General features: G+C 33.5%; 1 protein-coding gene across 5 annotated transcripts; it reads left to right on the forward strand.

The window, feature by feature from the left end:
- Positions 1-13602: 13602 nt before the first annotated feature.
- On the forward strand, positions 13603-26834 carry LOC107899520 (probable 3-deoxy-D-manno-octulosonic acid transferase, mitochondrial). 5 transcript variants are annotated; one of them, XR_001684708.2, is made up of 14 exons: positions 13642-14013; positions 14232-14274; positions 14427-14549; positions 14846-14965; positions 15072-15150; positions 15458-15568; positions 16108-16205; positions 16735-16825; positions 23850-23969; positions 24050-24120; positions 24783-24940; positions 25278-25522; positions 25637-25798; positions 26462-26834. XR_001684708.2 is itself a non-coding variant. In XM_016825258.2 (12 exons), the coding sequence occupies exons 1-12, from the start codon at positions 13712-13714 to the stop codon at positions 25288-25290; spliced, it is 1329 nt and encodes a 442-aa protein (XP_016680747.1). In that variant the 5' UTR covers positions 13642-13711; the 3' UTR covers positions 25291-26834. The 5 variants fall into 5 exon arrangements, 1 of the variants encoding a protein (XP_016680747.1); XR_001684707.2 differs by having other exon boundaries at positions 13603-14013; positions 25278-25798; XR_005912184.1 differs by having other exon boundaries at positions 25278-25798; positions 26459-26834.
- Positions 26835-72089: the final 45255 nt, after the last annotated feature.

Genomic DNA, 72089 nt, shown 5'->3' on the forward strand with positions numbered 1-72089 from the left:
ACTATAATGATAATTAATTAAATACTTTAAAATTGATACTATCTTATCTTTTTCAATTATATATGAAATTATTTAATATATAAATTAAAAAACATATTTAAAATGTAAATTAAAAAATAATTAATCTAAACCCAAAACCCTAACTCGACCCATGAATCCCTAAACTCTAAATCTCTAACTCTTAATCCCTAAACCCCTAACCCCTAACCCCTAACCCTTAAACCTTAAATCCCAATCCTTAAACCATAATCCCTAATCCATAATCCCTAAATTCATACTCCATAAACCTTAAAATAGTAACTCTTAAATCGGCCTTAAATCTTAAATAAATCATATACCTTAAACCAAAGATCCTAAACTATAGTGATAATTAATTCAATATTTTAAAATTAATACTATCTCTTTTACGATTATATAAGAAATTTTTTAATATATAAATTAAAAAATAATTAGTAATCATGTACCCAAAAAACTTTAAAATTATTTTAAATAATAGTATTTTAATTTTTCCATGTGTTTTATTTCAAATTATTTCTACGTGTTATTATTCTTTTCTGAAGATTTTAAATATTCAATTAGAAATAAATTGAATTTTATTTAATTAATATAAATAAACCAATTAAGATAAAGTGTTTTTAGCGGCGCTTTTTGAAAAATGCCGCTAAAACCCCGAGCGTTAGTGACGCTTTTTGAAAAACGCTGCTAAAACCCCGAGCATTAGTGTCGCTTTTTGAAAAACGCCGCTAAAGCCCCCAGCATTAGCGGCGCTTTTTGAAAAATGCCGTTAAAGCCCCCAGCATTAGCGGCGCTTTTTCAAAAATGCCGCTAAAGCCCCCAGCGTTAGCGGCGCTTTTTCAAAAACGCCGCTAAAACCTCAAGCATTAGCGGCGCTTTCTCAAAAACACCGCTAAATCCCTGAACATTAGTGGCGCTTTTTTGAAAACGCCACGAAAGCCTCGAAAGGTAAGAAAACGGCGGTTTTGGTTTTTTGCAACGCCGCTAATGCTCGATCTTTTGTGGCGGTTTCCATAAAGCGCCGCTAATGCTCGATTTTTACCAGCATTTTTTGTTCAAACGCCGCTAAAAGTGCCGCTAAAAGCCTGTTTTGGTGTAGTGTATTGTTAGACATTATAAATGAAGAAGAAAGAATTTTTTTTAAAAAAAATAGAGAAATAATGTAAATGGAAAAAAATGAAAGAATTTATTTTTTTAAAGTTTTTATGATGTTGCAATCTATTATTAGCTGAAACTTTTTTTAACCGATATAAAATTTTGGGGTAAATTGATAATAAAATATTAGTTTAAATATTACTTGTGACAAAAAAGTTCAAATACCGAAAAATGTATAATTTAGATAATAACTCATGGGTTAATACTTTTTTTTTAAATAGACTTAACAGTTTTACTAACCATTGAACTAACGAATATACCAACTTAAGAAAAAATAGTTTTGGTATCACTTGTGATAAAAAAAAATTGTTCAACCAAAAAGTTTAGGTACTTATATGAGAAAAAAAAATGTATAATTTAAGTAGAAATTTGCGGGTTAATTTTCTAATAAAATGACAATGTGAATTGCGGTTACAATATCAATAGAAGGGCAAGGTATTATTTAGGGATAAGTAAGGAAAACCGAAAAATTGAAAATCGACTCGAATCAAGGTGCTCGGACGGTTTATGGAACACAAGTTAAAAAATCGAGATTACCTAAAACTGAACCAATTTTTATTTTTTATTTAATATATAATTAATTTTAACTTTTTATGATACAAAAACAAATAATTTATATTTAGAATGGTTCAAAAATTCTTGAAAATTATTTTTTTTAGAAATATTTATGAAAAAGATTTTAAATTTTGTCAAATAATATTCAAAAGTAGCTCATTTTGTCAAAATAAGTCTAAAAATCTAAAATCGAAAATTAATCTATCTATAATCTATAATATATATAAAAGTGCGAGCTTTAAAAAACTTTTGAATCAATTAAAATACCCTTTCTCTTCTACCATATTACTAATTTAGAATTTATAATTTTTAGTTGTTATTTAAATATTGTGATAATTACAAATAGTATTGAAATCTAAATATTAGTGTAATGTTAACAAATAGTAATATGCATGAAAAGTAGATGTATAATTACAATTTTTTATATCTAAATATAATTACAATTTAATTTAAATTTATTAATTGACATTAAAATGTAAAGTAGTATGTGTAGCACCCTATACCTGACCCAATTGCTGGGTCCGAGCTACAAGGTGTCGCATTTGTCGCCAAAGTAACTATAATCATTCAGTTAACAAACAAGCAATCATACATGTAATCCAATGTTAAAAAAACTTAAAATATAATAAACAATTAATTTACAGGTATTATACAAGTTTACGAAAACTCAATTATATTTTGGGGTCGAACTAGGACTAAATTGCAAAATTTTCAAAATGTAACAACTGGTTATCATGATATCCTAGGTTGGGTATAGCGATACCAAAGAAGTAGCCCAACTTCAAATTACATTAAGTGGATATCGCGATATCCAGGGTTCGTTATCGTGATTTCAAAGACAATAGCCAAGTTTTCCAACCTGGGGACCAAACTGTAAGGTTTCAAAAATATATCTAGGCTGATATCGTGTTATCGAGGGTACGTATCACGATACCAAAGATAGACCACTAGGTCCCTAATTTTGACAAAAATGTACGCTTTTAAAACCTGCAAATCTTCCAAGTACAATCATATACACTCTCATATAAATGTTCAGCTATTACAAACAACAAATCAACATCAATTTAGATGCCTCCAAAACTTAAAACACACTAGGTTAATGTCCTATTCTTTCCTAAACCAATAACCAAAGCAATACATTCAAAACCTATACATCCATGCCTACAAACAACTAAAATAATTAAACTTTACCTAATGCATTTCATCTAACTCATTCATACCATTACCTAATTTACAAGTTACATATATAATTGCATCATCCATATCATTAACCTACTATTAGTTCCATTGCAATATATATACATAACCAAAATTAATACATTAACCATTAGACACCAAGTGCATTTACACATAGGTTTTTATACCAATTGGACTCCATTTAGGTACATGTTTTATAACCAACAAAAGAGGTTTATACAAATTTTATCGAGTTCGGGATCTTGCCTGAATACTAAAGTTGATGCTCGTGATCTTGTTTTAAATCTAACCTACACACAGAAAAACAAAATCGTACGCTGAAGCTTACTGGTATTTCTAAAATTCAATCGATAAAAGGCAAGTTAAGTAAATTATACATGGAATCTATATGTTATTCAAAACAAGTACTAAATATCATGTTATAATGTACCATCATATTATACGACTCATTTTTATACATATTCAATTGACTATTAAATGAACACATCATATTAACATATCATTTCCTGAGTCGAATCGATTGATTTGTCCTGTTTTTATAACAATTCTCGGGACTTATAATCCAGTTCATATACTCTTTCACAATAACAATTCAATTCATATACCATTATCAACTTTGCATTTTAATTCCCTATTAACCTGACTCAGATTCAAACGGATACACGGATTCAACCAACACAACAAATTTAGCACCCATTGCTTGAAAACACGAAAATATACACTTTTTTATGCCATTTTTAACGCAAATTCATGCAGTTTCGGTAAAAATCTTGTAAAAAATTATATAATTATTATAAAATAATTAAATTGTACTTAAATTATTAACATGTTGAGTTTTATTTAATTTTATAATAAATTTTGATTAATTTTTATCATTTTCGACAGATTCGCACAAAGGGCGAAAAACGGCTCGGCAGACACTACTAAAAGCACAAAACCGAGAAGCAATTTTGAAGCATCAAGGTGAATTATATTTTCAGCCGAAGACAGTCCAAATTATGAATATTAATTCATAATATAATCAATTTTAATTTTAATCCAATTTAATTGGGTTAAATAAATTATTGTTAATTAATTATGAAAAGGGGCCTAGTTGAGCTAAACCGAGAAAATCGATCCAACCGAACACTGGGCAGCCCAAAACCGTCCTACATGCTGACCCAATCAGCTTGTTGGCTGATTACTTGGCTTGCAAAATGGCCCTTGAAGACTCCTTCAATTTGCATTCAAACCCCACCACTATTCATGCCTTTCAAGATTTGCCCCTACCTAAAAATAGCATGTTTGAAATTTTCAAACATGCCACATGTGTGGCCGACCATGGAGGAGTCTTTGACTGCTGATTTTGGCTATTTTTAGCAGCCTTCTCAACCTATAAATACCCCCATTGGCTACTCACTTCGAACACATCTCAAACCCATTCATTTCTTCACTTCTTTCTCACTTTTCTCTCTTCATTGTTCTTCATTTCCTTCCCCATTCCCTTGCCGATTTCACCTCTTGAAAAAGAGTCATTCAACCACCATTTGGATCAGCGTTCAAGTGTTCGTGGAAGCCTCGGTTCAACAAGAACAAACGGAGAAGGAGGAGCAGAGCAAACTAGTCAAGCCTTAGAGAAACACCAGATTTGATTCTTGTTCCTTATCTTTTTAATTTTGTTGTTGTTATGATGAACATGTTTATGAATATTTGTGATGTTGATATGTTTAATTTAATTAATATGGCTTAAATTTAATTCGTGTTAGGTTGATTGCATTTCGTCTACTTGAGTTATTAAAATTGTGTTTGTGTTGTTATAGGCCTCGGTAAGATGTTTGATTAAGTAAAACCATGACTAAGTTATTCTTACATTACAATTGTAAGGTAACTAATGAATTAATTATTTAAACGGATTGAAATTGTAATTGATTCACATGATATTTAATTAGTGCATGTTTAATCATCTAAGGTAGTTGAGGGTTAAATTAGCAACGGTATCTAATGATACATTAGCCTTGCATAACTTGCAAGATTATTGTGATTAAACTATTTCAAGGTAGAAATACATTGTTACCTCATGTAATCGTTTATGTACTTATGAGATTGAATTAATTATTTGAATTGGCATAGAGATATGTACAAAAGATTATTTTAATTTCATAAGTATGTATGTGCATTAGCACATTTGCTTATTAAATTTTTTTTAATTGGTTGAATTGACATAGAGATATAGTCAAGAGATAAATGGATTTTGGTAGGTAAGTATGTTCATAAGAAATGTAATTAATCTAGCACAATTATGTCATCTTGATTAAAATCATCTTTTGAAATCGTGCATTGGAATTTTTATTTATTTTACTTAGTTAAAATCCTAGTTTTTAATCACCTCCTCTCCTCAAATCAAAATATCTTCACCAAAGAGTTTTTAAAATTGCATTCATAAATAATTCTTTTCATAGTCCCTATGGGTACAATAACTCAACATTTACTTGTCACTTTATTACTTATTGCGATTGTGTATACTTGCATATTTTCGTCGTTCTAGTGCCTCATCGGAAAATTCAAAGTAAATAAATTGCATGCAATGCTCATCAGTATAACTGAAATATTATTTGTGCCCAACATTCATCGACACGTAGTTGAAGTAACTCGTACACAATCTATCTTATGGCATGCCAATTATATCCAACTCTACCCGAATAGTTAATAAGGTAATCAATAATTCAATTCATAATATAACTCAATTTTCATTTCATCATTCTCAGTTCATCAACCAATCCATCAATATATATATGTAACATAGCATGAGTCAACTCAATTCAAAGACAATTTCACAATTTCATCAAGTTTAACTATTTTCAATTTTATTCAATTTAATCATCTATCTCAAAAAATTAATTCAAATGACTCATTTAGCTCGGTGGGGTTTAAATAAGAAAAAGGAAATATTGATTCAAAAAATTCAAGAGAAATTGAGGGTTAAAATTTGTTGAATCTCTAGAAATTTTTGTTAAAATTCAAGAAATATTAATTTGACTCCCTCAACCAAATTCATATTTAAACCTTTATGTAAATTTATTATGTTTTTAATATTGTATATTTTTATGTCAGTTTTATAATAAATTTATATATTCTCAAGTTTTTAAAATTATATTTTTTTGAATTTGAACTAAATTGACAATGTCGAAACTATTTTTTTGTAAAAGGGTCGACTTTTATTTTTGAAAAAGAAAATGAAAATGAGAGTCGCCACCAATATTTTTTATTGAGGTGTGATCGAATCACCTCGTAATTGATCGTTTTAATAAAATGTTTTGATTTACTAAAACAACGATTTGGTCTACGAAATTTAAGAAAACAGGCTCGGGAGTCGGTTAGTACGAGGAAGGATTAGCACCCTCGTTACTCCCAAAATTGGTACCTAGTTGATTAATTAGTGTCTTAGTGTCGAGAATTGAAAACTTTGAAGAGATTTAAAATACGATCCTTTGTTAAAATATCGCTTAATTGAAAATTTTTCAGAAAATGGCATATTTCACGTCAATTGAGAAAAAGAATTATATCCCGTGAGTTAGGACACAATGTCTTAAATCTCTGAAACGAGAATAAACACCAAAACTTATGTTTATTTTGAAAGATATTCGATTATCTCGGTTTTAGAAAAGAAATCACATTTCGTAAGTTAGAACACGATCTTTTTAATTACCGAGATTATTTAAAAAAACTTATGTTTAAAAAGGTTTGTGTATTCAGATTTGTCGAGAAAACCGAAACCCCGTAAGTTAGGGAATGACTTTTCGAATCTCAAAATACGACATCGCTTATTTAAAAAAATGTATTGAGTAATGATTAATATAACACAAATTGGTATAAGAAGTACGATGTTAATATGCATAACAGAATAATAGATGCATTAATACGGATGACAATAGGAAAGACGAAAATTTAATAAAATAAATAGAACAAACACGCTAATAAAAAGTAAAATTAATAAGTAAAAGAAACTAAAATATAAAAAAACTAATGGAACGAATGAATAAATAAATATTATGAAAACTAAAAGATAATAGTGATAATGATAATATTAATAATAATACGAATTCTAAATAATATAGAGTTCGAAAATATATAAAAAGATATAAATAAATAAAATGAAATAAATGTATTTAAAATATTTAGGTAAATAACTATAAAAAAGAAATATAATAGAAATAATAATGCAAAACTAATTAATTTAATGATATAATAATAAGTAAAAAAGGGAAAATAATAATAGTAATAATAATATTTAAATTAATTAATTTTAATAATAAAATAGAAAAATAACAAAAAAAGGGCCAAATCGAACTTAAAACATAAATTTGGGGCAAATCAAAAATAAATAAATAAAGAAAAGAACCAAATTGAATGCGCGAATAATAAGGAGGGACCAAATGGGAAATAATCCCCACCCCCCAAAACGCACAGCTTCAAAGTGGACCGAATTGAAAGCCGAAATAAATTATAGGGCAAAATTAAAAAATTGAGAGAAACTTGATTATAAATAATAAAAAAGCGGAAGGGCTAAAATCGCAAATAGCCCATTAATAAAAAATACACAGATCCTCCCAGGCGGGTCAGGTCAATGCGCGGGTCTGGCCTCAAAACAATGTCATTTTGCTGCCTGAGAGGCCTGCCCAAAACGGCGTCGTTTTGGAGGCCTATTTAAATCAGTTTTTTGGAAAAAAATCATTTAAACCCCTTGTTTCAAAAAAAAACTTAAAACTCTCTCAACTCTCTCTCAGCCCTCCCTCTTCGGCCTAGCTCCGGTTGCCGGACCACCGTTACGGTCGCCGGTCGGCAGCAACGGCGTCGCCGTCCGCGGTGGCCGAAAAACACCAAAAACCCCTTTTTTGCTCTTTTTTCGAGTGGAACCTCGATTTGGGGTTGAAATGCCCAGAAAAGCCTTAAAAATCCAAAAGAAATGAAAGAACCTTTTGGTTCTGCCCTCCTCCGTCGCGAACCTTCGGCGAACCCCCGAGGGTCCGTCAATCTTCCAAAACGGAGGGAGAGGCAACGGCGATAAAGGTAAGGTTTTTTTGTTTTCTTTTTATGTATATGTTTTCAAAAATGAAATATAAAAAAAAATCACCTTTTGAATTCTGTTTTTGATTGATATTTGTGTTTTTTTGTATTCGATTGTCTGTAAAAAACAATTACATTGATATGTTTGGTTTTTATAGCCATTTACAACACTATATATTATTTCTATTGTTCTTCTTTAGTTTCTGCCTACTCTGTCTTCTCTTTTAAATTTGTTTTACAGGGCTTGGCGAGGTCAATGGAGGTGGAGGCTCCGGCTTTTTGCTGTTTTGGTGCAAGGTAGTAGAGGGGTTTAGGCAGGCCTCGGGACGAGGCGCGGGCGGTGCGCCCGAGGGAGGGGTGCGGCGCACATGGGGCATTAGGGTTTCTATTAGGTGTTTAGATTTTGGGCCATTAGGGTTTGTGTTATTTGGGTCTGCTGGATTTAATGTATTTTGACTTTTATTGTAAATAGACTCTTTATATTTTGGACTCAATTTTTATTTTTGGTTTTGTTTTGGTTTTGGCACTGGGCCTGGGTAAAATTGGGCTATTACAGACAAAATATGCAAATATTGAAGGTTAAATTTGTTGAATTTTTTAGAATTAGTACCAATTTGACAAAATATGTAAAGTGTTAAGGGCTAAATTTATTATTACACCAACCAAAAGACTGCGATGTCAACATTTCCTTTGGTGACCAAGACATTTTAATGGTAGAGTGACTAAAAATGACAATTAATCTAACAAGGTGACTAACTTAACAAAAAAAAATCGGTGACTAAAATAAGAATGCGTTAAAATTTAGGTTACCATTTGAGTAGTTTACCGTTAAAATTTTTTAGAATTATTATTAAGAAAGTTTTAAAAGTATCAAATTGATATTTTAGCTATAATTCAGGGGCTAAATTGATTCTTAACCCTTTAAATTAATGTGCTAGGTCATCCACCTAATGGAAGTTAACGAATGAGTGATCAAAATATAACAATTTGATAATTTTAGTGACAATTATGTAACTTTAAAAACTTAAATGACTGAAATATAATTTTAATACAATTGGTATAGTTTACACTAGGGGTGAACATTTAATCAAATCTAATCGAAGGAAAAATTTTCGAGTTAATCGAGTTGACGAATCTTATTTTATCATCCTAACTCGATTTGAAATTTTCTCAAATCGAATATATTTGTTCAAGTTAAATTAAAAAAAATGACTTTGGGTCGTTGTAACTACTGTCACCCACCGTAATCAAAATTGTTATTAACTTTCATGTCATCATAATTTATTTATTAATATTTTATATATGGATTAGCTTCTTTGCTTGCTTAGTTGTTTCAATTATCTTCTGATTTTTCTCACTATGTATTTTGAAATTAAAAATATATAATTTTTTAATAAAAGTTATCTTAAAGATAAAATGTGAAATTGATACCAACATAAAATTTTAAGACAAATATTTTATGGCATTATTAATAATTCAATTTTAACAGAAATTTATAAAAAATTAATATGATTAAATAATTCAATAATATAAATAATACAAAATGTTAAATTTAATTTAATAATATAAATAGTAAATATAAATAAAATTATTACTATTTAGGTTTACAAATTTTTTAATTTTTTGGATAATTTTTTATTTAAGGGTGAAAGGTGTAAAATAAAGGGTAATTTACCATTAAAAGCCTAATTTTTTTTAAATTTACCAAAATGGGCCCGGTATTTTATTATTTACGAGAATGGGCCCTTTTCCCCTAAATCACGTCCACGTCAGCGCGATGTCAGGGGACGTGCTAGGAAATCGCGGTCACGTAAGCGCGCTTTACTGGCATGGCAACAAATCGCGTCCTCTGAAGCGCGATTTGTGTCCATGTCAGCAAAGCGCTCTGACGTGGACGCAATTTGCCCTGCGCGTGAACAGTGCAACGGTAAAAAAAAACTATAAATACCCCCACCTCTTTTTTTTTCACAAACTAATCCTCTCTCAAATTTCCTCTCAGTTTCTTCTAAAGTTCCTCTCAATTTACTCTCAAATTCCTTCAAAATTTCTCTCAAATCCATATTTATTTTCAATTTGCTCTCAAGTTCCTCTTAAATTTATCTTAAATCCCTATTTTTAAATAATTTAAAAAAAATTATTTTTTTAAAATTTTTTTAAACCGTAAAAATTTGTACGATTTCAGTAATGGCCAGAGAATTGACTCGTCTTGATAAGTATCACATATCAGTGGAACAAATAAAAATGGTAAGCGTTAAATTTAATTTTTAAATATTATTTAAGAATTTTTTATTTATGTATTTTTAGATAATTATTAATTTATTATTTGTTATAAAAGTCTGTAGATAGGATATTGGAATGCAATATCTGGAATATGCATGGTCCTCCATCACCGTTGGTAGAGAACTACCTGCGGGAAGCGGGTTTTTGGCACGTGGCGACGGTAGGCCGGGGATGCAAGGTGGACCCGAAATTAATCAGTGCGTTGATCGAGAGGTGGAGACCCGAGATGCACACATTCCATCTTCCATGTGGAGAGTACACTATCACTTTGGAAGATGTCAGTCTGCAATTGGGATTAACGATGGACGGGTACCCAGTCACCGGGTTTGCCCAATCTAGCGATTGGCTTGCGGTGTGCTACGAGCTTTTGGGCGCTATTCCGGAGAAAATAGACGGAGGTAAGATCGAGATGGGCTGGTTACGAGACACATTCCTGGATCTAGATGAAGATTCAACCGAAATAGAAAGAATCTGATATGCTCAGGCATACATTCTTCAGTTAATTGGAGGTTATCTGATGCCCGACTTGCCACGGAGCCGCGTACATCTAAGATGGCTGCTGAAACTCGTTGATTTTAGAGCAGCTGGTGAATTGAGTTGGGGGTCTGCCGTCTTGGCAATGTTATATCGGGAGATGTGCAGGGCGACGCGACCGAGGAAAGCAAAAATCAGAGGTTGCCTGTCACTACTGCAGTCATGGGCACGGTTTCGCTTTCCATTTCTACGTTCTCGAGTGGACCACCCATATACATTCCCACTCATAACGAGGTAAATTTTATATTAGATTTTACAATTATTATGTAGATTTTTAAAAATAAAAGTATGCTAAAAATTTATTTAATTAGGTGGAACCATCAGGCAAGTCATTCTCGATTACCTACCTCTCTTGAAGATATACGACTTCTATTAGACCAACAGTCGAAAGCACATGTAAGTATTAAATAAAATTGATATTTCCATCATTCGCTAGTCGATTGGTATTTAGTATTTAGTATTATGTATATAAATAATATTTCTATCATGTTCATATAGTTTTAATGGACACCATACGAGGATCTGGCAATTCGGGCAGTAATTCTGGATGAGTTCTTACAAAATCCAAACGCTTGGCAAGCGAAAGTCGCGTTGATCAACTACGCGACCATGGAGATGCACCAGTCAGACAGGGTGTTACGGCAATTTGGATTTGGACAACCGATTCCCGTGGAACCTGATGTGTTTGATGATCACCATAAAATCGACCTTCGACAATTGAATACGGATTGGCCGAGATTCTGGTCCGAGTACATCCAAATGTGGGAAGATCGGTATGACTATATACCTAGTATGGAACCAATCATCGTTCCGGAGTTAGCGTGCTTGCCGGAATAAATATCATGGTTTATGATCCATGGCAAGCCGTATTTACTATTGCCAGAGGAGAGGCAGCGGCAATTACGTGTCCAAAGGGAAAGACGTGGGCCTTTAAATCCAAGACGACAGGACGACGACGCTGGCCCCTCAACGACGCCCAAACATTCACCCGGCCCAACGAGAGCACCGACACAGTCACCCGACCCAGCAGTTCAACCGATGATACCCACGCAATCGCCTTTTCAGATGATGCGAGGTGCGTTTCCTAGCCCTTTTATGTATCCTAACCCTTATATGTTTCCTTTTTCGAGTCCTATGGCAGGTTGGAGCCAATGACCCGGTTCAACTCCATTTCCTGTTACGCCGAGTGGACCGCCGATGTATAGGCCAGCGACGCACGAGGGATTGCAAGAGCGGCCGTCGGGGAGCTCTTCTTTTTACCAATCCCCACCACCGTATGAGTTTCAAACACCGTCGCTGTTGGTGATGCAAACACCTCCACATTCACAATTCTATCAAGATGGCTCATCGTCCCAACTTCGACAACTAGATGCCCTACTGGAAGAATCAGAATCCTCGCCAGAAGAACCACAACCGCCGCCAGAAGCTGGACAAAGGAGGAATCCAGCGCGTAACCGTCGACGGCCGCCATGTGGCACTGAATCCCACGGGTACAGACATTGATTTTTGTATTTAAATTTATTTGTACAAATATTTTGAATATTTTGATATTTTTTGATGTAATAAAATAGAAATTTTTTTGAGTTATTACTTAAAAACCCTAAACCCTTAACTTATTAAAAATTTATAAATTTATAAATTATAATTAAATACATAATTTAATTTACAAAACCTTAAACCCTTAACCTAAAAACCCTAAACCCTTAATTTAAAAACCCTAACCCCTAAACCTAAAAACCATAGCCATTAACTTTAAAACCCTAAACCCTTAACTTAAAAACCCTAACTTTTAACTTTTAAACCCTAAACCCTTAAATTGAAAACCCTAAACCCTTAACTTACTATTTGCCCAGAAACGTTAACTCAAAATTATTTTTCAGGACATACTGTAGCAAAAGTGCGTCCACGTGGGCGCGACTTCACAAATTATTCTTATAAAGCATCCTGCTTGAAGCGTTTTTTAAACTATTTGCTCAAAAACGTCAACTCGAAATTATTTCTTCCAAGACCAACTGTAGCAAAAGTGCGTCCACGAGAGCGCGATTTCACAAAGTCTTCTCATAAAGGATCCTGCTTGAAGCGTTTTTTAAACTATTTGCTCAGAAACGTCAAGTTGAAATTATTTTTCCAGGACCTACTGTAGCAAAAGCGCGTACACGTGGGTGCGACTTCAAAAATCCTTCTGATAAATCATCCTGCTTTGATTTATCTTAAAAACCCATAAACACGAAACGTAATCCAATTTTGAATAAATTTTAATTAATTTAATTACGAAACCCTAAACCCTAATCCCTTATTTATTTACTTTTTTCTCTAAAAATCCTAAAAACCCTAGGGTGGAAAACACGGCGAAATCGCGTCCCTAGGGGCGCTACGTGCCAGGAAATCGCGTCCATGTCAGCGCGCTTTGCTGACGTGGACACAAATCGCGCTTCAGAGGATGCGATTTGTTGCCATGTCAGCAAAGTGCGCTGATGTGGACGCGATTTCCTAGCACGTCCCCTGACATCGCGCTAACGTGGATGCGATTTAGAGGAAAAGGGCCCATTCCGGTAAATAATAAAATACTAGGCTCATTTCGATAAATTAAAAAAATGGCTTTTTTTGATATTTTGTCCTAAAATAAAAGTAGGGGAAGAGTAAAATTTAAATTTGGGGGATGGAATGAGAGGGAATAAATGATTGAGAAAAAATAAAAAGATTTGGAGATTTAGAATAAACATATAAAATATTACAATTTAATATTCCAATTATTTGAATTTAAAAATTAAATTAAATTAAAACTCAATTCATAAAATTTAAAATTTCTCTTATTTTTGGAGTGAATCGAATTTTGCTCCCATAATAACCCGACTAAACAAACTAACCTTTTAAAAACAAAATGGAGATAGAGCGGTCCCAAAACAAAGCATAATCCAAAATTAAAACGGCGATGACGGGACCAATGGCAAAGGGAGAGATAGTTTACAAAATCTACAGAGCTTTAACCTACGGTCTATCACCCTTGCTGCACCTTCACTTACACTGGCGCAAGCTCCGAGGCCTGGAGCACCCTATCAGGTGGCGCGAACGCTTAGGTCGGCCTTCCCTCCGCCGTCCCTCCTCCGGCCCACTTCTGTGGTTCCACGCCGTCTCTTTAGGAGAAGGAATGGCCGCCATTCCTGTCATTAAATTTTGTAGTCAACGGAGACCTGATGTCCACATTTTGATGACAACGACGACACTTTCCGCATTGTAAGACGTCGCCTTAAATTTCATTTCTGTTTTTTTTTTCTTTTTTTTAATTAATCTTGTTACGAGCGCTTAAAGTTATCTAGTTAAATGTGTTAAGATCGTCGGAAAATCTTCAATTCGTTTTTAAATTATAAATAGTAATAGCTGTAATTTGATCCTTTAGTTAATTTACAGATAAAAACTGTGTATGCCATTTCAGTTTATCTTTCTTTTTGCAGTGAAGTGCTGAAAGATAGACTTCCAGATAATGTTATATATCAGGTTAGTTACCTAACATACAACTAATGTTTGATTTACTTGGAATTTGAAACTTGGAAGATTGGTCCTGATGCATTCAACTCACTTAAGTTATGAATTATGTTTTCATTTTTTCTTATATACATATGTAGTGAAACTTTAGAACTTTGTAACAGTTTGCTCCAATTGATACACCTGCTGCCATGGATGCTTTCCTTGGGTATTGGAAGCCAAATTGGATTGTAATAATGGAGAGTGAACTATGGCCGAACCTTATTATTGGTGCTTCCAAATGTGGAGTAAGTTGTTTCCTACTTTGCGATGCATGTATGTATATCACTTCATTTTGGACCCTTTGAGGGAACAGAAAGTACGCCATTGGTTTGTTCAGCTACGTGTCTGATTTTTTTCTTTTAATTCCTATACATTTGCTGAATGATCTTGAGAAAAAAGGATGAATTTTCGGCACACGTTATGAAGTCTACACCGTTTGTCTACTCTATTATATGATATTCAGTTTTACATTTAGGGTGTTTTATTATGTTTCAGGTCTTTTAATCTTTTATAACGTATGAATTTTATTTTTTTATTTCAGATTGGTCTGGCATTATTAAATGCTCGATTGTCTGCAAAGTCCTTTAGACATTGGTCAAGACCCGTGCTGTTTCCATTAATATCTCTTTTATTGTCCAAATTTTCTTTGATTGCCCCATTGGTATGTAATTCATTATCTTTAGATGCTTCATTCTGTCTTTCTTTGTCATGTCATTGCTCAAATTGGTACCTTTTTTACTTCAGAAATTCTTTGTTGCTTGCCACAGAGCTCTGTCCAGGCAATTCATTTTCAGCTTCTGCAAGCTCCACCTTTTAGCATAAAATTTTCTGGTGATCTAAAATACGGTATGCTGATAATATGTTCTCTTCAAATATAATTTTTTATTCATATGCAGTTCTGCTCTTATACTGAACACAAAGTGGTACGATTTGTTTTGCATTGTTAAATTGTCAATCGTTTGTGCTGTTCTTTATTTATAATTAGAACATGAAAAGAATAATTTAATGATCACTGCAATGCCTCCTTCCACTCAGTTATTACTTTCTAGTTTCCTTGTATAAATATCCCCCATTTTTTGTCAGATAATATATTGGTAAGTTCTTAAGAAATCATTATGATCTGTCCTGATATGCTACCATTCCTTCTATTCAGCGGTGGATGAGTATGAACAAAAAGATACCAGACATATAGAATATCTGCAAAAACAGCTTTCCCACAAACAGGTTTGGATGGCTGCTTCAATTCACCGTGGTGAAGAAGAAAGTTAGTTCTTGCTACTCTTGTAACTCTACCATGATTGCCTTGTTCTAGGTTGTCATTTGCATTATAATTTTACGCAAGACCTTAACCATTTGTATGTTACCATATTAATTGAGTTGTTTTGCAAGATTAGCATGCCATATCAATTTTTGGATGATTAGTTCTGAAGCTGCTATGGAACTGCCACCAAGATAACAATGGTTTACTTTATGTCTGATCAGTCTGTGGCTACCCTCATTTTTCATTGGCCATTGGCTTTCATTAAAATCACATAATTCCTCCATGTAACATGTTATTTTCATGTTTACTTTGGTCACTTGTTGGATGACCATGGCTTCTGTGGTTAATTTAGTGCATTCACTTGGATAGTTTAATGAAGCATGGTCATTTTGCATTTGGTTAATTTTTCTTCTGGTGATTATGGGTTCATTTTATAGCTTAAACTCCCAGGATCATTGCAATTCTTTATCAGTTGGAGTGAAAATCCACATGCTGTGAGTTATGCTTTTCTTGGACAAAGCACTAACAGACATTTTCTGCAGTAATTATGGGAGTTCACAACGTTCTTGTGCAAACTCACCCAGACATTGTCACGATTATTGTTCCTCGGCATCCACAACATGGACAAGAGATTGCTGAAGTATGATTCTGCTGCACACCAGTTTTATTTTTCCATTCAATAAAACTAGTCGATCTACTATGTGCTTGAATTTTGATCTCTTTCCTTTTACACTCCTTACTCCCTCTCATTTTACTAACTAATGTTACATACTTTATATCAGATGATAACTGCTATTTACAAGTTATTAGGGGAATTATTATCCTTCGAATACTATACTGTGAAGTTTATGACCCTTGATTTTAATTTATGGGCAATACAACTTGATTCCTCTTCATCAAAGTCATCCTCTTATGATAATGTACTTTATTTATCATCTTCAACATGCTTCTACCTCTATATCATTCATTTTCATTAGGTGTTACTGAAATTGAATTCCTTTTACCATTAAAATGTCCATGTTCTTCATAATCATGAAGTCATTATTTAATAAGATAGGAATTAGCTTCCCTTTGATTCAGAAAAAATGTTTTTGTTGCATGGTATCTTTAATTTATATTGGCTTTACATTTTCTTAGAATTATTTCAAAACCTTACTTTTATAATGCAGGAATTGCAGAAAGGAGGGCAAAATGTAGCTTTGAGGTCTCAACATAAAGAACTTATTCCAGGAATAAGCATATATTTGGTGGATACACTTGGTATTGAGCATCTTGTTCCTTTTCATTTTTCCTTGACTTTTCTCTAGTTAATCTTTAGTCAAAATTCTTATTAGATTTTTAATATGAGCTTTTGTAGGTATTTAGTTAATGTTATTAAATATCAGACCTGTTGGATATTTGATGAAGAAATGATTGAAACAGAAGCAAAAAATGGAGAAAATCAACTTGTGATAAACTATTTCATTACTTGAAAATACATATTCAAAGTTTACAAGAACAATTGTGCTTAAATAAGGTGATAACAATAAAATAATTACAACTTGACTAATCTTGGAACTTGATTAATTCAACTTGCTTCTTCATTGGCTGATTTCAGTCTAATCAGCAACCAACACATCTCATAAAAAATCATTACTGTTTTAGTGCAAGTTGGCAACTTGCAGAGTAACGAGCTCGCAGGTATGGGTTCGCTTGACAGAGCTCATACCTTTAGCGACCTCGTAGTTTTGGTGAGCTCGCAGTCTTGGTGAGCTCGCACATTTGGAGAGTTTGCAGGTTTGTGATTAGGGTTCGCCAATGCATGGATGGTCACTTGGCAACACTCCTCCTTGGTCTCCATGTTGCGAACCCCAATATCATAATGTAAATTTTCAAACTTCATCTTCCCAAGGTGTTTTGTTAGAATGTTAGACAACTGATATTGTGAACTGCAATGAACCAATGTTACTTCATTGGCTTGTTCCACTTCTCTCACAAAGTAATACTAGATTTTGAAGTGTTTTGTTCTTTCATGGAACATTGGTTTTTTTGCAATTGCAACAACAAATTATCACACTTAATCTCTGTTGCTTCTTGTTTTAAATTCAAATCATTTAGCAGTTTTTTTAACCAAATAGCTTGATTCACAGTTGCTGTAGTTGCAACATATTCAACTTCAGCAGTTGATTGCGCCACTATTTCTTGCTTCTTCAAGTTCCAACAGAACACGCTCGGTCCTAGAGTAAAGAAATAACCTGAGGTGGTCTCCATGTCTTTAATAGACCCAACCCAATCACTGTCTGAATACCCAAGTAGTTTGACCTTTTCAGTCTTTACAAACTTCACTCCATGGCTAAGAGTTCCTTTTATGTATCGTAGAACCCTTTTTGCTGCTCTGTAGTGGTTCATATTGCAACAATGCATGCATTTTGACAATAGACTTACAATAAATATTATGTCAGGTTTGGATGCTGTCAAGTAAAACAGACATCCCACCAAGCTTCTATAGCTTGTTTCGTCAACCTTTTCATCATATTCATTACTGGCAAGCTTCTCACCTTGAGCGATAGGGATGCTTGCAAGTTTACAATTCTCCATGCTATATCTTCGCAGGGTTTTCATCTTGAACCCCTTTTGGTTTATAAAAATTGTATTGTGAGCTTGATTTACCTATCGAGAAAGTATGGCATTTCACCTAAGTTTGACATTTCAAACTTCTCTTGCATCTGGTCCTTGAATATAATCACCAGTTCACTGTTGCTGCCAATCACAAGTAAATCATCAACATATAATGTGGGTTTGCTGATGCTTCTTTCAAAACCCATCTCTACTAGATGATTATCAATTCTTTCATACCACGCCCTTGGTGCTTGCTTCAAGTCATACAGTGCTTTGTTCAATTTGTTCATCCTTGAGGGTGCTCGACATAAATTTCTTCCTTCAAAAACTTATTTAGGAAGGTTGACTTTACATCCATTTGATGTATCCTCCAACCTTTTTGAGTTGCAAGAGTTATTAGCAGCCTTATAGTTTCTAACCTCGTAACAGGGGCAAAAGTTTCAATAAAGTCCTCTCCATATTGCTGGCTAAATTCTTTCGCAGCCAACCTCGTTTTATATCTGTTGTTTGATCCATCAAAATTCATCTTGGTTCTAAACACCAATTTAATTCCAATCACTTTTTTGTGAACCGGTCTATCCACAAGCTCCCATGTTTTATTTTTGTTGATCATGGTGATTTCATCTTTCATAGCTGTTCACCATTCAACTTCTTGAGCAGCTTCTTCAAAAGTGACTGGTTTTAGCTTCGCCAGAGTACATCATTGATAGATTTTAGTGATGGACTTGGATCATCGCACTGGTTTTTCATCGATTGCATCATTTTTAGTTTGGTCTCTAGTGGCTCGCTGATTAAGTTTTGGACTCCCCTGTTTGCACATCTCTTCCTTTGTTACAGTCCAATTTCATATTTTTCTTTCATCAAACTTCACATCTCTGCTTATGATCACTTTCTTGGTGAAAGGATTATAGATTCTATATCATTTTTTAACACTGGAATATCCAACAAATATCCTTGACTACGATTTACTGTCCAGCTTGTTTCTTTTCTCTCCTCGAACATGAACAAAACATGTACAACCATATAATCTTGAGTGTGAAATTGTTGAAAATTGACCAACCATATTGCTCTGATATTTTTGGTTGAAGTGCATGCAGCTTGTAAACATGCTTTAACACGTATGCTTGTTGTAACAACAAGGTTGTTGTTTAGTTACTTTGTTGAAAATGAAATAAGTTGGTATTGTTTTAATGTTTTTAGGTGCTGATTGATATAATCAGTTTGTGTGCAAGTTAAGTTTTACTTGTTTCAAAATATGATTAGTGGTAGTTGGTAGTATTCGGCAATAAATGTATTGTTCTAATTGAAAAAATGAGAAAAATGAGCTAAAAGTCATAAACTCCCTTGCTACACATCTGTGAGCAAGTAAAAATATTTCTTTCATCTTGCTTCATTGTTCTATGTTCTCTATTTTCTTTCTCTGCTCCTCCAAAATGCCAACAATTGGTATCGGAGTTTTTATGATCTTTGAAAGGCTGCTCAACAAATGGTATGTTTTTGTATTAATTTTTGCTTTCGTTGCTTATTAAAAAGAAAGAAGCTGCCAGAGCATGTCATTTAAGATTGCTTGTAGAGAAGACAACAACAACTCAACCTTGTGAGACTCCTAAACAAGCTTGGATAAGCTGAAGGAGGAGTCAAGGGAAGTATGCGAGCTGTCGAAAGTGCAAGTGGCATGCTTGAAAGCAAAAAGTGCGAGCTTTGCAAAATGTGCGTGCCCTGTAAAGTTGCGAGCCTGTTGAAGATAGTAAGTCAAAGTGCGAGTCTATCAAAAGTGCAAACCTGCCAAAGTGTGAGTCTGTCGAATTGCAAGCCGAAGTGGCAAACAGTCTAAATGCAAACCCGAGTGGGTGCAAGCCAAAATGGCAGACTGAAGGCAAGCAAACTATACTCGCGAACTGTATGTGCAAGAAGAAATAGGATTGTAATGAACAACGGAACAAGACAAGATGTTTTGTCAACCAAGGCTGTAAAGGAGGATAACACTCCATTTGAAGAACAAATCTTTGGCACAAAAGGCTGGTATGGTCAAGTGTGTGAGTCAGGTTTGGTTGAGTATGAGGCCAATGTTGAAAATGAAGTGCTTGAGCAGGGCCAGCTTGAAACAAAGCATCTTGTTGCTGCTAAGCTTAAAAATTGTTGAATGATTTGTATTCGCAACATGGAGTCCAAGGAGGAGTGTTGAAAATTGGCCAACCATGTTGCTATGATATTTTTGGTTGAAGTGCATGCAGCTTATAAACATGCTGTAGCACGTATGTTTGCTGTAACAGCAAGGTTGTTTAGTTACTTTGTTAAGTTACTTAGTTGAAAATGAACTAAGTATTGTTTTGATGTTTTTAGGTGTTGATTGACATAATCAGTTTGTGTGCAAGTTAAGTTTTATTTATTTCAAAGTATGATTAGTGGTAGTAGGTAGTATTTGGTGATATATTTGGCTATAAATGTATTGTTTTTTTTAAAAAAAATGAGAAAAATGAGCTAAAAGCCATAAGTTCCCTTGCATCTTGCTTTATTGTTCTGTGTTCTCTGTTTTCTTCCTCTGCTCCAAAACGCTAACAAAAATAGAAGGTTTAAAACAATGTTAGACCTCGAATGGTGTCTTCCCTTTGACAACTTTAGTAGGTAGTCTATTTAGCAAGTAAATAGTAGTGTTTAATGCCTCTGCCCAAAAATAGTTTGGTAGTTTACTTTCAAACAGTAAAAAGCAAGCCGTGTTCATTATAGTTTTATTTTTTCTTTCACTTACTCCATTCTGTTATGGAGTATACACATCATTTTGAGTTTGCAGTCACTTTGGTTCTCAACTATGGCTTTAAATTTGAAGAACATTTCAGCCACCTCAGACTTGTTCTTCATGAAGTACACCTAACAGAACTTTGTATTGTCATCAATAAACAACACAAAGTACCTATTTTCATTTGGCGAACTTGTTTTCATGGGTTCGCAACTGTTAGTATGTACTAAGTGCAATTTTTTAGTGGCTCGCCATGTTGTGTTCGCATGAAATGGAGACCTCACCTATTTACCAAGCTAGCACACATTGCATACATGTTCATGATCAACCATATTTGATAAATTTTCAACTAGGTTATTCTTGAACATTTGACTTAAGAATTTGTAGTCAACATGTCCCATTCTTCTATACCATAACTTGGTTTCATCCAACGAGTTGGTATATGCTACTGAAGTTACTGAGTTCTTTTGTTGCCTTTGAATACCACTGAATATTTTTTCTCAAGCAATTGACCTACACTCAGCAGATTTTGATATATTTCAAGAACTAAAAGAACATCTATGACAAGTTTAGTACCTGATGGAGTTTTAATCAAAACATCTCATTTTCTTACTGCTTCAATGTATTGGCCATTTCCAACTTTCACCTTGGAGTTGAACCTTTTGTCAATGCTTTTGAAGATTATCGTATCTGCATTCATATGACTTGTACAACCACTGTCAACCAACCAGTTTTTTCTTTCTTTGTTGGAGGGTTCGCATGATGCCACGAATTGGACTTCGCACGGGGGTTCGCAGAATTTCGAAAGCTGTGCTTCACATGAGGCTGCAAACATCAGTTCTCTTTTACTTATTTCTGCAGTTTGTGCTTGAGTGTTTTGTTGTTGTGCGTGCCCCTTATTCTTGCACACCCTTTTTTCATGGCCAAATTGTTTGTAGTTTTTCCATTGGTCATTAGGCCTGAACTAACAGAATTTTTCAGGATAACCCAACTTCTTGCAGTGTGAACACGGTGGATAATGTTTCTTTTCACTATCTTTCTTTGACTTCTCCTTATCCGACCAACTCTTTTTTCCTTTCTGACTTGAGGAGCTTGTAGCTTCTCTGTTTTTGGCTTGAAAAGTTCTTTCAACGTGCCCTTCCTCTCTGCTTGTCGTTATTTGTTCTACAGCATACAGAGTATTGATTAGTTTTGAGAGTGAGATGGTTGATAGATCCTTTGAATCTTCTAGTGAGGATATCTTTGATTCGTATCTCTTAGGAAGTGTGGTAATCACCTTCTCAACTAGGCGACTATCCGCAAACTGGTCCTTTAACAGTCTTATCTATTTCACAACTACCATGATTCGATCTGAATATTGCTTCACAGTCTCAGCTTCTTTCATCTTGAGGTTTTCAAAATATCGTCTGAGATTTATCATCTATTGTTGCCTTGTCTTCTGCGGATCTTGGAACTCCTCATTGAGCTTATCCCAAGCATGTTTAGGAGAATCATAGACCACGATTCTTGTAAAGATCATGTCTTAAACACCGTTTTGTAGGCAAGACATCGCCTTGTGTTTTTTGGCACATTCTTTACTGTGTTGTTTCATTTGAGCTAGTGTAGGATATGATCTCAACACTAGTGGTTCTATTTCAGCATTCACGACCTCCCAAAGATCAAAGGCTTGAAGATAGATTTTCATTTTACTACCCAAATATGGTAGTTTTATTCTGTGAAAATAGGGGTGGTGGTGGTGTAAAGCTTACTAAAGATATTTTTATGAAAATAGGACTTTAAAGATAAGTGGCTCTAAATACTAATTGTTGGATATTTGATGAAGAAAGGACTGAAACAGAAGCAAAAAATGGAGAAAACCAACTTGTGGTAAACTATTTCATTACTTGAAAAATACAGATTCAAAGTTTACAAGAACAATTGTGCTTAAATAAGCTGATAATAATAAAATAATTACAAGTTGACTAATCTTGGAACTTGATTAATTCAACTTGCTTCTTCATTGGCTGATTTCAGTCTAATCAGCAATTAAAACATCTCATAAAAAATCATTACTGTTTCAGTGCAAGTTGGTAAGTTGGCAACTTGCAGAGTAAGGAGCTCGCAGGTATGGGTTCGCCTGACAGAGCTCATACCTTTAGCGACCTTGTAGTTTTGTAGAGCTCGCAGATTTGGAGAGTTCGCAAGTTTGTGATTAGGGTTCGTCAATGCATGGATGGTCTCTTCGCAACAAGACCAACTTCCCTGCCTTTGATTTGTGTTGTTTATTGTTTCCTTTTAGTGAGATGCTATTTGGTAAACAATGAACCATATATGCAATCTGGTTTAAGTGTAAGAAGATAGAAAGAACATAGTAGAAATGAGAACAACTATAGGCTGCGGTATAGAGTTAACTGAACTTAAATAGAAGAAAGTTGTTAAGCATACAAGATCAAATTGGGGAATATACTGATACGTCTGCTTGAAATAGTTTGATAAACTTCAGCCCTTTCTTTGGAGGTAGTTGTAAATTAAATTTGCTCGTCACTTGACTGGTGTTGGAATCCTTGGGACTTGTGGAAACCTTCAGAAATAGTTTAGGAAAGAAACAAAAAAGCACAACTGGGCTTGACAGATAAGGTCTATCATGAAATATCTATATTGGATAGGATTCTATCTATATGATATCAAGCCCATTGCATGCACTTTTGCCTGAGGCAGATACAAGCCTCTTTTGCTTCACCAGCGTATCTTTTTCACTTTCCAGTTTAAAGAGGGTGACTTGCATTACAAGGAATAAAAAAGGAAAGTTTCTTGAACCCATTGATATTCTTGGACTTAGAAGCTTAACTTCCATTTCACTTCCTATGCAAGTAAAATAACTTTGAATAGATTTCCATCAAGCAATGCTGTTCTTAAACTATTTGAATTTCCTTGGCAAAATCTGTTTCATAATGTTATTCTGTATTGCAGGTGAATTGAGGCAGTTGTATAAGTTGACCCCAATAGCTGTAATTGGAGGTTCTTTCTTCCCTGGGTTAGCTGGCCATAACATATCAGAAGCAGCAGCAGCTGGCTGTGCTGTTTTGACTGGTAAAATTTGTATCATGCTCCAAAATTTTTCATTGGCCTTGTGCACCCTTCTCAAGGGTTTTATTTTGTGATAATTTCAGGTCACCATGTTGGGCATTTCTCACATATGGTCAGAGAAATGCAGCAATTAAATCCTTTGTCAGTAATGCAGGTATCTTTTCAACTTAAATGTTCCTTTTTTCTCCCAGAGTGATCTCTTATTAAGACTCTTTCTGTATTGATTTTGTGGAGATGATAACCTCTGTTGGCCACAATATGGTATATGATTATTGTACTTCAGCATTTAGTATGTATTAAAGAAAAATATGTTTATTTGATTAATCCTTTTTGTAATGTTGTATTGGTAGAAAGGGACATTCAAATTCTGGACCTCCTTTTAGGTGGTGGAATGGTGTGGTTATCACCAAGCTATTATGTAGCACCTTTTGGATTCATCTTTGTTTCAGTCCATCTAGTCCTAAATCTCATTGGTTTAGTAAGCTGATTTCTCTGTATCTTCTAGGGTTGTAAGTACTTATTTGGAGGTTATTTCTCCCAGATGTTTATGAGTAAATCAGTGTGTCAGTCTTGATTGGCAGATGATACTCTTGGAATTTGCTTTTGTCTTAAATCAGCTTAATTTGAACTGAGATGTTTTAGGGAAGATACCGTGTTAAATTTTTTTTATTTTGTTTGAAATTTCATTCAATTACTGCCGCCTTTTTTGGCAACATGTTCTTGTTAGGCCTTTAGGTAAATTATCTAAGATATTGACATTAACAATGCATATTTTCTGTGTCAAATGCTAAAGATTTTATTTTAATTGGTCTGCAGGTGTCAGGTAAGCTAGAGCTGGAAAAGGTTCTAATGGAGCTCTTTGCCGATGCAAAGATTCTAGAATCACGACAGAAGGCTGCAAAAGAAGCCTTCCATGCTTTATCAAGTGCTGTTGTTTCCAGTGCTTGGGATGTACTGAATTTCCATTTGTTGAGGCAAGTAATCTTTTAGAAAATAATTCAAGACTGATGCAACAGTTATAAGTTTGAAGCATTCACCAACTCCGACACCGCAGCACATCAAGGCATTGAATCTCATTTTGTTATTATCATTTGCTTTCTCATGCTAAATTAATCTGGAAATTAACTTTTTTTCCCCTAGATAACATTGAATTGATCCTAAATACCTCTAAAAGACCTGTGTGTTATGAATAAAACATATGTGCATACGGTTTGAATAGCAGCTACTTGTTTTGTCATAAATAGCTCATTAACCAATAAGTTATCATTCTGTGGTAAGAATATAATTCTATTTGCATCATTAATTTAACAGGAATAAATGTTGATGACATTTCATAGAGATTTGGCATCTGCTTCAACTGTTGCACCCAGTCTTTGCAGCTGTTTGCACCAGTCTAGCACACTTTTGTTACGTGGAACCATGAAAATATGAACTCATGTCTTCCATGAGCTTATACTGAGGTCTTTGTTGTTAACGTGCTTAGCTAATAGACAGACATCCAAACCACCCACCATCCAACGAATGAATAATATCTCTGAACAGACACTCATCACAAGGTATAGCCAGGGGGCCATCTTTATTTGGACTATGTTCTTCATATACTTTATCTAGCAGGTGACGAAAAACTGGTTGATTCAAGTAATCTGCCTTTATGACAAACCTCCTACCAGCTTCCCCAACGGTAACAGCTAAGTGACCAGGGGGGACATACCTGGGTAGTTTCTTCTCACTGGATCTAACAAGTTTTCGCCACATGAAGGATAGCCATTTGAGTCTCATAATGTTACAGACATCAGTTTCAGAATAATCTGTTGAAGGAGCCATGATATGAGGTTGAGTTTTCTTTTTCCTTGAAAATTGGTTCTCTGTATATACGTCTAACCCAGATTCTTGGTAGCATATACTTACATATAACAACCTGCAAAACAAAAGGAACCTTCAATTCTGTTAGTAATTAGCTAAAGGTATGGCTTGGTGTTTCAACAAGTTGAACTGTGATTTGATTTATACAGTATCAAGATTGTCTTGATTTGGTAGTAAATGCTAGGTCTTGAGGCTCTTCTGTCATGCTTGGCCTTCCTTTAAAACTTTAGAATGATGTAATCAGTACCTTGCTACGTACTGTTTATGTCCCAATGTTAGTTTCATATATTTATCACAAAGCAAGTGTTGTGTATATTGCTGCCAAATTTTGGCCAAATTCCATTTTACTACCATCTAGGTAAAAAAATGTTGGGTCTACAACTCCAAGTAATATTCTGTTTGGTAACATTAGCAGTTAGTGATTGTGGAAAAATTAATCTGGTTAGCATGTGATTTATACAAGGCTTTAGTGTCATGTCTATATTTGTTGTTTGAATTATTGAAAAATAACCAAAAAAAAAAGAGTACCTTTCTCCCTGTAGCTAGGATATAATCTAGATCATACCACCAGATATGATCCTTTTTTAATTGAAACAGTAATCTATTGTTCGATCTTGCATTGTTCTTAGTAGGTATCAGTAGCTCTTGGTGATGAAGATGAGCAGAGCTGTGACAAGGTGCATTGTCATGTTGAATTGAAGATAGTAAGAAATTATGCAGGAGATGATCCTTTAGATCATTTACTCATGAAAGGGTTTCCAGGTGCTATGTTCGGAAGTTGTTATATTGTGAGCATGGAGTGGGCTTCTTGAGATTCATTAGCTAGCATGTAAGGTTCCTGTCTTTACTATGTATGTCTACAGGGAGATCACCAACATGTGAGTATACGGTGCTTTATTCCTTTGTTCTTTTCCTTTTTATTCCTATGGCTATCTGTTGAGGATTAAGACAACTAACAGGCAACAGAAAACACTTGAATTATAGACTCTTCAATTTGTTTTTAAAGCACCCATGTCCCCCATCTATATCTAGATTCTAGACATGTTCATACATGGTAATGAGAATATAACCCTTTTAGAGTCCTCCAAATACATAGGAATACTTTTTAAAAACCCATATCCAAACTCACACCCGAGTTCGAGTAACGTAGCTTGAAAAACTGCATGAACATATTTACTTGCAATAAGATACAAAGGTATAAATGAATGGAGTTTTCTTTATACAGGATGTAGACATGTAGTTATGTTTTTAGTTGCATACACCAAAGATAAAGTGTTGGTCACATGTTTACTATGAAACAGTAAGTTAGGGGAAACATATACCAGCATTGCTTGTAAACTGTTTTCTCTGCTCTCTTATCCTATATGTTAGAACGTGGAAGTGTAGTTTGTTTGAATGGGAAGTGTTTCTCCTTATCGACATGTCTTATATCTGTCTCTACGTTTGGTTGCCTGTCATAAATAATGCAAATGATTACACCCTTGTTTGGAGAATGTAATTGCAACCATTTCTTTTAATTACATCGGCCTTCACAACAAATCTTTGAGTATTTTGTATGTACAAACATATGAGCCTGAGATGTTAAAAGAGTCTGAAGTTTTTTGGATACAATACAAGAAAATAATCAAATGTATTTTGCTCTTAAACTGTACTTATTTTCTCAGTTTGGTATTTAAATTTTCTTCTCCCATTTTTGTATATCATTTTTTATGCAAAAAGTTGGTGTTAAAAAAAATAGGTGGCATATGCAACCAATGTGGATATGTCATGTGTTAACAATTGATGATGTAGCATTCATAAAAAAATACTTATGATATTTTGGATTTTTTTCGAAACTAATCCAAACAAGTTAAATAACTACGAAAATTATCCAGGACTAGAATCACGGTGGCATTGTCCCTTCATTAGTTAATCATCGACTTTTTAAAAAATAATTTTTTTGGGTGTCGTTGTGTTCAGCGATACATGTTTTCTAAAATACCCATATTTTCCCGGGCATTCACGGTGGAAATTTTTTTAATTTTTTTTATTTTGGTGCTGCTGCCATGTTAGGCAGCCTCGGTTTTTTTTTTAATTTGGCCCTGCCACTGCACCGTTGTTAGGTTTTAAAAAAATAATTTTTTTTGCTGTTAGTGTGTCAGGCGATATGATGACTGTGTTAAAAAAAAAATATTTTTTACAGTTAAAGAAAGCAAGCAAATCTTAAATCTTAAATATAGTGAAAGAGAAGAAAAAAAAACACTATTAGAATCAAAACACAAGTAAAAAAATCCAGCTTAAAAACAAAAGCTCTAATGGCAGGATGCAGTAAAAAGTAGCAGAAGAAAACAAAATGGAAAAAATATATATATGTAAAAAAGTTATTTACAAGAGTATTGAAAGAAATTAATGCTTTTTCGTTTCAAATTTTCTAGGCAAGAGAGTAAACGAATGACATGAATTAATGGTAAAGAGAGAAAGGAAAGCCAAGAGGAAAAGGAGGTCTTCCATTGAAGATGAAGGGGTTAGATTTGGTTTCTTTGGTTACTTTTGGGTTTGATTGAAGTAATTTTGTTGAGTTATGAAGATCGAAGACATAGCTTGAGGAAGTTACAAAAAAAAAAAAACTTAGCTTGAAAGAGAGAAGAAGAAGATAGGGAAAAAAGGACCCGTTTTTTATCTTTAAAAGTTTTGTGAAAAGAAGTTGGAATGGTAAGTCCTTTTCTGAAACGAAAATGAAAAATGAAAGAAATTTCCAAAAAAGTTGTAGGGAGAGTAATAATTGAAATTGCATTAATTATGTTTTTTTATATTAAACACTTTATCAATTTTGTCAGCACTTATGAGTTTTCTAATTTTCTTTTTCAATGAATATTCCAAAGTTTTCACTTCATTGCAAATAGTTATATCTCTCTTTTCCATTTTGTTTTCTTATCGTTGGAGTTTTTGTTCCTAAATCTTTTTTACTTGTTTTTTAGTTTTTATCGCGTTGGCCGTTACATTCACTTCCTATAAATTTACTTTTTTTTATTTACAATGCTTTTTATCTTCTTACTCAATATATTTAAGATTTGTTTTTTTTTTAACTATAAAAAATATATATTTTTAAAATGATCATTGGTGCTGCTTGGCACATTGACGGTTAAAAAAATCATTTTTCTAAAACCTAACAACTGTGTCACCTGGTACGATTGTGAGACCAATTTTTTTTAAAAAAAAAACCTTGTGTCGCCTAATGTGGTGACGGCACCAAAATAAAAATTTTTTCCACCGTGAATGCCCGTAAAAAATATAGGTATTTTAAAAAATACATACGAGTGTCGCCAGATATAGTGGTGGTACCCAAAGAAACTAGTAGCTTTAAAAAGCCGAAGATTGGCTAATGATGAGTGGTGGTGCCATTGGTGTGTTTGGCGACATCGACAGACACTGTAGATTTCAAATCATTCTCGTACATGATATGGCTCTTGGATTATTTTTACAATTATTTAATTCGTTTGAGTCAATTTTATAAAAATAATTATTTAATTTGTAAAATATATAAATTCAAAAAGAATACAAATTTAAAATATATATAAATTATAAAATTTATCAAATTAAAACTTAAATTTTTTATATAAAATAAAAATAATTTAAAGAAAAGGAAAGTACTATATATATACTAAGGGCTAGTTTGACAATGCTTTTGAAAAGTGACGTAGAAAAGTGCTTTTGAGAAGTGCTTTTGAAAAGTGTGGTTTAAATTTGAGTGTTTAGCATTACTCTCAAAAAGTGCTTTTGAGAAATAAAATGTCCATTTTAGACATGTTATTATCAAGTAACAAATATACATTTAAATAATATTTAATTTAGTTAATATTATTATATTTTATTAAAAATATAAAAAAATATTATAACTTGTTATTAATATTTTAATATATGAAATATAAATTTTAAATATTTTTAAGCAATAAATATTAATTATTTATAAAATTCAATTAGAATATATAAACTATATTTTAAATATTTAAATATAACCATAAAATATTTGTAATTAGTATTTTAAAAAATATTTTTTTAATTTTTAATTAATAATTTTAACACATTTGTAATTAAGCACCAAAAAAATAAAGGGAAAGCACTATGTTATTGGAGGGGTGAAAAAGTAATTAAGCACTAAAAGTGCTTTTGGGAGAGGAAAAACTAAAAATTTTAGCTTCTACTTTTCAGAAGGACTTTTGAAAAGCACTTCTACAAAGCTAAAAATTTTAGCCAAAAGCAGCTTGTTTAGCACAACTTTTCTTTCAAAAGTGTTTTTGGAGTCATAAGTGTTTTTTTTAAACACTACAGAATAGGCCCTAACGATAGAGGGTTGTGCGCAGACCAAGATCGAGTTGCCAAGTCATGAGAAAAGTCCTAAGAAAGCTTTAGACAATCAGATCTGAAATGAAACAGAAAATTAACTTAGAATCAATTAGATCTGAAACAAAAATACCCAAAACACTAAAAGATCAGCCAAGAATTAAAAACACTTATGAATAGCTAATCTTGGAAGCCAAGAACACGGAATTGAATTCAAGAGAGACTCCAAACAGCCGAATCTGAAAAAAAGAACCCAAAAACAACAAATTAAATTCAAACTCAGCAGATCACAAAATCAATTTGAATTAGATCTAGGGTTTAGGCGGCAAGAAAGAGGGGATTTGTGAATCAAAAACATTTCTTGTTGTCCAAGGATGGTGCCGAACAGCTACTTGAAGGTTGAAAGGGGCTGGAAACGCAACAAGAGAGTTTAAACAAGTTAGTCAATGAAATCGACACAAGTAGAAAAATTAAGAAGATTGAACAGCAAGAAAAATAAAGAAAAAGTCCTAAGAAGCCTTGAAATCGAAAAAAGATTTCACAACTCCCTTCAAACGGCTCTATTCTCCCTTCCAATGTAGAACAATGGCAAGAAGAAGGCTGAAGATGACTCCCACAATCAAAAAGATTGTTAAAACTCCTTTTAAAGAAAACTCAAGAGAAAATTCTTGGAGAACTCAAAGAGAATTTTCACTCAACAAATAAATCTGATTTCAATGTATTATTCCAAAATTATCTTCATAAGGTGGCCGACCAAGCCTATTTATAGGCCTTCTAACTATTTTCCTAATCTTATTAGGAAACTAAAAAAAACCTAATTAATAATTTAAAAGGGGAAATTCGGCCAAGGCTTTTAATGAGCTGCTTGGGCTGAATTTTTACATAGGAATTAAATCATAAAGTATAAAAATTAAAACTAGGTACTTAAAGAATAATTTTACAAATTGGGCCACTTTGACAATTTGGCCTAATTTTCAACTAAGTTTAATTTAAATTTCTTGATTGGGCTTAGAACATCTTATTGTGCCTTGTCTTCAAGAACTTGGGCTTGTAATCCGTTCTCTCCCAAAATTGGTTTGTTGATGCTCGTAACTGAGATCCAATGCGCCTTAGCTGCAAGATTCGGTTTCTTGGACCAAGATTTCCAAGATTTGAAATCTTGATTTTCTTGATTCTTGGAATCGCTCAAAACAGTAAAATTGGACCAAGATTCGGTTTCTTGATTTTCTTGAAAACAAGAAAGTGAACCTTGATTTTCTTTTTCCTTTGTATACGCATCTAAGGCCTTGCTAATGAAATCTTGAACGGTTCCATTTAATTTCGTACGCATTTTCCTGGCCTTTGACCTCGTTATTGGGCCTTGTGGTAATTTGAGCCCATTACGATCTTGAGCTTGAGTTCGGCCTTTGTGACTCGTATCATTCCCCCCTTTCTCAAAAAGATTCGTCCTTGAATCTGAAAAATCAAATGGAGATAAGTCAGCCACATTGAAAGTAGAACTTACATTGTACTCACCGGGTAGATCAATTTTGTATGCATTATCATTGATCCGCTCGAGTACTTGGAAAGGCCCATCGCCTCTTGGGTTCAACTTGGTTTTTCTTTTTGTAGGAAATCGTTCTTTCCTCATATGGACCCAAACCCAATCTCTGGGCTCAAAGACAACCCGTTTGCGCCCCTTATTTGCTTTTTTGGTGTTGATGTCATTTGTTTTGGCTATTCGTTACCTAGCCTTCTCGTGTAAGGATTTCACCAACTCAGCTTTCTGTTCGCCATCTAAATTAACAATATGTTCTAGTGGTAATGGCGCAAGATCAAGTACTGTTAATGGGTTAAAACCATAAACAAGTTCAAATGGTGAATAGCCAGTTGTAGAATGAATAGATCTATTATATGCAAATTCAACAAATGGAAAACATTCTTCCCAATTTTTAATGTTCTTTCCCACAACAGATCGTAATAAGGCTCCGAAAATTTGATTAACTACCTCAGTTTGGCCATCGGTTTGGGGGTGACATGTAGTTGAATACAGTAATTTCGTACCAAGCTTACCCCACAATACCTACCAAAAGTGGCTAAGGAATTTGACATCTTTGTCGGAAAAAATTGTTTTAGGGATGCCATGAAGTCTTACCACATCTTTAAAAAATAAGTCTGCCACATGTGTAGCACCATCTGTTTTGTGACAAGGAATAAAATGTGCCATCTTGGAAAACCTGTCAACAACAACAAATATATTATCTCTTCTTTTCTTAGTTCGTGGCAAACCTAGAATAAAATCCATGGAGAAGTCTACCCATGGTGAAGTAGGAATCGACAAAGGAGTGTAAAGGCCGTGAGGCATTACCTTAGATTTTGCTTGTTTACATGTGATGCACTTAGAACATACCTTTTCGACATCCTTCTTCATATGTGGCCAATGGAAGTGTTCTATCCCACGTAAAGGTGGTAAACCTTTAGGGGCCTCACTAAAAGCATCCTTATAATCCTGCAAAAGACATTGAAACACACTAAGCAAATTTTCATTAATGTTAGATAGAGATAAATAGTTTTGCCTAAACCTCACAAGGATACAAGGCTGTTTATTGAGTAGGGCTCTCCGCACATATTTTTTCGTTGCAATTAAAATTTTCACTTTCGTTTTACCACTTGAGGATTCACTCACCTTTGGGCCATTTAAATTTTGACTTTTTTCACTACTAGCCTCTTTTATCTCTATCTTTTTTATTTGTCCTTTCTCCCTCACCCCTCACAAAATTTCATCATTTTTAATTGATCATTATATACATCATTGGGATTTAAAGGAGCAAAAGTGAATTTTCGGCCTTTAAACACAAGAGAGTATCTATTGAGCTTGCCTTGGTGTGTAACATCACGATCAAATTGCCAAGGCAGTCCAAGGAGCAAGTGTGTCGCATGCATTGGGACCATATCACGCCATACCTCATCTTCGTAATTCCCGAGCTTAAAAGTGATCAAGGCCTATTTTGTAACTTTAACTTTCGAGCATTCATTAAGCCACTGAAGGTGATACGGCTTAGGGTGCTCGGTACAAGGTAACTTTAAGGAATCCACCAAATAACTGCTAACTACATTCGAACAACTCCCACTATCAATAATAAGTGAACATAAGTTACCTTCTATAAAACACCTAGAATGGAAGATATTAGTCCTTTGATATCAAAATCGTCTCTCATTTGGATGTTAAGGGATCGGCGGACTACAAGGCATTTATCATGGACATCATTATGGTCATTATTCTCATCATCGACTTGACCAATTCTATGCATCTTATTTTTTTCTTTTGGAATACCTGCAAAACAAACACTCAACACTCGAAAAAAAAATTAACAAACCTCACCGTTAATCACTCAAAAAGGAAAATAAAATTCTCAAAGAGATAGAATTCAGTCTTGTGAGTTCTTTAGTAGAGTCTATATCAATCAATTAGAAATTATATGAACCGTAACTACCAAAGAATCCTAATTGCACTAGGAGTCCAAAAAGTGACGAGACTCCAATTGATTTGTGTCGCACCGAGGAAGAATTGTGCATACTTTTAAATCCTACTAACACAAGAAACAAGAAGGTGTTAGATAGTGTAAAGGAAGAATAAAAGCAAAACAAATGAAAACCTACAGCTAAGAATCAATAAAAATTGCTGACACCCGAAAACCCGAAAAAATTGTGGAGTAACTTGACAACTTCGTTCGAGGTGTTCCCGGTCTCCAAAAATCATGAAATTTAAACTGGAATACCCTTAAATATTTTATTTTTGATCTGGAAATTTTTGGCACTAAAATCAACCCGCTGAATATTTTTTAAATTTTTTATTTGATTTCATCTTTTTCTATTTTTTGACTTTTTCTACTGATTTTTTTGCGGGAAATATTTTTTAATATTCTATCACAGTGCCAAAAATATGCATATAAAATTTCAGACCAATCAGACAATGGTTACGCACTAAAATGAATTTTTTTCCAAAAATTTTTCTGGGTAAAAACTGTTATTTACTGTTTTTAAAAGGAGATCAGTTTAGAAATCAACCAAGAACACCCAAAACGCCCAAAATATGATACCAAATGATAGAAGGTTGCGCGCGGACCAAGATCGAGTTGCCAAGTCATGAGAAAAGTCCTAAGAAAGCTTTAGACAATCGGATCTGAAACGAAACAGAAAATTAACTTAGAATCAATTAGATCTGAAACAAAAATACCCAAAACACTAAAAGATCAGCCAAGAATTAAAAACACTTATGAATAGCTAATCTTGGAAGCCAAGAACACGGAATTGAATTCAAGAGAGACTCCAAACAGCCGAATCTGAAAAGAAGAACCCAAAAATAGCAAATTAAATTCAAACTCAGCAGATCAAAAAATCAATTTGAATTAGATCTAGGGTTTAGGCGGCAAGAAAGAGGGGATTTGTGAATCAAAAACGTTTCTTATTGTCCAAGGATGGTGCCGAACAGCTTCTCGAAGGTTGAAAGGGGCTGGAAACACAGCAAGAGAGTTTAAACAAGTTAGTCAATGAAATCGACACAAGCAGAAAAATTAAAAAGATTGAACAGCAAGAAAAATAAAGAAAAAGTCCTAAGAAGCCTTGAAACCGAAAAAAGATTTCACAACTCGCTTCAAACGGCTCTAATCTCCCCACCAATGTAGAACAATGGCAAGAAGAAGGCTGAAGACGGCTCCCACAATAAAAAAGATTGTTAAAACTCCTTCTAAAGAAAACTCAAGAGAAAATTCTTGGAGAACTCAAAGAGAATTTTCACTCAACAAACAAATCTGATTTCAATGTATTATTCCAAAAGTATCTTCATAAGGTGGCCGGCCAAGCCTATTTATAGGCCTTCTAACTATTTTCCTAATCTTACTAGGAAACTAAAAAAAACCTAATTAATAATTTAGAAGGGGAAATTCGGCCAAGTCTTTTAATGAGCTGCTTGGGCTGAATTTTTACATAGGAATTAAATCATAAAGTATAAAAATTAAAACTAGGTACTTAAAGAATAATTTTACAAATTGGGCCACTTTGACAATTTGGCCTGATTTTCAACTAAGTTTAATTTAAATTTCTTGATTGGGCTTGGAACATCTTATTGGGCCTTGTCTTCAAGAACTTGGGCTTGTAATCCGTTCTCTCCCAAAATTGGTTTGTTGATGCTCGTAACTGAGATCCAATGCGCCTTAGCTGCAAGATTCGGTTTCTTGGACCAAGATTTCCAAGATTTGAAATCTTGATTTTCTTGATTCTTGAAATCGCTCAAAACAATAAAATTGGACCAAGATTCGGTTTCTTGATTTTCTTGAAAACAAGAAAGTGAATCTTGATTTTCTTTTTCCTTCGTATACGCATCTAAGGCCTTGCTAATGAAATCTTGAACGGTTCCATTTAATTTCGTACGCATTTGCCTGGCCTTTGACCTCGTTATTGGGCCTTGTGGTAATTTGAGCCCATCACGATCTTGAGCTTGAGTTGGGCCTTTGTGACTCGTATCACCTAAGTTGATCAACGATTTGTTACCGATTAGTGGTTACATCATGAATGACGTGGGAAAAACATCATCGATGACAAGGGAAAAGATTTGACGCATTTTCATCAATTGTGTCACATTTTTTTAACATAGATAACTTTGGACTAGGGGTGAGTATTTGATAGAGTCGAGTCGAGTCGAATCGAGTCAGAAAAATTCGAGTTAGTCGAGTTGACGAATCCTATTTTAGCAACTGAACTCAAATTGAATTTTTTCGAATCGGATCGAATCGAGTTAAAAAATTTTGAGTCAAGTTAACGAATCCTATTATTTATACTCAATGTTGCGTTTACATGAACCGATTATTTAACTAGTAAATGAAGTATAAAATTATTTAACTACATAAACAATATAATAATTTTGACTTTTAACTTAATGAGTAAACATTTATCAAAACAACGTAGTTTTGCCTTTTAACTTAATGGTTTTGACTTTTAACTTAATGAGTAAACATTTATCAAAACAACGTAGTTTTGCCTTTTAACTTAATGGTTTTGACTTTTAACTTTAAAAAAGGTAAACATTTATCAAAATGGCATAGTTTTGCCTTTTCTTATTCGGATTTTCGAATAACTTGAATTGTGTAATTCATATTCGAGTTAAACCAAAAAACTTAATTTTTTTATTCAAGTTGATCCAAATAACTTGATTAACTCAAATAACTCGAACTATTTAATTCAAAATTTGAGAGTATTTCGAATCGAATCGGATTTTACTCACCCTACTTTAGACCACAACGGAAATGGAGGAATTCTTTAGATAATTAGGTAAGAAAATTGTTATAGTTTAAGAGTAAAATTGTGATATAAAAAATTATATGACAATTTTAAATATTGTATAAAAAAATATATAATCAAAATCTATAATGAGATTATTAAAAAAAAACCACAATTAAGCAACATCAACAATACAAATAAATATGGAAACAAAATGCAAAACCAAAATTCTCTTTGGATAACATTACTTCGTATATGATTTGTCCAAACCTGCAACATGCTATGAGTTCACATGACATAACAAATAGATGATTCTATCTATACCTTGTAAATATAAATTACTATACACACATCAATGATGAAATATATAATTGTCGATTAAGTCTTAGTTTAATTGACATGAGCATTGTTGTTAATGCAGGTGGACGTGAATTCAAGTGCGCTGAAATACATTATCCTCCTGTTTATTTGCTGGGAGGGAATTATAATATATATTAACTAGTAGGAATATAATATTTAAATTAAGCTTGGTTAATGAATCTTGAGTCTTCTTCTCCCATTGGTTTTGAGACTTAAAGGATGTCAAATCTTTGATTGGTTACACAATTCTATTATTTTTGTCTTTTATTTTCTTACTAGTTTTTATTAAAATCAGGTCATTACATGTTTAAAAATAAAATAATGAGTGATAAATAATATACATGTGGTTGATGTAATTTGTACATATGAAAGCATTAAAAATACTTAAATTAAGTTTAATTAAAATATAAATATTGAAATATGCAGTTTTCATAATTAAACAAAAATTTTAAAATTATAAATGATTTTCAAAATTCTAAAATGTAATAAAATATGATTATTATAACAATTAAGAATTTCATAATTTAATGTTGAAGTCTATTACCAAATATAACTTAAAATTCATTTAAAATTTAATATTACTAAATATGAACTGAATTGAATTTCAAGTAAAATAAAGAGGATTGCCATTTTAAATAAAATCAAACCCTAATTGTTGAAAACCCTTATTTTTCGCCTTCTTTTCGTCCCTTAACATATAACATCTCTCTTTTTTATTCACAATTTTACCCTCAACGCTTTTTGGAAATTAATTTCTTAGAATTAATTTTTTTATATTTAGATTATTTTGCAATAATATTTTTCTAATTTTTAAAATTATTTTCAATAAAAAATACAAGTTAAAATATATTTATTACAAAATATTTTAAAATCATTTAATTTTAATAATTGAAATTTATTTTATAATAATTAGTATCTTCTAGAGTCTTAATCCTAAACAAGGATTAATTAAAACTTAATTTGAAGTTAATCTTATTATATATATATATATATACACACGAGGGTGGATAGTAATTGATTGAAGATGAAAGAGATGAATAAAGTTAAGTATGATATAAGTAAATACTCATATATATTATTAAAAAAGTATTATTAAATATTCATAAATTGTAAAATATTTATTATTAAAATATTAATATAAATATTTTTAATAAAATATTAAGAAAATTATTTAAAATTATTATTAATGTAGCTTTTATTATTAAATAAAATTATAATATTAAGGAATTTATTAAAATAAAAAATAATATTAACTTTGTTATTAATTTATTATATTATTACGTATAAAAAATTATCTTTAATAATGTTGAAAATTAGAATATCAATAGTATTGAAAATGTAATATTTGGTATAAATATTTAAATATATATTTAATATTTTTAAAATTAAATTAAAAATTATCAATATAATAATATTGGGTTTGATTGAAGTAGACATGATCATGAGCTAGGTCACTTGCCCAGGCCCGAAGGTCTGCCTGAAAAGTGGGAGGGTTTGGGCAAAACTATAGGCCCAAAAAATGAGCTTTAATAAAAAACAATGCTCGTTTCTAAATGGGTCGTGCCTCAGGTAAGATTTTTTTATTCGGGCTCTGCCCAGCCGGAATTTTCATAATATTTCCCCTGCTGTTATTTTACTGCTATCTTACTACTATTTTGCTATTATATTTCTACTGTTTTGTTGTTATTGGTTGGATATTATATAACTCTTGTTTTATTCTTAATTTTGCTATTATTTTAGAGGCATTTGCTTACTAATTTGCAACTATCTTAGTTTTATTTAAGTATAAATATTTTTTTAAAATGTATATTCAATTTGTTGGGAAACATTTATTTTAATGTTTTTAGTGTATTTTGATGTATTATATTTTTTAAATTTGTTTTTATATAAAACACCATGTCCCATCACCAGCTGTACCTCTGCCTCCTGATCCAAGTTGCAATTCTGACCGATCTGTTGAGTTACCAGATATGTGTCATCCCAGTGAGTCTGTCGCAGTTGATTTACCGGCTGAATGTGGGAATAATATAATGGAGCATTGTCTTTCCAGTTCGTCTATAGAAGCTAGTCCGGTCGGTCAATCCAGTGTGTCTCCAATTATTTCTTCTCTTCCTGTAGGAAATACTCATGCTATGGTTACTCAGTCTAAGGCAGGAATTTTTAAGCCTAAAGCTTTGTCAATCGAAGTTGTAGATTTTGAACCTCAATCTGTTGATGAAGCTCTTGCTCATGTGGAGTGGAAATTCGTAGTTCAAGTTGAATTTGATGCTTTAATGGCCAACTCTACCTGGGAGCTGGTTTCTCTACCTCCTGGTCAGAAAGCAATTGGGTGAAAATGACTTTTCAAAATCAAGAAGAATCTTGATGGGCCGATTAGTCGTCGAAAAGCACAGTTGGTAGCAAAGGGGTGTTCTCAGGTTCTTGGGTGTGACTTTAAAGAAACGTTTAGCCCAGTGGTCAAACCTACTACTAACCGAACCATTTTATCTGTTACTGTGTCTAATGGTGGGAAACTTCGTCAAGTCAATGTAAACAATGCCTTTTTAAATGGAGACCTGACTGATGAAGTGTTCATGGAACAGCCTCCAGGATATGTTCAATATGGACCAAATGGTGAGCTATTGGTGTGCCGTCTGGCGAAGGCTTTGCATAGATTACGACAAGCTCCCTGTGCCTAGTTTGAAATATTGAAACAATTTCTTATCTCTACTGGTTTTGTCTTATCTAAAGCTGATGCCTCATTGTTTGTTAAAGTTTCAACCACATCCACTATTTATATCTTGGTCTATACGGATGATATTGTTATTACTAGCAGTTCGACTGATGAAGTAAACTGTTTTGTTCAGCAACTACATAACAAGTTCTCTCTAAAGGATATGGTTGAGCTTCATTATTTTTTAGGGATTAAGGTCAATAGGTCATCCACTGGTAGTCTTCATTTATGCCAACACAAATACATTCAAGACCTTCTTGACAGGATTTCTCTGGCTAATGCAAAGAGTGTTCATACGTCAATGGTTAATTCATCGACTTTGTCTAAAGATGAGGGTGATCGGCTTGTTGATCCTACTGAATACAGAAGTCTAGCTGGTGCTCTTCAGTATGTGGTTCTAACTCGACCAGATATTGCCTATGCTGTAAATCGTGTCTGTCAATTCATGCATGCCCCTACTACGGTTCATTTGATAGCCTTAAAACGTATCCTGAGAGATTTACATGGTACTATCACTCAAGGGCTGGTTTTTTGACGATTTGGCAGACTATCTTTGGTTGGATATGCTGATGCCAACTGAGGTCTTGATTTTGATGATCGTCGATCTACTATAGGGTTTTGTGTCTACTTTGGTCATACACCTATTTCGTGGTGTTCTAAGAAACAAAAAGTTGTGTCTCTGTCAACGGCAGAGGCTGAGTATAGAAGTCTAGCTACAGCTTCTAGTGATATTGCGTGGTTAGTCTCTCCGTTAACAGAGTTACAAATCAGTTCTACTGATCCTCCTACAGTTTGGTGTGATAATTTAAGTGCGGTCGCTGTTACAACTAATCCAGTCTTACACTCCAAATTCAAACATGTTGAACTTGACTTGTTTTTTGTCCGTGAAGAGGTGGCTAATGTGTCTCTCATTGTCGGTGAAGTGCCAGCCTGTGATCAAATTGCCGATATTCTTACTAAACCATTATCTGTCTCTTTCTTTATTCGCTTTCAAAGTTTACTTCAAGTCCTACCCATTGAGAAACTGGGTGAATGTTAAACAATAGTATAAAGATTGTTAAGATTGTTAGTCTGTTATCAAATCTGCTAACTAGTTGGTTAGAAGCAGTTATTCTCATATGAGTATATAAACTTCATCAATATGTTCATTAAAGGGATAAGGAAATATTGATTAAAGAATTACACTATAGTTTATCTTACTGTTCATACACATTTTACATAGTATCTAACATGCATGATCAATGAGATGGATCACTTAGTGTTCTGGAAATGTTGAAATAAAATGTCTTTAATATTTTTGTTCTATTTTCGAAAACATTTTCAAACTGTGTTTTTCCTTCTATTTTTATTATAAAATTCGCAGGCAGAGAAAGCATTCAACCAAGATATGTATTTTAAGAAGACTGCTAAACATGTTGGAGAGCCAATGTCTCACTTGGAATCCATTGCTTCCTCTGCGGTATTTCTTCTTCCCAATGCTCTACTCTTCTGATGAATGTTTTTATCATCATATCGTAGTGGTCCACACCAACTTTAGTTATATCTGAAAGACATGTGTATCTGCAAATCTGTTTCTAAAAGGGCTGTGTTTTTTCCTTAGGTACGAGCTGCAATTAAAGTGAAGGCATCTGTTATAATATGCTTCACATCCTCAGGGAGAGTTGCAAGGTATACCCTTGCTACTTAATGATTTTAATCATATTTGAGCTCTTCTTTTGAAGAGGGGGTTTTGGGGGATATTAAGGGAAACATGTCAAAAGGTGTATTTATTTCATTACTAATATTCTACATTACGTAGACTTTGATTCATTTATCTGGCTTTTGAATGTATTCCATGTATCAGATTGATTGCAAAGTACAGGCCAACAATGCCAGCTCTCTCAGTTGTCATCCCTTGCCTTAAGACAAATCAGTTGAAGTGGAGCTTCAGTGGGGCCTTCGAGGTATGTCGTTTGCCCTGATTCGTGGATGTTCAAGTGATAGTAAAAGTTAATTTTGTAGTAAACCATTACATGTCCAAAGAGGGTAAAAGCGTGCTCCTTAATTGTGCTAGTGCTGGTTAATGTATTGTCTGGTCTTTTGAGCTTTTTGATATGTTGGGTTAATAAGTAGAACCTGTGGATGAGCTGGCTGTTGATGGAAGGCCATCGTAAGTTTTATGTCTCTAGGCCGCGCTTTTCTCTAAACCCTAAGACAGAAAAAGTCCCCTTTCATTCTAATGCAATAACTTAGCTACCTTTTTTTCTTTTTCGATTACTAATCGCTCAGGCAAGGAAATCCCTCATTGTCAAAGGTCTTTTCCCTATGCTTGCCGACCCACGACATGCTGTAAGTAATGCTTCATCTTTTGTTGTTACTTTGCTCTTCAATACTTGGATGAAACATATATGTGTGTATGTGTGGACGTATACAGATTTTAGCATGTGATCATCTTGCTTTAAATTTGCAGGCTGAGTCAACAAGTGCAACAAAATGAGTCAGTTTTGAAGGTTGCACTTGACCATGGGAAGGTGTCAGGAGTTATTAAGCCACATGACCGAGTTGTTGTTTGCCAGAAGGTCGGGGATGCTTCTGTTGTGAAGATTATCGAACTCGAAGACTAAAAGCAAACCAATTGTCACTTCCTTGGCGTTAGTTATTTTTCATGAATGGAGAGTTGGAGACATTAATGATAGGAAAGTGGAAGAGTATAGTTGTGTCCATATTTTGGGTAATGCATGGATTTGAAGTGGTGCGTGTTCTAGTTTATAACCCTAAATCCCCACTTTCAATTCATACTGGGAATGAAATGAAATACAAGCTTTTGATATTCCTTTTTCTTTTCCCACATAATTTTTGCTTTGGTTTTTTCAACATTAAATTGTTGCCTGCTACAGAAGTGTGTTGGAATCCGGTTAGCAGAAGCAGCAGGTAAACTACGTTCGGAGCTTTAATATCTCGTTTGGCGATTGTTGTGGAAGTTTGTTAAAATAATTTTGATTAATTGATTATGCTGGCAATGCAATGAATATATACACAAGATATGAAGACTCTAGAAGAATTCTAGATCCTAAAAAAATAGAAATGACAGACTGTACAATAACTAATTTAACTAACTAAAAGAAGCTAGCTGTGAATTAGTATAATTTAGGTAATAGCCCCCCTCAAGCTGGAGAGTGTATATTGAGCATTCCTAGCTTGGAAATCATGTCTTGAAATGGTTGTGCAGCAAGAGCTTTGGTGAAGAGGTCAGCCAGTTGAGCAGATGAAGTATATGGCAACAAATGAACAATGTCTTTTTGTAATTTCTCACGTACAATGTGGCAATCGATTTCGATGTGCTTTGTACGTTCATGGAAAGTAGGATTAGATGCAATCTAGATTGTCGATTTGTTGTCACAAAATACTGGAGTAGCATGAGAGATGGGAACATGTAGATCACATAGAAGATAATGTAACCATTGAACTTCACAAACAGTGGAGGCAAGTGCTCTATATTCAGCTTCACTAGAGGATTAGGTTATTTCTTGGCACGCCAGGATATTAATGCTTCACCAAAGGATATGCAATAGCCTATGATGGATCGTCGAGTTTCTGGACATCCAGCCCAATCAGAATCACTGAATACTTTAAGCTCGAATGAGGAGGAAGCAGGATAGAAGAGACCAGTGCTAGGGAAACCTTTTAGATAACGTAGCACTCGATGAGCTGCTTGAAGATGATTTGTAGTAGGCTTGTCCATGAATTGGCTAAGTTGTTGTACAGCGAAAGTGAGATCAGGACGTGTAGAAGTGAGATAAAGAAGCTTGCCAACAAGTTGCCTATAAGAGGTAATATCTAAAAGTAATTCACCATCGGTCGATGTGAGTTTGTAAACAGATTTTGTTGCCATTGGAGTCTTGGCAGGCTTGCATAGACTCTTGTAGTATTTCTAAAGCATATTTCCGTTGAGAAATATGTATTCCCTGGCTAATGCGCACAACTTCGAGACCGAGAAAATATTTTAGATCACCAAGATCTTTGATTCGAAAAGTAGTGTCAAGAAACTGCTTTACTTTCATTATCTCTGGTGATGATGTGCCAGTCAATATAATATCATCAACGTAGATAAGTAACACTATGAAATCCTCAGAGTGTTTCTTGGTAAACATGGAGTGATCAGCTGTAGATTGAATGTAACCAAGAAAAATTAAAGCTGTAGTAAGCTTCGAGAACCATTGTCTGCTAGCTTGTTTGAGTCCATAAATGGACTTGTGAAGCTTGCAAACTTTGGTAGAGTCATGAGAAAAACCAGGAGGAGGTAACATATATACATCCTCATTGAGATCACCATGAAGAAACGCATTATTGACATCAAGTTGTTGTATATGCCAATGTCTCGAAGTAGCTAATGCAAGAAGAAGTCGAACAGTAGTGATCTTTGCAACCGGTGAAAATGTGTCAAAGTAATCCACTCCTTCTATTTGCGTGTAGCCTTTTGCTACTAAACGGGCTTTATAGTGTTCAATGGAGCCATCTGCTCGATGTTTTACTCGAAAAACCCATTTACACCCAATAGGTGTTTTTTCAGGAGGTAATGTGGTCATTGTCCAGGTGTTATTCTGCTCAAGAGCATTAATCTCAGCTTGCATTGCGTCATTCCAGTGGGTAAACTTACTTGCCTGTTTGTAGGTTTTGGGTTCTATGGATGCTGAAATGGCAAGTGTAAAATGCAAGTGTTGTGGTGAAAGATTATGATAAGAAATACAGTTGAAAATAGAATGAGGCGTACCTGGATGATTGGTAGCAGCAGGCAGTTGATAGTGTTGATAATCCTGTAGGTAAGAAGGTGGTCGACGGTTTCTTTGTGGTCGAGAAGAGGTAGATGGTTGTGTAGGTGGGTGGCTTATGGACGATGGTTGGTCTGTGGATGGTGGTTGGCCTGTGGATGATGGTTGTGGAGGTGAAATAGGTGAATCATAAAATGTGTTAGATGCAAGTAATCTGACTGGAGTGGTAGGGTTGTTTGGAGAATGTTGAAGAAAAGGAAAAATTGTTTCATGAAATGTGACATTGCGAGAAACAAAAATTGCTCGAGTCTCGGTATCAAGAAGAATATAACCTTTAACATGTGGTTTGTAGCCAAGGAAGACACATTGTTTTGCTCGAGGATCAAATTTTTTACGATGAGCAGATAAAGTAGATGCAAAACTTAAGCATCCAAAAACACGAAGCATGGAATAATCAGGCTTGGAACCATGGAATTTTTCAAAGGGAGTAAGGTTGGCAAGTAGGGGAGTAGGGGTTCGATTGATTAAAAAAATCGAGTGAGAGACAGCATAACCTTAAAAAAGTTGTGGTAAATGAGAATGAAACAATAAAGCTCGAGTAATGTTAAGAATGTGTTGATGTTTACGCTCAACTAAACCATTTTGTTGAGGCGTTTCAGTGCATGAGGTTTGATGAATTGTGCCTTGAGAAGCATAAGAAGAAGGCATATCAAATTCTTTGCCATTATCAGATTGAAGAATTTTGATGGTTTTAGAATATTGCGTGTTGGCCAAGGCAAAGAAATTTTGAATATGACCTTGAACTTCAGACTTTGTTTTAAGCAAAATGATCCAAGTGTATCGTGTTAAATCATCCACAATTGTAAGAAAGTATCTATGGCCATGAAGTGAAACAATTGAATTAGGACCCCAAATGTCAACATGAATTAAATCAAAAATATTATTGGATCGAGTTTGGCTTACAGGAAATGATAACTTTTTGTGTTTGGCAAAATGGCAAGTTTTACATACTGAGTTATCAAATAAGGTAAGAGATGGGATAGAATCAGTAAGCAATTTAAGACGAGAGTCAGAAATGTGACCCAAACGATGATGCCAAAGGTCTGGTGAAGATGTAGAAACTGCTGTGACAGGATGTTGGGGAAAAATAAAATTCTGAACAGGATTATCCATTGTATAGAGGCCATGTTGTGCCTTAGCTGTACCAATCATCCTCCAAGATGGTAAACCCTGTATAATGCAATGGGAAGCATGAAAAATGAAACAAAAAGGTAGATTAGAGGTGAGTTTGGTGACAGATAAAAGATTAAATAAAAATTGAGGAATATAAAGAACATCTGTCAAGCAAAGGTGGTCATTAAAGATGACAGTACCAGAAAAATAGGCAGCAACCTTGGATCCATTTGGTAATGTAACAAAGATAGGTTTAATACGTTTATAAAAAGTGAATGAGGATAAAGAATGAGTAATATGATCCGTGGCACCAGTATCCACGATCCAAAATGAGAATTTAATGCATGAAGAATGAGAGAAAGTATTACCATCTGTAGTAGCTAATGAGTAAGCGGATGTAGGATCTTTCATGACATGGTTGGTGACATGGGATGGTGAGGGTGTGGTAGGTTTGATGGCCATGGATGAAGACTGAAGCAAGACAAGTAGCTGATCATATTGCTCTTGAGTGAGATTAACACCAAAACTCGAACCATGAGAGAAATCACCTGGAACAACAGATTTGGAATCCTCCATTGAATCATCGAGATCATCAGAAATAATGTTGTGTGCCCGAGAAATAGGAGCACGAGGCTTAGCACCATTAGGATAGCCATTCTTCCGATAACACGTGTCAATAGTATGTCGAGGCCTTTGACAAAATGTACACCATCGTTTGTCAACGGTAGAAGAAGATGAACTAGAAGTTGAAGATTTCCAGAATGAATCTGGAGCAGATCAAACAGTATTGCTAACAAAGGATTTAGGTGAAGCAATAGTAAACTGACATTCTTGTTGAATCACTTTTGAAAACGCCTTATTAATAGAAGGCAAAGGATCCATAAGAAATATTTGAGATCTTACAGCTGAAAAAGAATCATTTAATCCCTTCAAAAATCTAATCACATAATCTTGATTATGATAGATACGAGCAGTAGCAACAGTTCCACATGAACAGGGTGTTGGACAGGAATAAGAAGGCAGCGGACGAAATTGCAAAAGTTCATCCCAAAGTATTTTAAGCTCAGTAAAATAATCAGTGTCAGTTTTATCATCTTGCTTAAAAGCATAGATCTCTTCTTGTAAATCAGAGATTCGACAAAGATCACCTTGCGAAAAACGTTCGCGAAGATCGACCCAAATGTCAGAAGCTAAATCAATCCATAGAACACTATTAAAGATAGAAGGTGTGATGGAATGATTAAGCCATGAAATTACCATATTGTTGCATCTTTCCCAAGCAGGAAACAAAGGATCAATGCGAGATGGAGGAGAAATAGATCCATCAACAAACTGAAGCTTATTTTTAGAGAGCAAAGCCATGCGCATAGCTCGAGACCAATGATGGTAATTTGAGCTTGAAAGAGGTGGTGTAACAAGAACAAGAGAAGGATTTTCATTGGGATGAAGATAATAAGGGCTAGAAGCCTGGGTGGGATCAAGATGAACGGCCATAGAAATGGCAGGAAAAGAAAAATCAAAAAAGGAAAGAAGGATCGTCTGATACCATGTGGAAGTTTGTTAAAATGATTTTGATTAATTGATTATGCTAGCAATGCAATGTATATATACACAAGATATGAAGACTCTAGAAGAATTCTAGATCCTAAAAAAATAGAAATGACAGACTGTACAATAACTAATTTAACTAACTAAAAGAAGCTAGCTGTGAATTAGTATAATTTAGCTAATAATTGTGTAGAAAATATTATAAATATACTTGTCTCTTTTAGCAATTCAAAGTTATATGGTTATGAAGTGTAATCATTTGTAAATCATTTCAAAATAATTGTTTTGTTTGAAGAATTATTTACAAATTAAAAAAATAATTATAAAAGAAGAATAATGATATTAAAAATAAATAATACAAAAAATTCAATATGATTTGAAAAAGAAAAAGAAATAATTTTAATAAAATAAGATTTAAAAATATATATCAAAATTTAATAAAAATGAGTTTTTGAAGTTTAAGTTTTTTAGTTTATGGTGGGACCGTATGTATTAGATGAAATAAAATTATAACAATGTTTAAATATCATTATTTTATAAATAACGCAACTAATATAAACAATTAATTGTATGATAATTTGCAATAATGCATATATGGTTTTTTTTATATTTATTAAATATTTTCAATTAAAAGATGAAAATGATTGTAATATTTTAAAAAAAATTATTCTTATGCATAATTAATCAATTAATGAATAATTTATACCATAAATATTTCTACAAATAATCCTTCACCAAATATGCACAATCATTAAAAAATTAATATATGTATATTAAACCTGATTATCTTTTTCTAAAAAATATATAAATACGTTTTAAATCTCAAAACAAAAAAAAAAATTATTTTTTGGAATAAGCTTTTGATAAATTGGGTGTTTCATTGAGATTTATGGTGATTTTCTAATTGTTTAAAAATCCATCTTGATAGATTGCATATAGAATTGAAAATGAGTTTCCTTATTTTTTTGAAAATTTTCAAAACACAGGCCTTCGTGGTGGAGAAGGCTATTAGTTTCTCACTAATTAAAACCAAACCACGACATGGAGATAAAAATTCTATAGGTTTTAGAGATGATCATTTTCAGAGCTGAAAATTTCGATTTCTTCTTTAAATGTTTTCAACAACACAAAGATACGATTGTTTCAAATAAATTTTTTAATGATTTTTTAGAAACTTAAAATTGGAGATTTAAATTTATTCGGTGTCGTGCAATTTCCAATTTTAGAAAAAAAGAGGAAAACGAGCTTCTTCTTTTTTCCAAATGCATGGCAAAAATGAAAAAGTGTAGAAAGAAAAGTTGAACCGAGGGATTTACCAGCTAAACCCCTCTGCATTTTTTAAATTTTTGAAAAGTACTTCTGCAATTTAAATTTACTCAATTAGTCCTCAACTTTTCTCATTCTTCCAATCATATTTTCTATTGAAGTTTTCTAATTTGACAATTTTTTTAATTTAAATGAACATTATATTTAATAATAAATTTGTAATATCACATAATATAATACTAAATATTGTATTAGTATCTTAATTGTATTTTCACAAAAAATAATATCGTCATTTAACTTATAAAATCTTCATATATCTAATAACTTACATTCATTTTCCCTTTATTCTTAATGTTCATTATTTACACAAATTACATTAAATTTTAAATATACCAACTTGTGCATCGCACCATAATACAGACTAGTTATGTTATTTAATTATGTAGTAAACTTTTCAATCAAGCACGGATCTATTCTATTTGATAATTAAATTATATTCAATTAATGTATATTAAGGGTCTGTTTGATTGTGGGATTTGGTTTTCCGAAAATTGTTTTCCGAATTTTCCGGCGTTTGTTTGGTGGAAAATGAATTCCACAAGGAAAACCTTTTACAAACACGGGTAAAATCACTTCCTTAGTTTTGGAAAACATTTTCCATTCCCTTCTCTACACTCTCATCGTCTCAACTTCAAAAATTTCTTTGCAGACTTTCTTTAGAAAGGTATGTTTTCTATTTCCACTTTCATTTCTGCTCATTTTCTGTGGCTTCTCTCATTCCAATCCATTCTTCATTTCGATTCCCTCAATCCTTCCCGCTCCGACCCTGTACCCGAATTCCAATCCATTCTTCATTCTCATTGAATTATTTCTATTGGTGAATTAATGCAATTTCTAGGCTTCTACGTGATGGGTTTGTAATTTTCTAGACCTCATAGCTTTTATGGGTTTCTTTTTGTTATTAATTTTTAGCTTTTAATTGTATTTCTCGGTGTTCTTAACTTTTCTTCCATTGGATTGTGGTTTCGTAGCTTATGGCTTTGTAGGGTTACGCTTGTTCTGTTTATAGAGTTTCTTTCATTGGATTGTCATTTCTAAGCTTTTAGCTTTCTTGGGGTTCTTGTTTTTAAGTCTATTGGTGATGCAAATTCATGTCCAGTCCTTGTTCGCACGCTTCATGTGCGGTCAAGGATATGATACCTGGATTCTTGAACTCAGAGGTGCTGGATTGAGTACACAAGGAATGGATTTTGGACAATATATAGACCCTTTAGATTCTATTTCTTAGAGGAAGGATTTTTGTGGTAAGGGTACAAATTATAAGAGGTTTTCAGAAACAGAAAAAAGATATGCTTTTTCCAGTCAAATTACAGATTTAATTGCAAAGCTTGTAAATATAATTGAAGAAGCTGAAAGATCATCTCCAGCACGTGCTTTTGATATGCAAAACAACATTTCTACAGCACTAAAAGATATGCAGAAACAACTTGATCTTATTTCCAAGTATGATTGGGACTTTGTATCTTGAACAATATATAAGAGTGCTAAAATGTCTTGTTTTTATAAGGTTACGAAGGACAGGATTCTGGATTGGCAGCAGTCACTACGTTGGCATCATCATTGGACTATATGTCTTCTAGATCGTCACTCAAACTGCTTTTACCCCTGGCAAGTGTTATTGAAGTGAAATTGCGTAAGCATTGTTTCTCTGTGAAGTGTTATTATCTGCTTGTATATATATTGACAATAACCTGATGTTATTTCTCTTCAGTGAGTAGGCAGACCCTGCACAGGTCCTAAATGTTCCTGTTATTCCAATTGGAACATTGCTTGCTGCTACCCATCCTTTTGCAGCTAACCCTCCCTACCTCCTGTCTTGGTTGAGTCCTCAAATTTCTGCCCCGGACATGTTGCAGCCAAAGTTGTTTGAAAAGCTTGTTACGGAAAACTTCGGTAAAAAAATATGCTTCATGAATTTATTTAATGTTGACTCAAGTATGAGATGACAGAGAATCAGTGTTAAAAAGTCCCGTTGAAACGTTGGGAATGTATTGGATACAAATGTCATGACATTTGGGGAATGAGATCCTATGTAAGACCATGTCTGGGACATGGCATTGGCATCATTGAGATTATGAGAGGTCCCATGTAAGACCATGTCTGGGACATGGCGTTGGCACCGAGATGAGAGGTCCCCCGTAAGACCATGTTTGGGACATGGCATGGGCACCGATATGAGAACTCCCATGTAAGACCATATCTGGGATATGGCATTGGCAGTACAAGAAACATCCCATGTAAGACCATATCTGGGATATGACATTGGCAGTACAAGAAACATCCCATGTAAGACCATGTTTGGGACATGGCTTTGGCATGTTATTATTAGAAAAGAGACCCAAGTATCCTTATTATTCCAATGTGGCTCAACGGGCTAGTAAACAAATTATGTTCCATGAAAGTTTAGGTAAAAGCATAAATAGCAAATTCAGGTGAGTTATAAGAGTTAAGAACATATTATGTTATCAATTGAGAACCAACATTTCAGCAAGAGAAGAGTAAGTTATAATCATGAGTTATCTAAGTAAACAAGTAACTGAACGAGTAAGAGATTAAGAAAAGAGGAAATTAGAGATCTTGACACTTGAGTATATTTATTTGTGTTAAATGTTGTTATTTATTTGCTTGTAAACTTACTAAGCTTTATCCTTACTTCTTTTATTTTCCTTCTTTAATAGTATTGCAAAGTTAATTCGGGGATCTTAAAGACGTCGGAGAGCGCTCACACTATCAACAACAACAACTCGGTATTTTATGATAATCAATGTTTGAGCTATGGCATGCATAGGGACTTAGTCATTTTAAATGTATGTCATTATGATATTGCTAAAGGATGATGTGTAAATATGTGATAATGTTTAGTTATTAAAATGGCTAAGTAAGAATATGTTTGGTATTATGAATGCCTAGGTGATAGTTTATACCTAGAAATTATGAAAGAGTAAAAATTTGCAATGAAACAGTTTTGGGACAGCAGAAGTGACGTGATTTTGAAAAATCACCAAGGATAGTATAAAATGAATTAGAGAGTGAATTATATATATAATTAAATCTTATTGAGTCTATTTTCATAGAAAAATAACGGTGTGGGTAAAGGAATTTTATATTTTGAGATATTTGAATTTTTGTTAGATAGGGTTAGAATGGTTTTTGGAGTCCCCTGTTTTGACTTTAGAAAATCATTAAAAATTTTAAAAAAATAATTATGAGTTATAATTTATATTTATAGATTCTATAGTGAGTCTATTTTCTATAGAAACAAGTGAGGACGCCATATGAAAATCATACGATGAGAAAATTGATTTTTAGTGAATAAAGGTCAGAACCATCAAGTAGTGAAATAGGGGAGACTTTAATGAATAAACTGTACTAATTGGTAAACCAAAAATTCTGAAAATTTTATGGTAAGATAATATATGAGTCTAGTTTAAGGGAAAATTTACGGATCTAAATTTTGAGTTTCGTAACTCGAGTTATAGTTGAATTAGTGACTACTGCGCAGGTGCACAGCATTATGGTGAACAGTAAACTAAATTTTAAAAGCAAATTTTTATGCCCGAACTAATAATTTAAGTCAAGTAACGCCCCATGCTCAACTCCGGAAACGGTCTCGGGTAAGGGGTGTTACAAGACAACTTAGGTACCTTCGACGATGGAGCTATATGAGCTTATGTTGTAGGTTTTAACAACCAAAGAGCCTTTGTTTTTGAAGGCAATGAAGGATTGGGAACCTATCATGCGTGTAGCTGTTGGATTGATGCCCCAAGCGGTCCAACCGTTGGGGTTGGGCAAAGGTGCTGAAAAGGCAATGGAAAGAGAGTAGTTGGTGGCATTGAAAGTAAAATGGGGAGTCGAATTAAAGATTGGGAGCTCGGTGTAGTTGGAGTATTGCATTTTGCTTACAAAGAGTTTTAGCGATGAACAATTGAATGAATGTGAGGGAGATATTAAAGTAACCCAAAGAGAAAATAATAAAATCAAACATGGAGAAAACAAAGATCTCATTTTTATTTTATTTCTTTTTTGGTTTTTGTTTTCTCAAGAAAGAGAGAAAATGCAAAGAGCATATATTAGTGAAGGAATATATAAAGAGAAAAATGGTTAGATGTTGGAATTTTCTAGTATAAGATTGCCTTGTTGATAGATGTCAGCTACAACGTCTTCAATTTTGGTTTCCCCCAATTTCAATGCTTTTCTTATTGTTGTTGCGGGTTCACGATAGCTGATTGCTGAAGATGAAGACTTCTGGTTTTAGTTTCATCACTTAAAACCCACGTTAAAAAATGTATAATGAAGTAGTTTTCTTATTTTCTAATTTTAATCGCGGACTCATGGTAATTTTTTTGTTTTTTTTTCTTTTTGGGTAAAAAGGTAGATATTAAAGTTTTTTTTCACAGAACTAATAATGAATTAATTAACATTTTATATATAAAAAAAGCAATTAAACAAAATGGTAAATTACACCATTGATTTCTAAACTATGAGTAAGTTTTCATTTTTCTAATGAAGTAATTTTCTATTTTTCTAATTTTAATGACGGACCCATGGTTTTATTTTTTTTTTTTTTTAATTTTTGGGTAAAAAAAGTAGATATTAAAGTTTTTTTTACACACAACTAATAATGAATTAGTTAACATTTTATAAAAAAAAACAAGCCATTAAAAAAGGGTAAATTAGACCATTAATTACTAAACTATGAGCAAGTTTTAATTTTGGTCACTTAACTAAAAAAGGTTACAATTGGTCACTAAAGTATTCCTGTCACGCCCCAAAATATAAGGGTCAATTGAAATAAATAAACAAAAAACTAAATAGGCTTGATGGATAAGTGCTTAGCATCATCCCTAAAAACTTAAGTTTGAGTCACTCTTCTCTCATTTCTTTTCCTTTTTATTTTCAACAATTTAGGATAAAAGCCACACTAAAATATATGTTGTTGGGGATAAAACTTAAAAAGAAATGGGTAATAGCCCAATGGTTTAGCATTAGTTTCCCCCTTTATGTAACCTAGATTCGAGCAACTCTCTTCCCCTATTTGTTTTTTTATTTTTGGCCTAAAACTTTGGGATATTTACCCTTGTGGCCCTAGGGTTTCAAATCCTAGACTATTTAATCATTATTTTCTAATTAAACTAGGATTTTGCTCTCTTTTCAATCCTATTTAGAATTTGGTTTCCATCTTTTCTATTTCTTCTCTTTTTCTTTTCTTTTCCTATTCTTTTCATCATAATTCATTCCATTGTTGTCGAATATTTTTTGCTTTCTCGAAGTAAATCATTCCTCGTTACTCATTTTTCTACCAAACTCATAATTTCCATCAATAGCATCCTGAACCTTGCCAAGAAACAGTAAGTACATCCCGTTCTGAATTTTAGATCCCAAATTTATGTAGTTTTCTATCTGACGCTAATCCTACGTTTGATTAAACAAACTTTTTCGGTTCCTGATAGATCTTGAAATAAATCATTAACTCGTGTGTAAATGTCATCTGAACGACCTAATTAAGGTGAATCTGATTAGAATCGAACGTGAGGAACGTTGATCGGTCTCCTAGTGAAAGGTGTGTGTTCTCTTATAAGTGAATCAGGGCAGACCGTGTCTAGGATTAGGGCCACACGATCTCTCACACGGACGTGTGGACCAAATGGGTGGACCACATGACCATGTGCCCTACAAACCCTAGGATAGTTTGTGAACCACATGACTAAGAACCTTTTACGCGGCCGTGTCCCTCATGTAGGTTAATTGTTACATTTGCCACACGACCATAATCTGTTACACAGCCTGGCCACACGACTATGTAAACCCTCTACACGACTTATAGCATCGCACATGGCCGTGTGACCCTTGTTTTATAGTTTTGCCCAGAATTTTGTGAATTGTTTAATTTAGTCGCTATATAATCCTTAAATTTCTTTTAGAGATTTTATTCACTCGATTAAGTCCCTAATATTATGAATATTCTGGAATTTGTGAATTGATAACTAATTTGCTACTGTTATAATGTTTGATATGTGAATGTTACATGTTTACTGTCACTGTATTTCTGATTAACTATTACTATTATTCATACCACTATATTACCAAACACATGTTAAGCATGCCTACTACTACTATTGAACCCAATACATGTTAAGCATATCTACTGTTACTATTGAACTGAATACATGTTAAGCATGCCTAATGCTACTATTGAACTGAAAACATGTTAAGCATGTTAATTGTTTTTACATGATACTATTTCAAGTCGGTCATACTGCATTGCATAGTGTGGGATGATCTTACGAAGGTAGTATTGGTAGTTTAATAATCTACAACATTGGTGGTCCATCCACAAATCACTGGCAGCTTTTATATGTAAATATGTTGTGCACCCACAACAAGTGGCGATTTATCTGCAAACATATGGTTCAATAACAAACCAAGTGGCAGCTTGTCTGCAAATTATTTTTAAAATACTAGTGGTTCATCCAGAATTTTTACTACTAGCAGTTATTTGCAAATATTGGTGGTTCATCTACAAACTGGAGTGTTATGGTTGGAAGAGTTTTGAAGAACTCTTGCTGAGGGGTATAGTGGAGTATGGGTAGGATCTTTCCTATTATTTTTGCATTGCATGGACATTTATAAACATGCTTGAATGAACTGTTGAATTCTACTATGCTATACGATTTTAATTTTTTTGAGAACTGTTAATTAATATGCTTTTTTTATTGTTCTGCACTGATTTACTTGGTCAGACTCACACTGAGCTTTTTAAGCTCACTCCCTTTTAATTTCTATCTTTACAGATAACCCACCAAGTTAGGATGCAAACACAACATCCAGAGGGTCTCGGCTCGAAATTGATTTTTTATAAAGTATTTTAGATTTTTTATTTGATATTTCTGTTATTTAGATACTATATTGTTTTATTTTTGAACTGTGGCATGGAACTTAGGATTTGAGTTTTTATAGCATGCATGACATTTAATTTGAAAATAGGAAGTTGAAATATGGATTCTATATTAATGCATAAAATTTGGTTTTTATTAAGGACTAAGTTAAACATCACTTTTCCGCTGCATTACTACGTAAGTAGGCTTTGTAAAACACTTAAATTGAAAAACACTTTTATAAATTAATCATTAAAAACTATTAGTTTTGAAACTAAATCACAATCTCTTTGAAACTCGCTAAAATTTTCCTTAGAAAAGTAAAATAGATGTTTTAAACAACTATTTTTAAACTTTGATAGTTCTACTAGACCATGTCGGTGGTTAATGTAATCTTCCGAACTTAAGCTTAATGTTTAGGCTAGGTTGGGGAAGTTACAGTTGATGTATCAGAGCCTAGGTTTTTTAAACTTGAATTGTGGAAATTTGAATGAGTCTGCATGCTTGCATTGAAAATGGGGTATTTTGGAAAAAAAAACCATGCCACAAGATTTTGGGAAATTGATTTTCTGCAAGAAATTAAATCAAAGACTCCAATGCCAATCCTACTCTAGTTATTGTTAGTCTTGAAACTTTAGATAAACTGTGATCATTAGACTATAAATACCCAAAAAATAGATAATGCTTGAACTTAAGGTCTTTTCGGCACTTAATGAGCTTGTTTCATAGCGTTTTTATGTGTTTTTATTTCATTTTTAGTTTTTATTACCTTGTGCTTAATTTATACAAAATAAGCGTTTTCTCACAATTTTGAGTTATGTTATAACCTAATGAGCCACTATAGGCTTAGGGATGATCTAACAACTCGATCTAGTGTGTAGGACACTATTTTTAGGTTCAAAAGGCGAGAGACGACTGCAATGTTACGACATCAAGAAGTGGTGTTGCAACACCGAATTTTGAAGCCAAAATTCCCAGGAAATGAAGGTAGTTTTGTGACACTGGTTTTGTGGTGTCACGACATCGAGTGACAAACAAGAAAAATTAATTAGAGGTATTTTAATCCTCAAAATGTACCTTAATCAGAATTTTGGGTTGTTTAGTAACCCTAATTAAGTTTGAACATAAACTCTATAAATAGGCATGTTAAGTCTCATTTGAGGAGGCTTGGCTAAGTGAGTTTTTTTAGTATTTTTTTAGTTTAGTTTTATTTTCTTTTTAGTTTAGTCCTTTTTATACTTTTGTTATTATTTTAACTTGGATTCGATTTCGATCCAAGGCTTTAATATAGTAGTTTTTCATTATTTTGTTGTTGATTCTAATTGCAATCGAAACGATCTTTGCGACTATTAAAGGATATTTTGCTTCCAAGCTTCAATTGATATAAAAAATGGATTTCTTTCTCTACTCCTTACTTTTATGTAATTTTCCGTTCTACATGTTAAATATGAGTTTAGGAATTATTGTATTTCAATCATTGAGTAGCTAATTTCCAAATGGAGATTAATGACCGAATGTGTGAATAATTAACGGATGAATTAAGGTTGAAATTCATGTTAGTTGGATTAAATTAATAGGATTAAACCCTAGGAAGTGATACCCCTAGGAAGTAATTACGATAAACGAGATCGAAAGATAAGTTTACCGAGTAAATCATAATTTATCACGATCAAGAAAGTAAGGCTGAGAGGTAAGCGTGTATTGGTCGATCTCTTAATTAGTTAGAGGCCAAGAGGTAATAACTAGTTAATTAATAGCTAACTCTATAAATCAGAATCCTGAAGCTAATTAGGATCACTAAAGTGAGTTAATCCCCTGCTCGATTTATTGGATTTATTTTGATTGTTAATTGGTTGATTTTAATGTTAGATAATTTTATATTAGTTTAATTAATTCATTTTATTTTTATTTTTGTAATATAATTTTAAATCAGTACCATTTAATAATTTAGGTTTAATTCAACCTCCATTGGGTACGATCCTCGGAATGCTTCCTGGAGTGTTTCATAGTAACACTAAACTATATAATAATTTGACTCGTATACTTTTGAACACCACTGTTTAATTATTTATCTATTTTGTTGTAGTATTTCCAGTCCAGACATTCGCATGTCTGGCGACGATCAATTATTCTTTACAAAAGCTAGCTAAGTTATATATTTCGGATATTATAAGGTTGCATGGGGTACCCATATCAATTAGTTCAGATCGATATCCCAGTTTTACGTCACGATTTTGGAAAAAACTTCACGAGGCACTGAGTACTCATTTGGATTTTAGTACTGCCTTCCATTCGTAAACTGGCAGACAATCTGAACGAGTCATTCAAATATTGGAAAATACATTAAGGGGCTGTATCATCGAATTTTGAGGTAGTTAGGAAGAACATTTGCCTCTAGCAAAATTTTATATAATAATAGCTTCCAATCAAACATACAAATGGCACCATATGAAGCCTTGTATGGTCACAAGTGTCAAACACCAGTGCGTTTGACCGAAATGGGTGAAAGGAAAATTTTGGGTCTCAAAGTGGTACAAGAGTTTGAGGGGAAAATCGAACTAATTCAGGATAGAGATTAAGTCTTCTTGAAAGTGTCCCCATGGCGGAGGGTGATGAGATTCGGAATAAAGGGAAAATTAAGTCCTAGGTTCATCAAACCTTATAGAATCCTTAAGAGAGTCGGTCCAGTGGTGTACCAATTAGAATTACCATCAAAATTGGACCGCATCCATGACATTTTCCATGTCTCCATGTTGAGATGGTACCGATCTGATCATTCACATATAGTACCAATAGAAGAGATTGAGGTGACACCGAATTTTTCCTTTGAACAGTTAATGATTTTCAGCCCATCGGATGTTGTAATTTCATTTATAAACTAATTGCTTAGATTTTCGCAACTAGAATGAAATTGATCTTTCTAAAGATCATTTCTTCAACTCAATCGACTTTCATCCTAGGCTAACAAATCCAAGAGAAAATTCTAATGGAGCATGAAGCTTTTCACACTATAAAAAAGAGGAAATGTGTAACAACCCGGTTTAGACCCTAGTCAGACAGTGGTTTTAGGACCACAAATCCGTGTCAGAAAAATATTTTAATATTATTTTTGGTGTTTATAGCATGTTAATTTATATGTGTGAAAATTTTGTGTGAAAATTTTATCGTTTGTGTGTTCAATGTTGTAAAAAGGACCTAATAGTGTAAAATACAAAAATGGCTTGCTATAAGTTAAAGTACTTATTTACCATGGTTTCTTAATTTTAAAGTACTTAAAGTGAAATTTGGCCATTAAATAATTGCATGGATGATAATGGACAACCATTATAAATTTTTCATATTAATTTATAAAGGTTAAAAAGGTAAATGATATATTATTATGTAATTAAATAAAACATAAAGTAAAAATGCATGTTCAGTTTTTTTGTTGGCCGAATGTAAGGAAGAAAAGAAGTCATTTTACTTGTTTAAAGGTTCGGCAATCTCCAAGCTAGATTGAGGAATATTTTGAGCTCGGTTTTTGATAATTTTTACGTTTTTGAGATCACTGCTTCGTATATTACCTATCCCAAGCTTTAATTTTCAAAATTGATGATGAATTTGAGATTTTCCATTGTTGATGATGTGACGAATCTGTTGTTTGATGATGATGAAAAATGAATCTGTTGTTAGATATGTAAGTTTTGTTAATGAATTTTTGATAAAAATGTCAATTTTGGACTAAATTGTGAATTTTGTAAATTGAGGGGTCAAAATGTGAAATAAATGGTAGAATTGAGCTGCTAGACACCTAAGGTAAATTCAACCTAACTAGAGTATGTTGAGCTTTTGAATATTTTGAGTTGTTTTGAAATAGGGACTAAATCGAGAAAATGTAAAATAAAAAGGGCTAAAATGCAATTTGTCTATTTATGTGTTTTGGAAAAAAATTGAATAATTATATGATTAAACAAGTCAAATTTGTCTTGAATTAGATCAAGAAAAGAAGAAATCGGATCTGGAACGGGGAAATCGGAAGTGGTCGAGTAGTCATCCCGTTTCGTTCATCTTCGTCCGAGGTAAGTTCGTAGGTGAATAATTGATGTTAAATTGAATGTATTTATTTTGTAAATAGTCGAATTGAATTGTATGTATGAATACTACAATACTGAATTGAATTTAGTATAGGATGGTTAATTAGAAGCTTGATTCGATTGATTTACGACTTTTGAAAGCCATACAAACCACAAGAATTCTGAAATGTGATATCATGTAAGACCACGTCTGGGACGTTGGCATCGATTTGAGATTTGCGTGTACGACTATGTCTGGGACATCGGTATCGTATATGATTTCATGTAAGACCTTGTCTGGGACAGTGGCATCGTTATTTAGAATACATGTAAGACCACGTTTGGGACGTTCGCGTTGTACGAGCTTTTTGAGCTGCCCGAGTATCCTTTTTGATTCCGAATAGTACAACGGAAAATGATATGGCAAAACTAAATATGAGTTCAAATTAAATGATTTAGGTAGGTTTGAGTTATATGAAGTTGAAAGTAAAGGTAAGTATTGTGTATAACATGAAAATATGAATTAATCACTTAATTATGATTATATTTATATATAAGTGTCCAAGATTTGGAGAATTCAGCCTAATTATAAAAATTATACGTGTTCTTCGAAAAACTATCTGCTTATGACTTACTAAGCTATTTAAGCTTACTGTGAGTTTGTTTGTTCATTATTTTTTTATAGATTCTGAAAGTTAGTTACGAGCTCGAGAATCGTCAAGGAAAATTCATCACACTATCGAAAGCTATTTTGGTATTTTAAAAGCTTGAATTTTGAACAGATGGCATGTATAGTCTAGCTTTTGTCTTGGATGATTTTGAAGTGTATATATATATCCATAAGCCATGCGAAAATGGCTAGAAATGATACTATGTTTATGTAGTTTTAATCATGATATAAGTTCATGTAGGGATTTATGTTTCATGATACATATTTATGGTATGCTTGAAATATGAATCGGTTTGATGATTTGAATTGGTTGATGTTTGTGTTTTAATCTATTGTTGGATTGTTAAAGATGTAAATGTTTTATCTTGTGAATTGGCTTTGAGATAGAAAAGAGCACACGTTCATGTTTGGTTAGAAATGGATAATTTGATTATATATATATAAACAGGTACATGACAGGTTGTATATGTTTTGGTATTTGTTGGTCAATTTGGTTAGTTAAAGGTTGGAGTTTTTTAGTGTATAATGCGATATACGAATTAATAGTAGTATGGCCACATTAATTTGATTATTTATTAATGATAATTTGCTATGTCTAGGTATATATTCGATTTTAAAATAGGTTAATTTGGTTGATCACATGATTATGTTATAAGCATGTTTGTATTCGGCTGTTAATTGGAAGACCGACGATTGTATGCCTATGGTATCATTGGTTGTGAACTGGTCGTTCTATTAATGATAGGAAATGGCAAAATTTGTACCAATTAAGTAGTTAACCTTTTGGCCGATTAGACAAGGAATGAATTTAGAAAACATGTGTAATTTGGCATGATTCATAGCTCTTGAAAGTTTGGTATGTTTGATTCAGAAAATGCATATAGGATATGACTAATATTAGTCAAATAAGTAGTGCATGAAAGACATATAGTTTTATATTGTAACTTGATAGCCGAATTGAGGATGGAACGAATGGCAAAGTGTGCACATGATCTTGCTTGAATGATTTATTTTGATGTGATTAATTGTGATTAAAGTTTTAATGTTTAATGAAATATTCTTGAACATATTATGGAGTGGTTAATGCTGCATTTGCTATTGGACATTAAGCCGTGTATAAGCAGGTAGAGAACTACAAATTAATGTGTTTAATTTATGTTAGGTATTCGAATACTATTAAGGTGTTGTGCATATGATTCGAGTAATATGTTTTGTAAAGCTTGTATATATATTGTATAGCTTTGAGGAATGTCAAATTATTTGAAAATATGATTATATTCATGGTATAGATTCAGGTAAATTTTCTGAGGTATTGATTTGTATTTATAATATGAGTAATAATGTGTGATTAACTTTTAATTAGCTATATGCTTTATGTATATATGAATATGACTTGCATAAATGTTCAGATCTGTACTTGGGTTCGATAATACCTCGTGACCCTAATTCAGCAACGGATATGGGTTAGGGGTGTTACATTTAATTGGTATCAGAGCTACAGTTTAGTCGATTCTAGGATTACCGTATTGCGTGTGATTCTAGCTATACATGCCATACTCTTATACTGCGATAGTGTGATGATTCCTGACATTCGAAAATGTGTTTTCATATAGTAAATAGATCCTGAATGAGCCGTAGCAGATGACGTGGAAAGTAATGCACCCACTCCTACTCAAGGGACAGTGCAATATGATTTTAGACCTATTTCGAGTAGCCATGAGGGAGAGGCTAAACAAGCCTTCTTCCAAATGATGAACGAGTGGTTCACAGAGTTCGTTCAAACGAATCCGGCTGCTCAACAACCTCCACCCCCGCCTAATCCTCCTTAGACTTCTGTTGTACCTCTCGTTATGAATTTTTCTGATGAATAAGCCTCCAGTCGATAAATCTAAAAATATAGGGCCGAAGAGTTTAGGGCCACTAGTGATGATGATACTGAGAGAGCTGAGTTTTGGCTCGAGAATACTATCTGAGTGTTCGATGAAATGTCTTGTACTCCCGAAGAATATGTTAAATGTGTCGTTTCTTTATTGAGAGATGCAGGCTATCAACGGTGGAAAACTCTGACTTCTGAATTCTGAAAGAAATACATTAGTTAGAGATTTATTGATCAAAAGCGAAAAAAGTTTATTGGGCTTAAACAGGGTCGTATGTCTGAAACGGAATACGAGCGATAATTTGTTCGACTGAGTCGATATGCACGAGAATGTGTATCCACCAAAGAAATAATGTGGAAAAGATTCGAAGATGCTCTGAATAAAGATATCCGTCTGTTAGTCGGGATTTTAGAAATTAAAGAGTTTGTTGTGCTCGTTGATCGAGCATGTAAAGCGGAAGAACTCGAGAAAGAAAAAAGAAAAGCTGATTTAGAAGTTAGAGATGTAAGAAAGAGACCCTCGAGTAAATCATTTCAGTCTGCATCAAAGAAATTTTGAGATGATTATAACCGTTCGAAGGCTAAGATGGGACATTTGAACAGAGATCGTGATAGATCACATTCGAGCTTCAAATCTTCTGCTACTTCAGTTGCAAGTGTTGGAAATGTTCGATCCGATCGACCTGAATGCAAGCACTGTGGTAAAAGACATCTGGGAAGTTGTAGATTGAATAGTCGAGCTTGCTTTAGATGTAGATCTTTAGATCACTTTATCCGAGACTGTCCTGAGTCTGCTAAGTAAGAGTTGCACAGAATTCGAGACCGAGTAACAGCTCAGCTAGAGGCAGGCCTTCTAGAAATACGGGAAATATGAGTGGAAGTCAAAGAGCAACAAAAGATATAGTTGTTCAATCTGAGGCTAGGGCACCTGCTAGATCCTATACCATCCGAGCTCGTGAAGAAGCTTCGTCTCTAGATGTGATAACTGGTACTTTTACTCTTTACGATACTTTTGTGTTTGCATTGATAGATCCAGGATCAATGCATTCTTATATATGTATGAATTTAGTATCCAGTAAGAATTTTTCTGTAGAGTCTACTGAATTTGTGATTAGAGTATCAAACCCCCTTGGCAAAAGTGTCCTGATCGATAAAATGTGCAGGAATTATCCGTTGATGATTCGGGATATCTGTTTTCTGACTAATCTGATGCTATTACCTTTTGATGACTTTGATATAATTCTGGGTATGGATTGGCTAACTTTGCACGATGCTATTGTGAATTACAAACAGAAAACTATTGATTTGAGATGCAAGAATGACGAGATAATCCGAATTGAGTCCAGTGATCTGAACGGGTTGCCAGCTGTGATATATGCAATGAAAGTTTTGAATATGTGAAAAAGGGTTTTGAAGCCTACTTTGCCTATGTGATTGATTCGAAAGTGACAGAAAAGAAAATAAAATCTGTACCGGTTGTTTGTGAATTTCTTAATTTGTTTCCTGAAGAACTTTTGGGACTACCTCCGATCCGAGAAGTTCAATTTGGCATTGAGTTAATACCGGGAACAACTCCAATTTTGATAGCTTAGTACAAAATGGCACCGACTGAATTAAAAAAATTAAAAGCTGAATTGCAAGAATTAATTGATAGAGGCTTCGTACGACCGAGTTTTTCCCCTTGGGGTGCACCGGTTTTGTTTGCAAAAAAGAAGGATGGAACTACGGGAATATACATCGACTACTGACAGCTCAATAAGGTGACTATAAAGAATAAGTATCCTTCACCACGGATTGATGATTTGTTCGAACAGTTGAAAGGGGCTACCATGTTTTCAAAGATAGATTTGAGATCGGGTTACTATCAGCTGCGAGTTAAAGACTCTGATGTGCCAAAAACTACTTTTCGAACGAGGTACGGACACTTTGAGTTTCTGGTTATGCCTTTCGGACTTACTAATGCACCTGCTGCCTTCATGGATCTCATAAATCGAATCTTCAAACCATATTTGGATCAATTTGTGGTTGTGTTCATAGATGATATCCTGATTTATTCCCATGATGAATCTGAGCATGCCGAACATCTAAGATTAATACTACAGACTTTGCGTGATAAGCAGTTATATACGAAGTTCAGTAAATGTGAGTTCTGGTTACGAGAAGTCAGTTCTCTGGGACATGTTGTATCAGCATCGGGTATTCGGGTTGATCCGAGCAAGATTTCGACAATATTAGATTGAAATCCTCCAAGAAATGTTTCTAAAGTCTAAAGTTTTCTAGGACTTGCCGATTATTATAGACGGTTCGTAAAAGGTTTCTCTATGACTGAAACCCCGATAACGAGACTACTTCAGAAAGATGTTAAGTTCGAGTGGTCAAAAAAGTGCCAGAAAAGTTTTGATAAGTTGAAATCTTTGTTGACTGAAGCTCCGGTATTAGTTTAACCAGAATCGGGTAAAGAATTCGTAATCTTTAGTGATGCATCTTTGAATGGTTTAGGCTATGTTTTGAAGCAGGAAGGCAAAGTGATAGCTTAAGCCTCGAGACAATTAAAGCCACATGAAAAAAATTATCCGACGCACGACATTAAGTTAGCTGCTATTGTATTTTCTTTGAAGATATGGCTTCACTATCTGGTTGGTAAGAAATGTCATGTATATTTAGATCATAAAAGCTTGAAATACCTGATGACTTAGAAAGATTTGAATCTGCGATAGAGAATATGGTTAGAACTGCTAAAAGACTATGAGCTTGTTATTGATTATCATTCGGGAAAAGCAAATGTTGTTGCTGATGCTTTGAGTCAAAAATCACTGTTTGATTACGTGCTATGAATGCTTAGTTGTCTATGTCTGATGATGGTTCAATTTTAGCCGAATTGAAAGCGAGACCTTTATTCTTACAGCAGATTTATGATGCTTAGAAGGTTGATAATGAGATATTAGTAAAACGAGTTTAATGTGATTTGAATACTGATTCGGACTTTCAAATTGATGCTGAGGGTTGTTTGAGGTTCAAAGACCGGATTTGTGTTCCAAGAAATCCAGAGTTGATTCAGATGATTTTGAACAAAGCTCACAGCAGTAGACTATCAGTATATCCGGAAAGTATGAAAATGTATAACGATCTGAAACAGCTTTACTGGTGGCCTGGTATGAAGCGTGATATCTCTGGATTTGTTTCAAAATGTTTAGTCTGTCAGCAAGTCAAAGCTAAACATCAAGTACCGTCTGGATTACTGCAGCCGATTATGCTTTCCGAGTGGAAATGGGATAGAATCACGACAGATTTTGTATCGGGTTTACCTCTGTCACCAAGTAAGAAAGATGCGGTCTGGGTAGTGGTTGATAGACTAACGAAGTCGGCTTCTTTTATTCCGATATGCACGAATTATTCGCTTGATAAGCTTGCTGGGTTGTACATCTCTCAGGTTGTTAGATTGCACAAAGTACCTATTTCTATTGTTTCGGATAGAGATCCGAGGTTCACATCACGGTTTTGGAAGAAACTACAAGATGCATTAGACACGAAACTACATTTTAGCACTGCTTTTCACCCTCAGACGGATGGTCAATCCGACCGAATTATTCAGATACTCGAGGATATGTTGAAATGTTGCATTCTTGAGTTTGAAGGTACGTACGAACGTTACTTGCCACTGATTGAATTCGCATATAATAATAGCTTTCAATTGAGTATCAAAATGGCACCGTGCGAGGCTTTGTACGGTTGCAAATCTCGAACACCTTTGTATTGGACTAAGGTCAATGAGAATAAGATACACGGGGTCGATTTGATCAAAGAGACTGAACAGAAAGTGAAAGTAATTCGTGATAGTCTAAAAGCAGCATCGGATCATCAGAAATCGTATGCAAACTTGAAAAGGAAAGATATTGAGTTTCAGATCAGGGATAAAGTGTTTTCGAAAGTCTCACCTTGGAAGAAAATACTCTAATTCAGTCATAAAGGCAAATTGAGTCCGAGGTTCATTGGGCCGTATGAGATTATTGAGCGTATTGGGCCAGTTGCTTATAGATTGTTGTTGCCACCTAAGTTAGAAAAGATACACAATGTGTTTCACGTATCGATGCTTCGACGGTATAGATCTGATCCCTCGCACGTAATTTCTCCGTCAGAGATAGAAATTCAATCCGATATGACGTACGAAGAAGAATCGATCCGAATTTTAGATCGTGAGGTTAATGAATTGAGGAATAAGAAAATTTCTTTAGTGAAGGTCTTATGGCATTGCCATGGGGTAGAAGAAGCTACGTGGGAGTCCGAGGATATTATGAGAGAGCGATACCCAAACCTTTTCGCCAGTAAGATTTTTGGGGACGAATATCCCTAAGGGGGGAGAGTTGTAACAACCTAGTTTAGACCCTAGTCGGACAGTGGTTTTGGGACCACAAATCTGAGTCAGAAAAATATTTTAATATTATTTTTGGTGTTTATAACATGTTAATTTATATGTGTGAAAATTTTGTGTGAAAATTTTATCGTTTGTGTGTTCGATTTTATAAAAAAGACCTAATCGTGTAAAATGCAAAATTGGCTTGCTATAAGTTAAAGTGCTTATTTGCTATGGTTTCTTAAATTTGAAGTACTTAAAGTGAAATTTGGCCATTGAATAATGGCATGGACGGTATTGGACAACCATTATAAAGTTTTCATAGTAATTTATAAAGGTTAAAAAGGTAAATGATATATTATTATGTAATTAAATAAAACATAAAGTAAAAATGCATGTTCATTTTTTTTTGTTGGCCGAATGTAAGGAAGAAAAGAAGCCATTTTTCTTGTTTAAAGGTTTGACAATCTCCAAGCTAGATTGACGTATATTTTGAGCTCGGTTTTTGATAATTTTTACGTTTTTGAGATCGTTGCTTCGTATATTACCTAGCCCATGCTTTAATTTTCGGAATTGATGATGAATTTGAGATTTTCCATTGTTGATAATGTGATGAATTTGTTGTTTGACGATGAAAAATAAATCATTATTGTTAGATATGTAAGTTTTGTTAATGAATTTTTGATAAAAAATGTCAATTTTGGACTAACTTGTAAATTTTGTAAATTAAGGGGTCAAAATGTGAAATAAATGATAGAATTGGGCTGCTAGACACCTAAGGTAAATTCGGCCTAACTAGAGTATGTTTAAATTTTGAATATTTTGAGTTGTTTAGAAATAGGGACTAAATCGAGAAAATGTAAAATGTTAGGGGCTAAAATACAATTTTCCCATTTATGTGTTTTTGAATAAATTTGAATAATTATATGATTAAACAATTCAAATTTGTATTGAATTATATCAAGAAAAGAAGAAATAGGATTTGGAACGAGGAAATCAAAAGTGGTCGAGTAGTCATCCCGTTTCGTTCGTCTTTGTCCGAGGCAAGTTCGTAGGTGAATAATTGATGTTGAATTGAATGTATTTATTTTGTAAATAGTCGAATTGAATTGTATGTATGAACACTACAATGCCGAATTGAATTTAGTATAGGATGGTTAATTACGAGCTTGATTTGATTGATTTACGACTTCCGAAAGTCATACGAACCACAGGAATTCTGAAATGTGATATCGTGTAAGACCACTTCTGGGACGTTGGCATCGATTTGAGATTTACGTGTAAGACCATGTCTGGGACATCGGTATCGTATATGATTTCGTGTAAGACCCTTCTAGGACAGTGGCATCGTTATTTGAATACATGTAAGACCAAGTCTGGGACGTTGGCATTATACGAGCTTTTTGAGTTACCCGAGTATCCTTTTTTATTCTGAATAGTTCAGCAGAAAATGATATGACAAAATTGAATATGAGTTCGAATTAAACGATTTAGGTAGGTTTGAGTTATATGAAGTTGGAAGTAAAGGTAAGTATTGTGTATAACATGAAAAGATGAATTAATCACTTAATTATGATTATATTTATATATAAGTGTTCAAGATTTAGAGAATTCAGCCTACTTGTAAAAATTATACGTGTTCTTTGAAAAGCTATCTGCTTATGACTTACTAAGCTATTTAAGCTTACTATGTGTTTGTTTGTTCATTGTTTTTTTATAGATTCTAGAAGCTAGTTACGAGCTCGAGAATTGTCAAGAAAAATCCATCACACTATTGAAAGCTATTTTGGTATTTTAAAAGCTTGAATTTTGAACATATGGTATGTATATTCTAGCTTTTGTCTTGGATGATTTTTAAGTGTATATATATATGCATAAGCCATGCGAAAATGGCTAGAAATGATACTATGTTTATGTAGTTTTAATCATGATATAAGTTCATGTAAGGATCTATGTTTCATGATACATATTTATGGTATGCTTAAAATATGAATCGGTTTGATGATTTGAATTTGTTGATGTATGTGTTTGAGTTGTAGTCTATTGTTGGATTGTTAAAGATGTAAATGTTTTATCTTGCGAATTGGCTTTGAGATAGAAAAGAGCACACGTTCGTGTTTGGTTAGAAATGGATAATTTGATTCTATATATATAAACAGGTACATGACAAGTTGTATATGTTTTGGTATTTGATGGTCAATTTGGTTAGTTAAGGGTTGGATTTTTTTTAGTGTATAATGCGGTATATGAATTAATAGTAGTATGGCCACATTAATTTGATTATTTATTAATGATAATTTGCTATGTCTAGGAATATATTCGGTTTTAAAATAGGTTAATTTGGTTGATCACATGATTATGTTATAAGCATGTTTGTATTTGGCTATTAATAGGAAGACCAATAATTGTATGCCTATGGTATCATTAGTTGTGAACTGATCATTCTATTAATGATAGGAAATGGCAAAATTTGTACCAATTAAGTAGTTAACCTTTTGGCCGATTAGACAAGGAATGAATTTAGAAAGCATGTGTAATTTATCATGATTCATAGCTCCTGAAAGTTTGGTATGTTCGATTCAGAAAATGTATATAGCATATGACTAATATTAGTCAAATAAGTAGTGCATGAATGGCATATATTTTTATATTGTAAGTTGATAGCCGAATTAAGGATGGAACGAATGGCAAAGTGTGCACATGATCATGCTTGAATGATTTATTTCAATGTGATTAATTGTGAATAAAGTTTTAATGTTTAATGAAATATGCTTGAACATATTATGGAGTGGTTAATGCCGCATTTGCCGTTAGACATTAAGCCGTGTATAAGCATGTACAGAACTACAAATTAAAGTGTTTGATTTATTTTAGGCATTCGAATACTATTAAGGTGTTGTGCATATGATTCGAGTAATATGTTTTGTAAAGCTTGTATATATATTGTATAGCTTTGAGGCATGTCAAATTATTTGAAAATGTGATTATATTCATGGTATAGATTCGGGTAAATTTTATGAGGTATTGATTTGTATTTATAATATGAGTAATAATGTATGATTAACTTTTAATTAGCTATATGCTTTATATATATATGGATATGACTTGCATAAATGTTCGGGTCTGTACTTGGGTTCGGTAATACCTCGTGACCCTAATCCAGCGACGGATATGGGTTAGGAGTGTTACAAAATGGGGGAGAAAAGGTGTCGAAACCATTTTTTTTGAAAAACAAAAAAGTTCAGTTGTCGACTTGAAAATGAAAATTGGAGTCGCCACTGATCTTTTATTGTGGTGTGATCGGATCACCTTGAAAATGATTTTAAGTCTACAAATTTTGAGAAAACAGGTTCGGGAGTCGGTTACGCACGAGGAAGGGTTAGCACCCTCGTGACGCCCAAAATTGGTACCAAATTGATTGTTTAATGTCTTAATCTCGAAATTTTGAAAAGATTTTAAAATTCGATCATTTTATCTTGAATAAAATGAATTGGATGATAAGGCTCACTTATTTCAAAGAGATAAATTGTCACACTTAGAAAGTTAGAGTGCAACAGTTCAATCTTCGAAATTAGGTTTGTCCTTTTGACTTTTAAAATCTATGCATTTGAGAAGGATATTCGATTATTTGGGTGAAATGAAAAAAAATCAAAACTCAGTAAGTTAGGGTTCAATTTTACAAAATTCTTAAATATCGAATATTGCCTTTATTTTAAAAATCCTTGATTCGAGGTAGCAAAACATCAGATCCAGTAAGTTAGGATCCAACATTTTGAAATCCTAAAGAGCTTTGTTTAGACGTTATAGGGTTTAAAAGACACTTAGCTATTTGAGTTCTACGAGAAGAATCGAAGCCCAATAAGTTAGGGCACAATTATCTCGAGAATTGCGAACACAGAGCCTTTTTTTAAAAAATTTGTGAAATAAAATGATTCTAATGCTTTAATGAAACATTATTTTTAATGCGAATATAATACAATTGAACACAAATGTACAATGTAATAGAATAACTTGCAATCCAATCGTACACAAAAACATTAAACAAGCAATAGGTAAATTCAAATAAAATAACAATAATAATTTTAAGCACCTTAAGTAAATACCAACATTAGCAATTGAAAATTAAAAGAATCAATAATCAATTTCAAATGACACATTAAGGTAAGGAATATATCATCTCAACAATGATTTTAAAAAAACAACGATACATTTGAGTTTAGAAGTAGATTTAAAAGAAAATTAAGAATGATGTTAAATAAAATAACTTTATTTGAATGAATTTGGAAGTGAATATTATAAGACATACAAGCATGGATTTAGAAGGAATATTTCATAAGCATATTGTAAATAATAATATATAATAATATACATTGGAATATTTTGCATAAGTAAAATATATAGAAATTGGTATAAAAGAATATAATTTGACATCATTGATCGATTATACAAAATAAATAATTATATAAATAACATTAAATAATAAAAATGCTTGATGAAAAACTAATGTATCGTAATAAGACAACATTTTAAAAATAATATATGACAAATTTTTAAAAAACAAATATATGATAATAAATCTAAAATACTAAAACAATGAATTTAATTCACAAATAAAAATACATAAGCAAAATTGAATATCATTATTTACAAAAGATTTAAAATCATGAAATATAATAATAAAATAAATAAATAAAAGGTATAAACAAATAAAAATGTAAGAATAGTAGCAAAAAAAACGAGGAAAAAGATTAAAAAGAACAATAAAAATAATAGTAAACATAACTAAAAACGATTAAATCAAAATTAAAACATTTGAAGGATTAAAATTGCAATCGATTCAAAATTAGGGGACTAAAACAGCAAATAAACGCACGAATTTTGTGCTCAAATCCCGTCCACGGAAATGGCGTCGTTCTACCATGGATTTAAAAGAAAATAAGGTTAAATATGCGATACAAATTTTTTAAAAAAAATGGAAAGAGATCCGATTAAAACTGAGCAAAACATAAAGGGACCCTCAGCGCAAATAAACCAATAAGTCAGAATACGCGGATCCTCCCCGGGTCGGGTCACACGCTTAGGTTATGTGGCCAATACAGCGCCGTTTTAAGGCCACTGAAGCAGGCCTTAAACGACGTCGTTTTTCACACAAGAAAAATCAACCTTAAAAACCCTAAAACCAGCAGCTATCAGCCTTAAACAAAATTTAAAAAAACTTAAACATTTGCGCACCCCCCATAAAGAACCCTAGGTACCAGCCCCCAAAAGCTGCGCTGTTCTTGCACCTTCGACCTCTACCAAGATTCCGATTGCAACGGAGATGGTCAAAGATCCGGCGGCCAGATAAGCTCTCAACCTCGACTTCTCCCCTTTTTTACACGAATAATAATAAAAAAAAGAAAGAAAAACGTAGAGATAAATAGAAGAAAAAAACCTTCAAAACTCAGTCTATTGCTTTGATTTTTTTGTATTGATATTGTGCGTATTTGATACAATATGCGTGTGTATCGTTCGTAACCTTTACAAATGGCTTTATAGCCGAAAGTAAAAAATGAAAAATTACAAAAGATCTTTTTTTCTTTTTTTGCTGCCGATTTATGCCACTCTTTTCGTTTGTTTCCTCTGTTGTTTGTTTTTGTCACTGCAGGTATAGTCGTACGGGAGCGATGGCAGTGTGTGAAAGCTATACGGAGGTGTGCATTGGAGGTGTGGCAGACGAGGAGGCCACGTATGGAAGCTTGCGGCGCCAGGGGACTTAGGGTTTGCTGAAAGTTGTAGTTCCTATTGGGCTTTGGGCTATTAGGGTTAGGTTTGGGCTTGGGGTTTTTTATTTTTTGTTTTGGGCCATATTAGGCCTGCTGTAATGAACTGTGGACATTTTAATCAATTGTTATTGAGGCCCCGGGCAAAATGGCCTATTACAAAAGGTATAACGACAATCAAGCTTGACCTTGCGAAAGCATGTGATAAAATTTCCTGGTCTTTCTTTGAAA

The sequence above is a fragment of the Gossypium hirsutum genome, chromosome D04 (assembly GCF_007990345.1).
Source record: "Gossypium hirsutum isolate 1008001.06 chromosome D04, Gossypium_hirsutum_v2.1, whole genome shotgun sequence".
NCBI classification, from domain to species: Eukaryota; Viridiplantae; Streptophyta; class Magnoliopsida; order Malvales; family Malvaceae; genus Gossypium; species Gossypium hirsutum.

Excerpts from the sequence above, each read along its gene's own strand:
- LOC107899520 (XM_016825258.2), top strand. The coding sequence starts at position 13,712 with ATGACGGGACCAATGGCAAAGGGAGAGATAGTTTACAAAATCTACAGA. Across the intron at positions 14,550-14,845 it reads TTGGTGCTTCCAAATGTGGA|ATTGGTCTGGCATTATTAAA; the intron begins GTAAGTTGTTTC and ends TTTTTATTTCAG. Across the intron at positions 14,966-15,071 it reads TTTCTTTGATTGCCCCATTG|AGCTCTGTCCAGGCAATTCA; the intron begins GTATGTAATTCA and ends TGCTTGCCACAG.